At 32.9% G+C, this 72089-nt stretch overlaps 5 protein-coding genes across 15 annotated transcripts; 3 read left to right on the top strand and 2 right to left on the bottom strand.

Moving 5' to 3' along the window:
- Window positions 1-23527: 23527 nt before the first annotated feature.
- On the bottom strand, window positions 23528-26682 carry Dus2 (Dihydrouridine synthase 2). 2 transcript variants are annotated; one of them, XM_068765144.1, is made up of 6 exons: window positions 26478-26682; window positions 26122-26260; window positions 25585-25917; window positions 24846-25133; window positions 24471-24630; window positions 23528-23825 (listed from the first exon to the last, which is right to left on the bottom strand). In XM_068765144.1, the coding sequence occupies exons 1-6, from the start codon at window positions 26629-26631 to the stop codon at window positions 23547-23549; spliced, it is 1353 nt and encodes a 450-aa protein (XP_068621245.1). In that variant the 5' UTR covers window positions 26632-26682; the 3' UTR covers window positions 23528-23546. The 2 variants fall into 2 exon arrangements, with proteins under 2 accessions (XP_068621245.1, XP_068621246.1); XM_068765145.1 differs by having other exon boundaries at window positions 23528-23858; window positions 24501-24630.
- Window positions 26683-27115: 433 nt separating this feature from the next.
- Window positions 27116-31614, top strand: LOC137922128 (COP9 signalosome complex subunit 9). Its single transcript, XM_068765018.1, has 3 exons — window positions 27116-27211; window positions 30061-30133; window positions 31284-31614. Exons 1-3 carry the CDS (start codon window positions 27143-27145, stop codon window positions 31319-31321), a joined length of 180 nt encoding a protein of 59 aa, XP_068621119.1. The 5' UTR covers window positions 27116-27142; the 3' UTR covers window positions 31322-31614.
- On the bottom strand, window positions 31611-46164 carry Dp (transcription factor Dp). 7 transcript variants are annotated; one of them, XM_068765014.1, is made up of 11 exons: window positions 46100-46164; window positions 45349-45476; window positions 44697-44745; window positions 40270-40352; window positions 36756-36937; window positions 36386-36554; window positions 35435-35647; window positions 34647-34795; window positions 34455-34537; window positions 33326-33409; window positions 31611-32104 (listed from the first exon to the last, which is right to left on the bottom strand). In XM_068765014.1, the coding sequence occupies exons 2-11, from the start codon at window positions 45463-45465 to the stop codon at window positions 31938-31940; spliced, it is 1296 nt and encodes a 431-aa protein (XP_068621115.1). In that variant the 5' UTR covers window positions 45466-45476; window positions 46100-46164; the 3' UTR covers window positions 31611-31937. The 7 variants fall into 7 exon arrangements, with proteins under 7 accessions (XP_068621115.1, XP_068621113.1, XP_068621114.1 ...); XM_068765012.1 differs by lacking the exon at window positions 46100-46164 and adding an exon at window positions 45885-46093; XM_068765013.1 differs by lacking the exon at window positions 46100-46164 and adding an exon at window positions 45967-46093.
- Window positions 46165-47019: 855 nt separating this feature from the next.
- Window positions 47020-67962, top strand: Eogt (EGF-domain O-GlcNAc transferase). 2 transcript variants are annotated; one of them, XM_068764878.1, is made up of 8 exons: window positions 47020-47361; window positions 47447-47537; window positions 47623-47723; window positions 47958-48134; window positions 48978-49252; window positions 49855-50189; window positions 51354-51456; window positions 67902-67962. In XM_068764878.1, exons 1-8 carry the CDS (start codon window positions 47028-47030, stop codon window positions 67947-67949), a joined length of 1464 nt encoding a protein of 487 aa, XP_068620979.1. In that variant the 5' UTR covers window positions 47020-47027; the 3' UTR covers window positions 67950-67962. The 2 variants fall into 2 exon arrangements, with proteins under 2 accessions (XP_068620979.1, XP_068620978.1); XM_068764877.1 differs by lacking the exon at window positions 67902-67962 and adding an exon at window positions 52211-53458.
- Window positions 53526-57046, top strand: LOC137922039 (uncharacterized). 3 transcript variants are annotated; one of them, XM_068764881.1, is made up of 3 exons: window positions 53526-53781; window positions 53839-53952; window positions 54067-57046. In XM_068764881.1, exons 1-3 carry the CDS (start codon window positions 53581-53583, stop codon window positions 54748-54750), a joined length of 999 nt encoding a protein of 332 aa, XP_068620982.1. In that variant the 5' UTR covers window positions 53526-53580; the 3' UTR covers window positions 54751-57046. The 3 variants fall into 3 exon arrangements, with proteins under 3 accessions (XP_068620982.1, XP_068620981.1, XP_068620980.1); XM_068764880.1 differs by having other exon boundaries at window positions 53839-54522; window positions 54580-57046; XM_068764879.1 differs by having other exon boundaries at window positions 53839-57046.
- Window positions 67963-72089: the final 4127 nt, after the last annotated feature.

The raw sequence follows: 72089 nt of genomic DNA, 5'->3' as shown, positions 1-72089 counted from the left end.
AAAATTTTATTATATCATATATATGTATTATATCAAATGTATGTAATTGTAGTCTACACGACTCAACGACGACTCACGACTCGATCTCACTAGATTCAAAATATTTTAGCATTAAACAAAAATACAAGAGCTTTGTTGCTTATACTTTCATATACATTTGTATGAAAATATTACTATACATATAGAGTAAAATGTTACTGCAATTATCACCTAGCTACTAATATTATTATGTATATAGTAGTTTACAAAGCAATGAAAAATTCAATCGTGTCACATTATTATAGATATTTATAATTCCAGTAATTACTTCACCATACTTGGTCTGCCACTGTTAGCTTTCATGACAAAAAAGTGTAGTAGACTATAAAAATGCTGTGTATATGTTAGTTATATAACAATAACATACACCTATGCATTTAGTCATCAGCATCAACATCATGTAAGCCGTGTAGGCAGGCCTCTCCCAAAGATAGTCACGATGATGTCGGTCTTTCGCTGACCGTATCCAGCGACTTGCTGCGACCTTGACTTTGTGTAATTAGCAAGAGGATAAGATCTTACAACAGTATATAAAATAAAATAATAAATTTCAACCTTATTATACTAAAAAAATTAAATCGAAATACCATATATTCATGGTTTGATGCTTACTTGTATAATAATAGCCTATTGCAATATCTCCGCAAAACCAATTCCATGGGTAAATTTGTTTGCATTTTCGATTTGCACAATTCTTCACTTGGGATGACCAGCCGTACAATGTTGTGTAATACTTTTTCTTTCTTCCGCATATCGTTGTGAAGGTACGCGGAAAAGAGAAGTCCAACAAAAGATCAGAAGGGCATGGTCACGTGGGGCATTGTAACCCTTTCAATTCGCCTGTGACTGGTAAACGGTAATTTGATTTCACGCGTGTTTGATGATTAATGTCGATGCGTTATCGCTCCATATTTTACCGATTTTGTTCAATATTATTTTCCCCTAGTACAACGGGTTAATACGACTCAATCCAAAATTTAAACAAGTTTCTGTGTGAAAACGAAAAGTTTTAACAACGCAACGACAGACTTTTTCATTATAACAAAACTTTTTACTCATGGCTTCATTGGGTGTATTATTTGTAAATAAAATAGTCATAAAATTGTTGAAATGAAAATAGTTATGGGCAACAAGATAAGATCTTTCCTTAACACCAAGTAATAGAGATTGAGAAGAGACATTTAACTCATTTGATCATACACTGAACAAGCAGGCCTTTAATTTAATTCAGAGACAAAAAATACGAACGAGAGTACAAATCAAAACACGAGGAGAATTAATTATCTTTTTAATTTATGATGAAAATATAAGGTTGGGAAAAAATTCTTTCTTTCACGGGTAAAATGGCCCCTAGAAGGTCGTCGGTAGACGTCTTGTAAGTTTTTACTCCAGAACCTAGTGGCGATCTGTAATGCGCTGTTGATGAATGAATAATAATTTATTTCACTAACTGCGGCGCCCCTTAAAATACATACAGTTAATATAATAGACGCCATGGTCACTTTGATGGCCTTTGTTATTAAGAACTACAACTAATTCAAAAGGTTTCACCAAAGCATTTTCTATCAAAAATCACTAATAAAGTCATTTCTCATCGGCGGTTATGAGCTTATGGACCTGTTTTCTGGGCGGCAATAATTCAAGAAAGCAACGCCGTTTAGTGCCTACTATCAGAAACCATTTATTTTACTTTTTTTTAAATAATAGTATTATGCGCTGATACGTTATTTATTTCCTTATTTTATCCAAGTATCTTCCACGCTGGAGTAGGCCGTTACCGATCGGTCTTTTTAAAAATCTATGGGAAAGGGTATGTCCAACTGTGGACGTCCTATGGCTGAAGTTATAATGATTATGATAATCTTTTATAAATTCTAGTTATAAAAATATGAATTATATAGATATTTCTATTCTTAGTCAGTTGTAATTTTGCACACGCGAATTAAGGGATGATTCAATGAAAACACTTACTGAGACTTTCACTTGATCCGGCCATGGGAAAGTAGAACTTCTCCTGTATCTTGAAACATACCATTTTTTCCTAGTGTTTGATAGGAAAAAGCTCGCTTGCTCTTAAAGGCAAAATATTTGTTATTTATTCGCTTAGCTCATCTGACAGGTAATTCATTTATGGTTAAATGGCGAAAAACTGTTTGTATTATACTGCAATCTATTCGTCAAGCCATTTTTCAACTTCCGTAAATTTGTTGTTCTAGTTGGCACGTGCCCATTAAGACGAAGAGCCGATGGTCAGATGGCTCTTGACCTGGGTAGAACGGCGAATGTGGCAGAATATATTAAACCCGTCCCATCCAAGCGATTTCAAGGTCTTTTTTACAGGTTTTGCTGAACGCGAAGCATTGCCGTGCAATACAATCACTTTTTTTTGTCTTCTATCTCAATCCGATTAGATAATGAGTGCAAGTTGGAATAGTTCTGTATTAACAATCCAATAACTCCTGAAAATGCTCATGTTCGTATTTATATGGTCTACCAGAGCACCCACTACCATCCTTATTACCAAACCATCTCGTTTAAATTGTCGTAACCATTTCTCAATCAATTGAGCATGCTCATTATGTTTCTATCAGTGAAAAATAAATTTCAGGCATTTCCTTTTGATTAAATAGATAAAATAAAGCGTACCCCAAATGCTTTTTTCAGGCACAAACGTTGACATGATCACTGAATGAGAAATAAAAACGTTAGTTTATTGAGAACTCAACTTGTGTGTTAATCGTTTAATGGCGGACATACAAAATGGCATCTTTGTCAAATGAATATATTACGTACTTTCCGCTGGTGCCATCTCATAGTTAAACCGGAAAATGATTAAGCATACAGGTGGCCTACCTATACCTACCTACCTACCTATCTATCTCCCTCTACCATTCCACCCTAGACAGTCTTACATTAACGTATAACGTGACCGACAAAATAATATCCAAACTGAAGAGTGAACGGTTGATCTATTTTATCTTATATACCAATAAGATATGTTGTACTATTAAATTATTGCGGCTTCCGAGGATGGTTGACAAGATTTAATCATATGCTTGTAAAGAATTGAATAAACAAAAGAATCCTTAAAAAAATCAAATTATCTTGGAGACTATGTTTAGCACAAAAAGTAGAGTTCTTTTGTAGAGCAAAAAAGATTTAATCCGATGTTCTCTTCATCATGTAATGTGTATCTAAGTAATCAAATAACATTGAATCTATCCTAATCCTTAACTAATACTGTTTTGTTCGACAGTCTCATGCACTGTTACGCCCCCGCTTAAATATTTGCCCGTCTTTTATATGCTTATCCTGATCAATAACACTATTGTTATTCGTTGAAGATCTTTTTATGTGAAAAAATTCTTTTTTGTAAAAAGTGAAGCAGCACGTGACGAATGATCGATCATGGGTCACCCATTTTTTGCCAATTATAAAGATAATGAAAAAAACCTATTCTTCTAACATTTTCTCCAGTTAACACTGTGTCTATTTTTTATTGTTGTGTTATGAATTATCTACTGTAGTTATCAAAAACGTTGACATTTAAATAATCACGGTGGCCGAACATGATAACAAAGTAAGTTATTAAGTTTCATCAGTCATAAGTTTCAAGACGGAATCTGTAAAAGTTTGCTGTGTTTATTTCATTGCCGTACTAAGGGCAAATAAATTTTTTGAGTACCTGGAGTAAAATATCTTTCATAAAATATTACTAAAATTGTAATAATTAGTACGTTTATATACTTAAAAATTTAAAAAGCAATAATTATCTGCTTTAGTACAAGAAAAAAGAATAAAATGACATATGTATGCATTTCGAATGCTCATTTTATTAGTTTTATTTTACGATTAAATCGATCCATGTGCTTACGTCTGATCCACAATCCCTAAGTGTGAACATCTGTATTTGCGTATTGCGCTCCCACTCACACACCTATCGCGGGAAAGCTGTATTCAAATAAGTTTAATCACTTAAGTACACAAATCCATTCTCGCGAACAACGAATTATAATTATTCATACGCGGACTCCACGAACAATCCTTTCCGTCTGTCGATCTATGTTTGCATAAAGGTTAGCTGTAATGGCATAAAGGACTTTAAAATAATACATTTTTATTAAAGGCATCCATGACAAATATTAAATTTATTATTTTTATTCAACCTTTTTTTTTGACAAATCAATTTTAAAAATTGTGTGCAATGTAAACCGTGTTTATAGAAAGGTTATAATTTTTTTTAAATTATCATTTTACATAATAGACAACAAATTACCCGAACTAGCGGAATTTCCTACGAGAAAGTTTGCCATTTTAATCAGTTTAAATGAACGATAATAATCGTCATTTCAGCCTATAGACGCCCAATACAAGGCATAAGCCTCCCCCAAAGTTTAATAGGGGAAATTTCATAAAGGCCTAGATTAGCAATCGCAGTGTAAAATTATGGTACGTAGTGGACACTGTCCACCCTCTCAAAACTTGTTTGTGAGCAATGGCAATCGTACATAATTAATGCACAAAGTGTGAATTATATAAAATTGTATTCTCTGGAATCGAACCCGCGATCTACGATCGCAAGTCTTAGTCCACTACCGCTGGGCTGCCACTGCTCACGATTATATTTTATCGAAGTTCATATCAGCAGGAAAAATAATTTAAAGCAACGCGGAATGTGGTTACTTTTTGTCATTCGATTGTTTTTTTACTCTAAAAAAACATTAGAATCGGATTATGTCCTCTCTAATGTTACCTTTCTTTTGTCTGTATGTATAGATTGGTACTTTGATATTTTAGTAATTTTGGGGATTTATTTTTGAATAAAAAGGACAGTGTCACGGATGTGAGTAATTATAAAAGATACTCTTGAAGTTGGAAAAAATATTCTCTGTTAAACAACGTGTCAACTGCTAAACCCTTTCATTCACAAAGTTTTTTAAAAAAGTAAGTAGGCGTGTGATAGGTGATCAATAAAATTATCCGACAGTACGCTTCTCGTGCGCAATCGGTCGAAAATGTAAAGCGGGGCTCTGCATTTCGTGCATGGCGGAACAGATCGCGTGACATGTTATAACTTGACATTTACACGTACTTTTTTACTTGATTCAATGCACCGGTTTCATCTGTCACCAAATTGATATAGCATTTCATAGCTTTCACAATGATTGAGCCGATTTGAGCAATATATTGTATGCCTCAATAAATGTCGCTAATTCCTGTTATTCCACAAAATATAACAGTTTTTCAATCGATGTACTCAATACGTTATATACCGGTATTTTTTTTACAGGAACGAAATGTTTCAATTACCATTCCATTAATAAATAGCGAATTTGTTTCAGGTCAGTAATAAAGAAATAAATTAATAGACGAAACAACAATACTTTTCAGAGTTCCACCAGATGTACGATAAACGTTATCAAGAGGGTTAACCGTGACCTCATAAAAAGCAGAATTTATTACATCTCACGACCCTTGCTCCGAAACTAAGACAGCGCAGGAAATAATAGAAAATAACGTAATTAAAATCCAACCCTTCCTGCTGTTGCACCATTCTATAGAGGGTTAAAATTAGAGCGAGAATGCGTGACCGATGCAATGATATAGTGGTAGCGGGACCAGAGTGAGCAGCGGGGGCGTGGAGCCTACTCAAGGATGGGCTAATCGATCCTTAATGGCGATGTTACATCGTTTTTAAAATTAAAAACACATGTCGGCTGTAATTCACCTTTCAAAGTAATAAATGTTGATATCCGTTTCCTTTGAAACAAGTTAATTTCATAATTACATGTTTGTTCCGTTCAGTTAATTTGTTATATTTTACAACATGGTGACAAGACGTGGTATTTTGTATATTTATAAAATATATATATATATATTTTTGGACGTTTATAATCAGTAAAAATTAATCTGCTCTAAGTATCAATTGTTGGAGCGTTCAGCTGATAGTGAGTTATATGATCTGAACAAAATAATCTACTTCCTCGAAACGCACCTAATATGAAGAGATGAGAATATGAGGTTATCATCATCACTGGATTTTATTACACTTATCCACATTTCTTTTTGTTTGATAACAAATAAAACAAGTTGGTTGACACGTAATACAAATTTTTAAAAGTTTCTTCACTGTGTATAATTCCATTCGGTATAAGCTAATCAAAATAATCCAGAATTGACCAAAAAAACATGTTGACTAAAAACAATTTTCTGTGAGTATATGATTATTAGCAATTTTCAGATATTACAGACAAATAACAGAAGCTTAGCTCGCTTTATATAGTACGTGACGAGGCGGTGACCGGAGGAGTCAATCGGAGCAGTGAGTTCGGCCGATCACGTTTTACATTATTTTAGCTGGCCTGCTATTGAGCGTAAACAGGCAGCCAGGAATTGTCGATTATTTTTGTCCATCACAACTAAATTTAGATTAGATTTTGCTTCACTAAGCCTTTAGGTACTGCTAAAATTATTTTAGGACTGCGCTACTCTCAAATGTACTAGAAGGTTTTGCTATAGTTTCGTCCACGAGTTCTTCTCCCTGAGCTAATACTTTCAGGTGCGGTAGTACCTGTCATTATTAGCTAGGCATTAGCAACCGACCAAGTGGTTCGGCTCTCGACGACCTGAACTTAGAATCTACAAGCCACTTAAGTAGCAGTAAAAGTACGGACTTAAAAAAACAGCCCTATGTGCAAAGGCGTTTTCTAAGAAAAAATAGGAATATATCCGAGAAACCACCTTATATTTGTTTTAAACTGAATTCTTTATTAGACGTACTACTTTATTACGTTTATTTACTTAAATAAATAGTTTCCGTCATCAAGGGGTCTAAATTTTTATTCTTCTCTAATAACACATGCACATTTAATGTTAAAAATACATTAAAATAGTCTAACTTTTAATACTTACTTGTGCAATAGCACAATCAAAGTTAACTGGTTTTATTTTCAATGTTGAATTTCTAGAAAAACATCTTTTGTAAAGATTATAACGTATAAAAGCATAAGTAGGTTGTTACGAAAGTCGAATGCATTTTCAAAAAAAGAACCATTGTTATCACGCTTCAAGGCAGAACATCTTTTATCGAATTACGGACGTAGGAGCAAACAGTTCAATAAAAGGTTCTACAAAAACTTGTACTTATACAAAAGATTAGCTAAGAATAACCTAACCTTGTGTTATTATATGCCGCCTCTGATACTCGTTTCATTAATATTCCATATTCTATGTTTATAAACGTAAAGTCGAAAATTGGTCGTAGTTTTGAAATCAAGTTAGGTGCGATACGAGTTGAAACTGTTTGTTGTTTGTTAAAGTACGCGTGAAGAAGAGATCTTCAAACGAGTATCGATTGGTATTCAATAGTTGTGCGATGAATGGGCGCTTGACAATGAAATGCTCTACTGCCTAAACTTCTCGTTGATTCATAATACACGTCCATGATATGTTGCTACCAATTGTATTTGTTTTTTCAAAATCTATTTCTGTAAAATAATCATTGAATTGCTTTGCTTATCGTATTGCGATTAAAATTATGTTTAGAAAATAACTGCAAAGATATAATAATTTTTTTTTGGTACAAAAATAATAAATTATTCCGTATGTGATTTAAACTGTATAATAAGTAATTATTGTTAAGTAAATAAATAAAAAAAACATATCCGTCTACAAAAACACTCAACAGTCTACGAGTGATCGCATAAATAACAACCATAGGTGTGAAAATGTTACAATATATAATTGAGAAATTTCGGTACATAATTCTAATTCATGAAACAATAAGAAAAACTAGGCGACTTTCTCAATCCCCCTTTGGTTAAAAAAATATATCAGCGTAAAAACATTTTTTTTGAAATTCATATAGATGTCGAACTGAAATCTGTATTTTTTGCCTTATAATATGCATAAAGTAAGTAACGTTTTTATGAACAAAAAAAAATTTATAGTAAATGAGAATTTTACCAAAGCAATACCTATGATGAATTAGGCTTAGCAATATGTTGCCAAAAAACAGGTAACATGTTTATATACGTTATTTTTATTTTCCAAAAGAATTAAGCTGACCAGATATGTTTATGAAACATTTTTACCAAGTTAAAAGTTTTACCAAGCTAACAGAACCTAAAAAGGTTCTGTTTATTTATTTATTTACTTTATAGGAGATAGACAGTAACAAAAGGCAGTAAGAAAGTACAAACTTAGAAGCTTAGAAATATAAAATTAATTACAGTTGTTACCTTATAACCATCTCACTGAGAACACATAATGATTGATAGTCAAACAATGAAAAAACAAATAAAAACATTACTAGACAGGGATCAAAGACTACGGTTTATATATTTATATTATATTTGTTTATATATTTATATTATATTTATATTATGGTTTAAATTGCATTGTATGTACTCAATAATTTGGAACGAAATTGTTTTTTAAAAGATACGAGAGAGCACGAGAATATATCAATATCACTAACATATGAATTGTGGAGGTCACACATTCTGTAAAAGGGTGCACGTTTACCGATATTTGTCCTAGCCGTTGATACAAAAAGAGAGATCTAGAACGCGTTCTTGCTGCAGGAATTCAAAGGTATACCTCGGACAACAGTTCCGAACAGTTTACATTGCCACCACAAATATTTTTAAGTGTAGTGGCGTCCATTAGAGAGCGTCGATCCTTCAATGATAACATTTGGTGTCTGTTTAAAAACATTTTATTATACGATATGTCATTAATAAATAAGATGAATAGTAAGGGACCAATTATTGATCCTTGAGGAACGCCAGATGTAATTGGAACAAGGGAGGACATATAACCATTAAACACGACGGATTGAGTACGATTTTCTAGATAAGAAGCAAACCAACGTAAAAGATTGCCTTTAATTCCATTGTAAGAAATTTTCCTCAGGAGCAGTAAGTGATCAACTTTATCGAAGGCCTTTTTGAAGTCGGTATAAATAGCTTCTATTTGAACTTGTTTGTCTAATTTTTTAAATAGGAAATTGGTGAAAACGAGAAGATTTGTTAAAGTGGATCTACTACGCACAAAACCATGCTGTTCTTGAATTAAGGTGCTTTTTAAGGCTGAATAGACCTGGTGATGTATAAGTTTTTCCAGTATTTTGGGGATAGCGGAAAGAATTGAGATTGGTCGGTAATTCTCTATATAATTTTTCGGACCCGACTTATGTATCGGAGAAATGAAAGCTTGTTTCCATCGCATTGGCAACACCCCGGATGCTAAGCATTTATTTAAAATAATGGTGAGAGGAATACATATAGTGTCGTGTGTTTGCTTAAGGAATACCGGCTTGATTCTTGATTTGTTAGCTACAAAGGCAACAAAAAAAGGCAGGTTAAGTTAATTTTTCCTTGAAACTTCATTATGTAAGTTCTAACTTATAGAATAATATGTAGTATACCTAGAATCAAAGTTTTTCTCTATCTATTTAAAAAAAATTAGCAATATTTAAAAAATAACAGCATTTTCAATGAAAACAATATTATTCAAATGTTAGAACCGTACTGTAAAGGAATTAATTTTATTATTAACGGTTCTTTTTTGCGTTGAATCTTTCGGTACACATAAATAAAATAAAAAAGTGTCCAGTATTTGGACAAATCTGTCTATTTATTAATTCAACTTTCACATATACTCATTACTTTTTTAGCAATCCTGTCAAATAACTTCTACAAATGAATTTTTTATTAAAATGTACGTGGTATCAAGACTGATTACACTAAAAAGTTAAAACTAATTGTAACATTTTTGTCTCAATTCATGTTAAGTTTATACTTTATAGTTATTAGTTTTGGCAGTATAAAGTCTAAAGACAGATAGTACACATTGATTAAATTTAATATTTAGTCTGCTGCATCTGCATTATGAAAATGTTTTTTTTACTATGTTTATATTTATACCATTGATTTTTGGATAAATACATTATTTAACAGCAAATGAGCTATACATTAATACCTTTAAAGCTTTTACACCTGTAACTGATCACTGTATGTACATGTAGTAATATTATATCATTAGTATTAATCAAAGGACGTGGTTTTTATTTATTTTAAAATGACACAATAGTATTTCTAAATTTAAAGGAGCCGCCGTCTCCGGTGGTCCGTATGCTCAGTAACCTTAAATCTGTTTCAATACACTTATCCTTTTAGAAAATCCTTATTGTGATGCTGAAGGATGAATGTAGGAGGCTCATTGCAACATTGTTATCTAATTCTCAATCGAGTGCATCAATGCATTCGTCCAGACCACTCCGCTCGGAACTCGCAGACATTGCGACGTCTTACTTTATTGTATTTAACGTACATACACACATATACGCTTTGAAGCAATCTAAATCAACTTGCATCTTTAATACCGTTTTCTCTGAATCTCAATTGTTTAGAGCTCTTTTTGTATCAAAAATTTGTTATATAAAATAATTGATGTGTTGCTTCAATAAAATTTTGCTGTTTTTCATTTAAATTAAGAAAACTCGAAAAAAATTATGACCGGTGAAATAAGTGGGAGGGAACCTACTCATAGGTTGTATTTTCATTACTTAAGCACAATTACGTTGATGTAAAATTAACACATAAATAGTAAATTTGAAATCTTACGTACATAATCCCTTTTAGTTTTAAGGTCATATTAATCGCAGTTGTCACAAAGCTTCTACCCTGCCATGCTATGAGTGACTCGAGTGGCATAGCATTTTTGTGAACATGCAGGTTGTTCTCATAGCCGTTCATGACTTTGCTTTCATTCGACCAAGAACTCTTTCAACCGAAAGACGAGAACCGAAAGACGATGGTGATGGTTTGTAATTCTTCATCATTTTAAAAAAAGACAATAGTGCAAAAGACACCGTAGAGTACGTCTTTACATTTAGTGAAGCGGTACTACGAGTATTAGGACCGTTCGCAATTTGTTTACTATATTTAGAGCTAACAGATGAAGACGGTAGCAGCCTCCAAGCAGCGACGCATAGAGAAAAAATCAACTGCGACATAGCGTGCATAAGATAATGGATGCTGCTATTATTTTTAAGAATACCACATCAGGATTCAAGAAGATGGGATATGCGAACCGATATGAAGATTGTGTTTTACACTTGCTGGTGCAGACGGGCCTTATAAACCGCGTCATTACGTTGAATTTACCTCTCCAGTGATATAAAAGTAATCCTTTCTTAAAGAAGCTTGTTACTGAAACAAGAAAGGGATTTTAATTAAAAATATGCTTCGAAAAGGCACTTAGTCTACGGAAAATATACCTTCCATTGTTGCGATGCCAAAGAAGGTTCTTTTGTGCATTTGGTGGGACTGGAAAGTATTGAGTACGAGTTCTTTCATCAAGGTGATAGGATCAATGCTGACATATATTGTAATCAACTGGTCTAATTGAAAAGCGCCATAGCAAAAAAAAACGGTTCGATATGGCATCATTTTTTATCATAATAACTCAAGACCGTATGTTGCGCTTGCCGTAAGGTAAAATTGTTCAGTTCGATTACGATGTTCTACTTCATCTGCCTTAATCCCCAAAAATGCTTTTTCCGATTATTACATGTTGCTTTAAAAAAATCTGACCATAATAAATTACTAAAATCCGTAAGGGAAATTAAAACGCAGTTACAATTTTGGAAATACGGTGACCGAACAGAATGGTTCTTAAATAACATAATAAATCCACAGTTAACAACATATATTGAGTTGATATTCATTTCGCATCAAAAAACGGGAAGACACTTATGGGACACACTAAGTATTATAACTTCCATAATTTTAGTTGCAAACCTTGTATAAGGCTCGATCAATTCGGCTTATTACGCCATTTTATCCGTTTAAACATTGAGCGGCAAATTGACACAAGCAGAACCCAACAAAACTAGCGTCTATGTTTTATGATTTAGTGATCACGTCGAGTTATGTGCCTGACAAAGAACATTAGCGGCACTGCGCGTATTGCTTTTCTTTATTCGTCAAAAGAAAAAGGTAGTTGAAAGACACCGTCGGCTGATAGAAACGTTAGGTAAACACGTTTTATCGATTAAAACGTGTTAGCTATGGTTTCGACAATTTAAACGTGGTGATTTCCACGTGAGCGCTCTGGTAGACCACAAATATTACACCACAAAAAAGCCCAGCGTAACCACCGTTAACATACAACGATATCGCCAACTGATAAAATGTATAATTGAAGCTACGAATCGAAATTCCATGCTAGAACTCTGCCCGGCAAAATAATTTTGCTATACATACAACGCACCGACATAGCAAAGCCAGTGCAAGACACCTTGAAATCGCTTGTGTAGGACATCCTACCGCAAATGGCTCATGGAATAAATTGAAGACTAGAGACAACAAGACAAGCTAATATCTATATTCACGAATTAGCTGAAAATTGGACAAAATGTACAGAAGCCGACGGTAAAAAAAAGGTTCCCTTCCCTAAAATTACTAAATTTAATTAATTAGTGTTTTTTTTCCAAAATTCCGTAAAAAACTTGTGCTAATACCACGTTTTGTTTTGCGCTTGAATCTGTACATGAAGAAAGAAAGCGTTTAAGTTACTGCATTGCAACAAAATTACTGTTTTTTTGAATTTACAACTACATTCTCGAATTGTACATACTCCTTTTTAAATTAATCTTAAATTTTTGTCTACTCAAAGTCGCAAAGAAGTAAATACAAAGAGAGACGATAGATTTATTATAAGCAGTGTCCTCACACACCGATATATGTATAAGTACCTTCAAGATATTTAGCTCTACAACTAATGGTTAGTACGATAACCAATAAAGGAAAATTTTGAAGCGGCTGATTTATAGACCAATTAGACGAGGCCTAACAGTGCCTATAGTACACGAGGCATATATGCCCATTAAAAGCTTTTCGCTAACAGATGGTGATGGTTAATAAGCTCATCCGCACTCAAACAGTCATCTTAAAAATTTTTTACTTAGGAGCTTAGATTTTGTCTTAAGACAGATATCGGAAGTGAAACGACGATCTGGATAAAAATACGCCCAACGTAACATTGTTGGAGGACAGTTGTATGGTAGAGGGTAAGTAGCAGTAGAAGTGGTATTTGTTTAGCGTACGCGAAGTACACGAAGCACATGACACAATATGGATACAAGACATGTAAAAGACGCTTCCGAGTAAACAGGAGGCGTTTCGTCTACACACTTATATGGATTGATTCTCGTTAAATGCCCGAACGGAATATCTTGCTGAACCAAGTTTCGTAGTATCTGCATGTAGCACGTTGGTCTAACGCAATCCGATAGTGATATGTTTTGGGCAAGAAAATAAACAAAGAAATCACTATATATTAACAAAACATAACTGTTCTGTTTGAAAATGGAACTTTAATCTGTCAAGTTTCAATTACTATAACTTTATAATAAACGATAAGCGCTGAAGGATGCAGGTAGTTTTGATTACAAGAAAGGTAAGGCTAAATACTAATTTGGCTAAACTTATGTTTTTTTTGAAAAGCTTTTCTAATTTATAAATAAATTTATTATATTTCATAAACACGTCATAGTTCATTCCAACGCAGTATTGATATATGTGTATTATAATATGGTATAACATAAAGGTATGGAAATTTGAAAGGCGTTTTCTTATAAAGTAATGGCATAACTCGGCTGACAAAACGTAACATCCAATGGTATGTAAGAAATTATAAATTGCTCTACACAGGTTTTGACGTTTTAGGATTTAATATAACAAAATAACAATGTTTCGGCCTACCGTATACCGTATACCATACCGTATATACGTACGTTTACTTTATTAATGTCATGAGTACCATGAGAGCTATACTTGTCACGAAAAATATAAAAATATACCATCACCAAAAAATTACATGTAATAATAGTATTCTTCTCAATATAATGACTGATTTTTACATAATATTTTCAATATACGATCATTTAAAGTGACCACTTGTATAACTCTAAAAGTATGCTAGAGAGCCCAATTTAATAGAAACTTGAATCAGATTAACCACACTAGAAGGCAGCCTTTAACTTAAAGCTATGAGCGTTCTAAACACGCCCTGATCTGAGAAGAGCAAACACCAAATCCAGACGGGTTTTTTTGTGATGACTTTTAGAATATTCTTAATAGAGTAGTTAGAGCAATTTATTCCCAATCCTTTTTAAAATTTAAAAAATCCTTTACAGTATAGTAGGATTTTAACAAGTTTTTGTTTTATGTTTTAATTAATGACATGATCTAGATATATAAAAATATAGTAATAATAGAAGCATTCCAAGCGAATCCAAAACTTTCGTAGTCACAATGCAATCGTAATAATGAACAAACATAACGCTAATTGAAGACGAAAAGCCTATACAAAATGTTGGGCCATTAAAGGTGATGTGGAGTGACATAGCAAAAGAGAGGAGGACAAAGCGACGCCGGGACACGCGCCACTTGAAGCTCGTTAGCGACGCACTCATAACAACGCGAAAACAATACCACCCATACGTTGCCATCACGCTAATTGCGCATGACCTATTGTTTTAGTAACGCATTTTAAATATTATTTTGAAAGACCACTTTTTATGAAACGATGTCGATTTTAAAATAGGCAGAATATGGGTACAAAAGTTTTATTAATTCTTTACATATGGGTTATAAAGTCATTACTTTCTTAGGTCCGTACTCTCACTGCTGTATAAATAATATTTGCAGATTTCAGAGTCAAAGGCGCAGAGGACTCAGTTTTGTATAATATAGGCAATATTACGCTGCATTTTTGATTTGAACTTTTTCTTTCTGTTTAACTCCTCGGCATGGGTTCATCAAGAAAATTATTGTATTAACTTAATGTTATAAAGATATACAAATTTATAACGGTTTTCAAAGATGTGATAATTGAATGCCAATCGATTATAATAGAGTATTGTCATGGAGTCGGACTCTAAATCGGAGGTAAAAGAAAAAAATTATGAAACTTGTTACAACTTAGCAAGATTTATCAACAGATTTAAGACTAAAAGACTAATTTAAGACTTTATCAACAGATTTCTACAATTTGCTTTAATATAAGACAAAACATTTATCTTTATTTTATACTAATTGAAGCTTTGAAGTAGACATCGCTCACGTTCTTTAAACAAATCGTTTATCAAAAATGTCTAAGCAGTTTCTTATCGACGTGAAATAGAACTACGAATAGTACACAGTCGCGACAATATGTCGACAATTAAGTGTTAGCGCAGGCGCATTTAACAACTAATGTGTCTATTAACAAATGTATTTGCCGTGTTCCAGTCCGCTCGTAAATTCCGACAACAACTGGAACAGTTGGCTCCTGTCGTTTCACATATATCACTCCACATTAAACACCCGCTAGAATTTGTGACACAATGCAATTAATTTTCTAATTTGTTTTCAGTTGTTAGTCATCGTGACATTTTAATGTAAACTTTTATTTTTAAATGCATTCAATCTAACAATTACAAAAGTCTAACTAAATATGTAAACGTTAGTAATATGAAAAAACATTTACAGGATACAAAATTTGAAATTTTAACTAATTATTTTGAGCCTGCAACAAGGACTTAACTAAATATGTGTGTTAATAAGGTAAAAAAATTATTGGAAATTTTTTTAAACGCATCTTGCGTCGTGAAGTTTCCATTTTCGAAATACTTACAAATTTTACATGCACGAGTATACAATTTTGGAGAATATATATTTTTAAGCTTTATGATAGCTGATGTAAATTGAATTTTAATCTCTGAGACGAGAAACATATGGCGTGCCAGTATGGCGTGAAGCTATTCAAATAAAATAAGTTTTTTTTTTTATAAAGGACTAGCAAAAGCAACATTCCATGTAGACATCATCTGTCTCCGAAAGCAATTTATTGAGCATCAGGACTGCGACGGGCCGCCACCCGCGCGCCGGCACGCGTCTCTTCTCTCCTCCTAATAACTTAACCCCCTTTTGTTTTTCTATAGAAAGCTCACGATTTATTTATGAGATTTACCTTCTGATTATGACCCGGCACGCGTGCCGGCCTTTCCGCGTACAAGAGGGTTTTATGTTGTTTTTTTTTTTAAATAGATTTGTGCAATTAGCCAACTTGAGATTGAAATTTTAAACACTTTATTAAAAGTGAATAAAAATAGAAATATTACGCCTAATGTTTATTACATAAAATTTTACAGTTCACTTGTTAAATTAACCAAAATATTTTTTTTTTCTATAGACGGAATGTATAGGAATAGTGGACGATAATTAAAATTTTTGTTTACATGCATAGAGTGTTTACAAGTCTCTCAAAGTACAATTCAAAGTACACAGACATTAAAAGTGCATTTTAGAATTCAAATTCAAATGCGAAATATCTTTATCCAAGTAGGCATTTAACGTACTTTTGAATAGTCGATTAATTTAACATTATAAAAAGTAAGCTGCCGCCGGTACGGAATGCTGATATACTAAGAGCCGGCCAGAAACTGAATAATTGCTCTTTCTAAACGAAAATTAACAATGTTTAATATATACAATATATTATCAACCATGTAAATGTGTCAACAGGCTAAGTTGAATACATTTCGATCCATTAAAAACTTTCGGAGGTTCACCTCTGAACGTGCTCACGGACGGTCGACTACAGTGAACTTTTTTTAAATACAGTGTTACTCAAATTTTTGGAAATTGTTAATATGAATGTTTGTGACAGATGTAATGGGCAATGTACTGACGGTTCTAAATGTTGTGTGTGTAGCAAATTCTATGACTTTTTATGTTCAGGTATCTCTGAGAATGGATATCGGAAACCAAGTAAAAAAAAACGCCCAAAGGAACGTGGAGTGTCTCCAATAATGTTAAGGTACCATCCAGCACTGAGGCTACTGCTTATAGTTTTAATTTTAGATGTAAAACTAAGAAAAGGAAGTTCTAAGTTATTTTGTGGAAGAACCCTGTGAAGAACATTTAAGTTCACGGACCTTTCCGCTCCTGAACTCAGTACAGATGAAGCTGTAAAAGCCTTAGGGTTAACAGCACATACTTTTCCAGAGAAAATGCAAAATATGAAGGACTTATGAAGACATTCGTCTTGTTATGGTATGAAGTTATCAGGGGAGGGGTAAGCATAAATTAAAAGCTTTGTTTATGTGTAAATAAACAAACAAAAGGAAAGGACAAGTCTAGGTTACTATCATGAAGATTTCTCACGATCGAGTAAATCTTATATCGTAATACCTGAATTTGAATTAAAGTATTATTAGTATTAAGTTTATAATTATTATAATAACATTTTTTTATTAATTTGAATACCAAATATTTTATTATTAACGTTTCTAAAGTGGAAGGGCGACCCCATACGTAATGAGATGCTGCAGTGTATCCGTTGAAGGACCTTTATTGAATTGTCAAAAAGTGTCTTTCAAATGGCATTTGAGTTTCGCGTTGCGCGTCAAATATTCAAATGCTGCAATACAAAACAGTGTGACACATCTTGACAGGTCATTGTCATAAAATGTCTGTCAACACAAGTTATTGTTTAAATAAACGTATAATTTTACGGTTCTACTTATAATTTTATAACTTTACATCCGTATAAAATATAATCTGGATGTAAAATACAGATAGTAAATTAAATCAGACAAGAATAATTTAATAAATAATAATTATAAGATACTACAGACTGAAAGAAAGGGGCTATCTATATATAATATAATATCTGTTTAATATCTATATATCATCATTTCAGCAATGTTACACTCTCTGCTGATTATAGGCCTATATATTTTCAATAAGATTCGCTGGAAGCGGCCTGCAACCAACGTTTTTCAACGACTAACAAAATAGCCCTCTCCCTGAGTTGTTGAGAGAGTGAGATCGTCAAAGAGACTGGAAACGAATATCCACTTTTTTGTCGCCGTAAGTATTAGTCGTAGACATTCGACTTTAGGCACTGAACGAGTAAATGTTTCGAAGTACTTTCTCGAAGGCAATCGAATCGAATTGAAGGAAAAAATAATAGAAATTGGATTCGGCTATCTATCTATGGATCTAACTCTTTCTCGTAATTGATCTTACAGAAATTGATCATCAAGGACTTTAAAACATAGAGCCTACAATTGATATTGGGGGACATGGAGATTTCACGTAGTTTTCGTCCAATCCATGTCCATTTTAAGGCCCACCCGTTGTGAACTTAGATTGAAGTCTTTGAGTATTGTACCCAGTTCTGCCATCGACTACCAAGACTACGACGTCGTCGGCAAACTGAAAGTTAATAATATATTTGCCGTTAACGTAGAGAATCGTTGAACTTGAAGGCATCTTCCATGGCTGTAGTTGGTAGTAGTTAAAAATAGCTTCAGATATTCATGATATGAAGGATATAAAACATTTTTTTTAATTCCTATTTTCTGGCTAAACACATTTACAGGTTCGTGAATCGCTCCAGAATTAATAATTCTTAATATATAATATAGTTATACAAATTTTTGTATTTTGTAAAAGCCTGTGTCTGTCTCAGATTTTAATTCTTTCTTTATAATTTTACCTATCATTTCAAATACAATTTTCTCAAAGAAACAACATTGCCAAATGTTTGCTTTTTAATATTTAACTTTAATTTACAATTCAGATTCTCAGCCAACCGCGAAAATAACCGTCACAAATTCTTTTTTCGGTTTTAAGAATACTAAATAATTTCGTTTTATAATATGCGGGCACAGCACAAGAAAATTTTGCGGTTTGCATCCAAGGGAAAGCGTAGAGTGGTTTCGTGGTTTGTCTTGGACATAAGAACATTTTACAATAAAGAAGGCAATAAATCAAAAAACTCATTATGTGTTCTCTCAAAAAACTCGTTTCACGCCATTGCCTAAATTCAGCATTTATTAAAACACATGATTCAACTTTTACGTAGAAATTTTGTTTACCACATGAGAATAACATAAAAATTTTATCGAACAAAAAAAATGTAGCTGGTTTAGAAACAATATCTGTTTCAAGATGCAAAAAAATATTATTTATATAATACACCCAAGTGTATACTGTGTTACTTTAAAGCACGGTTTATGTTTATATACATCTTAATAATTAGTACACTAAAAGAGAAAATTAATAGTCAGCTGTAAAAAGAAGAAACTCCTGCAACGCCACTGTCTATTATGATCGGGGGTTAGCGACCCCTGTGATACAGTGGATCTCGATATCGACGGGGCCGGTTGGTTTTCGGTCGACTGTGAAACCGACACGTCGTCCGAAGACTCAAGCACATGTCCCGGTATCAGGACGGCGCGGCGTCTGAATGTGCCTGGTGAGATCGTTTTAAAGGTATCTCTCAGCAACAAACTCGTTGATTATCGTCGTTGATGATCAAGACAAAAAAAGAGTTCGAGTGTAGAGCCGCAAAATCAAAATAATGGATCCTCGTCTATTTTAAGTCAGTTCTTAAGCGACCTTTCTCAACGCGTAGCCACGAGTGTACAGTATGCACGAGTATACAAGAACATGCAAGAACTAGTGTGGTTGCAGCCTTATAAAGTGTCACTTTATTTCAAAGTGACGTTTTATTCTGGCTGTTAAGTAACGGATAGAGGTGAGCGAGAACGAAGATCGCTATTTTTTCGCGTTCTAGCGACGAACGCACTAAAGTTTAGTTTATCATCCAGGACGACACCTAGATACAAGACTTGCTTTGTCCATGGCACGGGACAGTCAATTAGCGTAATGGAATTTGAAAGAGCCGTTGCTCTTGGAAAATATTATTGCCGAACTTTTGCCGGAATAAATATCGATTCTCCGTTACCAGAACTATTATCCTTGAACGTTGGCTGACGCCTGGGGGCGTTTGGTGATGATGGGTCTAGCGAAGTCAGAGGCATAGATACAGGTGCGTCGCGAATAGCTCTACACCATTAACGCGTGGTAAGTTGTTAGTATAAACCGTTTATAAAACCTTCGGGGACGTTTACCCATGCCATTTCCGACGGCTTCAGTCCGTCAATAGGCCATAATCGACACAACAAGAACGATAGACGTACATCAGTCTAAGCCGTGGTACCTCCTAGACCGCTCTTGAGGTTAGTCACTTCATGGAACGACTACCCAAAAAAAATTTGAAAGCCCGGAGATCTACGAAAATGCTGTACAAAAACTTTCGAGATAAGTCGATAAAAAGAAGAGAGTCTGTAAATGGTTGTATGGCAAGCAGTGCCCTTTTATCAAAAACTTAACGGCAAACATTGGCGCGTTAACATGATTGGTTCAGATTTTTCCAGAGTTAATAAATTTACTGGGTTAGAGTGATGACGATGCATAATTGTTTTTTTCTAAATATGGTATAGTAGCGTACTTATTGAAGTAAGCTGTGGGTACCATCTTATGTAGTTGAAGTTTTACTTTGTAGCAGAATTTATTACATATTAAAATTTAACTAAATACTACATTTTACGTTATTATAACACAAATCTTTTAAAAGACTCAATTATTAATATAACGATAAGTTTTCAACTCATATTTGCACCACAGAAAGCGGCGTGTCATTTTATAAATGATCGCATCGAGACAAATAAGTAAGTATGAAATAAATACACAAATGTACATTCAGTTTGAATGTTAACACCCAATCTACGTGATTTGTAAAAGCGAGTCTAGCTCACTGTTTGACCTTCTATTGAAAAAGAGTATTTACTAAAACAAAATATAAAAAATATAGAGTCATAACAACATTCTTAACCATATGTTTAAATTTCGATATCTGTTTTTAGAGCATTGTATTTCGTTAGCACATTTTTTATTGGACTTTTTGTGCTATTTTGTTTTAATATGATTTTGTGTGACAGATTACATATTATATAAATAGAATTTATTTTTCATAAGATTTTGAAGTAAAATGGGTTTGACAATATTTTTAGCAACAAAACTGTAACAATGTAGCATAAAACGAAACTCAAAAATAAGCAAAAATCACTGAAGTTAATAACAGAAATGATGTTTATGTGATGTGATTGTAATTCAATACACGTTAGTTGATCAGGCAGCGCATGATGTGAAGAAATATCAGAGACCACACACGTAGACTGACTTGTTGACATAACTTAAAGCCTTCATAAAACATTTGAGCCTGCTGCGAATTTTTGCTTCATATTTGTCTTTTACCAAGTATATTTTTAATAGTAATTATGATTTATTTAACTTAACCAGCATTAAATTAATATTTAGCCCAATATAACCCGAGTAAAGAGGTTCTTATGGTAGGTGTATAAGGTATTATTGTATTATTTATCGTCTAAATATTTCAAAAATATTTAAACTTGACTTAAACAGCACCTTGCTTGTTCTTCAAACTTAAAACATTGCTCGGTTAAAATTTTTATATAGCAAAAAGATTTCAAGAACATTTTTAATCTAAAATAGATATTTGCAGGAAGACTAAAATGTATTTTTTTATATTACTAATTATAACTTACGATTATAAAGAGAGCAATTTTTTATATGTAATAATAAACTAACCATCACAAGTTATAAATATCCTTAGGAATATATTTTTTATACAACAGTTAAAATTTTACTCGTAATTTATACATTTATGTTATTTTCAAATCAACAGTTAAAAAAGTAAAAAGGAGCAGCATGCCGATGTTCTGGTACATCGGAGCTATTTAGGTGGATAGTTTGCGGTTTCCTGCGCCAACCACGAGTGTATCCTTCGTTTCATGAACCCGTGTACTGATTCTGCTTAATAAAAAAAGGTAAAATTGAGCTTTAAAAAGTTTTACGCTAGAAATAAATTGATATGGTCGTTAGACTTTTCACAATTCAGTTTTGTTGTGAAATTAAACAATATACAGACCATAGCTTAAGGCCAATATCTCCCACCTAGCCTAAAAATATCATGAAAATGACCTTTTTGTGAAATAAAACTTGGTTTTTATTGTTGCTGTTGCTTTAACATAAATAAGTATTATTTTTTTGATAAAATATTCAAAGTAGCCCTATCTCTCTTCCTAACTATAAGCTGCCATTCAGCTCAACATCTCGATGGCCAAATAAATAAACTATGATGTACAATATTTTGCCAAAAATAAATAATCTAAGCTTTAATATTTAACGCTTAAAAGTTTCGTCGTGGTTTGTGTATTTATCATACACAGGCGAAAGTTTTGTAATATCATTTACAATTTTATTGCACATATCTTTGATGATAATCTTTTAATCAACATGTGCATCTAGGAAATGTTAAAATATTGTAAATTCTCATGCAAGTTCCAAATTATCACGGTAAAAAGTTCCATGCGATTCACAACACTAGAAGAACCAGTGAAATAGTATTCTTGAAAAATCTTAGGACGTTCTACGATGTTTATTACGATTCGTGTCTTATAAGCTGCGTATATTTTAAAGTAGAATACATATATTTATATATATATATATATATATAATAAAATCAACATATATACCAAGAGCCGGCAAACCGGGGTTCATGAACCACTTCTTTTGAACAACTTTTTCACTTCGACTACTTTTTTCTGGCTCTTCCCCGAAATTTTAAGATGAGGGTAAAATTTATTTAGTTTTTATATAATTATTGCGCTTATTTATTATTAAAGTAGTATTTAAATAGGTAACATCTATCTCACATTAATACATCATGGTCTCATAAGAACATATAGAAATATTATACCAAAATTTATCCAGTTTATTGATTTTTGCTATTATTAACTTTTATTCGTCGCACTAATTCATATAATTTATTTATTTATTTATTAAAATATATATTCGTTTTCTTAGTAGCAGTACCAATTATCATTAAAATTAACACCATTATTTTAAAATATACAATGATTAGTGCTGCTCAATTTCAGTAATGTTATCGCAAAATAAATTAATCGGTAGCAGTACACTTCCTTTTTACATTATAATTTTGTGCATAATAGAAACATTGCAAAAAATATACATATATAAATATACATATATAAAGGTTGTTTGATGAGTTGTGGTTATATTTTTTAATCATTGACAATAATTTATAGAACAATATAGGATCTCTTATATTTCATGAAATAAATGGTAACTCAGTCTTTAAGATGTAGGCAACACTAATAACTTGTCAAATCATTTATTGTTGACATACGTGTAAATTAAATGGTGTTATCACAGATTAAGGAGATACGTTAATAATAAAAAAAATAGTAACGTACACAACGACCATGGATGTTAGCAAATATACACTTCCTAACTTACCCGCTCCTCAGTATATTTTAGAAGATTTATCGGATCCGAAGATCGTAAAAAATGAGCCTGTGTTAAATTTTACAGGCGCTGACTCTACGTTACTAGATGCGTATACATGTTATAATTATTTCGTGGCATTAAAATCTGATTTGAAAAAGCACAACGAGCTCAATTCAAAAATGAAAGAAATGAATGTAAAACTATTGGAAAATCTAGAAAAAATGAAAACTCATTTGTAATATGTTAGTCATGTATTATGATACAGTTTTACTTAATTATACTGCCCAGTTTTACTAATTCTTTTTCTGAAAGAACTCCTAAATGATGTAAACAAACTAGGGCTGCTCCTTGTTCTGCAAATTTTTTGTTTTTCTCCCAAAATGTTGATGTATATTTTTTTCCATTGAATGATAAAATAGTTCTAAACAATTTTTCAATCTGCTGAGTCTCATATATTGGTAGCTTATAACCATTTTTACTTGCCCATGTATGTAACTGAGACTTTGGCAGACTGAGGTCATTAAAATTAGCTCTAATAAAACAAACCTGAAAACATAAATTACAAATAAATAATAACACCTTTTACCTATGGTTATAAATTTTTATGTCATCTGATAACCTTCTGATGAGAATTGAAACCATTTACATTAGAAATCAATTATGTATTAAAAAAGATTTTGATTTGTGATTTCAGAAATTATTTTTTTAATGCTCTGTCTTACAATTTGTATAATTTATGAAATTTGCTGATGAAAAACTTCTTTTTAATACAAAATAAAATTCTTTATAAATGTGGAGTGTATGTTCACAAATGTAATTATTTTTGTAATTATCCTTGTCTTAGTAAAACAAAAACCTATATAAATTATTTACTTCTTTTATTTAATCACATAAAACATCACTAGGACAAGAACGCCTTTAGTCATAATGTTAGTATTGTAAAACTTTCTAATGTAGGTAGATAGTCTTGTGAGCATTAATTGATTTTCTAATAACAAAATGATTGCAGTTTGTATAACAGGAGGTACATATTTCTTTGAACTATATAACATAATCTCACATACTGAAAATTGTGAGAAAATATATTTGGATGTTGGGAAATAACTGTGCCCCATGTATAACTTATCTCTAAGGAATGCTTGTGTGGCAACAGAAGGAACATATTACAAAGCTAACAATGGTGATACTTGCCTTCATTTTGATTGCATCATCTATACAGACAGAATCTGCTTTCTGCTTCTTTAGTGGTGGTTCTAAACTATCAGGTGTGACTTGCCATCTGCCTTGTATTCCCATTTTTTGGTATTGCGATTGTTTTTCTTGACAATATTGTTCCAAATCCCAAATGGCACTAAGATGGAATAAGAAACAACTTTTCAAAATAAAAATAACATAAAGAAATTAATTTTCTTATATAAAAAATGTGTTCTGAATTAACTAAGCCAATACAGCTGTTTAGATATCTGTGGTTATCACTTTTGATTAAACCATGACTTTATGGTAAAATGCAAATAATTATTTTATAATCTTACTATAATTAACAATGTTATAAAATAAAATATGTACCATATTTGATCCAATGTTTGACATTCCAAAAATTTTCGGCCTCTTGGTGTCTCTTGTAAATCTCTTAATATATTTTGTATGCAATACTTTGTGTTTGAAGGTGAATTGTCATAATCAACTGCAAGTTTAAGATATTCTTTAATTACAGTGTCCATTGGCAGTAACCCTTCTTTTCTAAAAATGGAACAGTTCCATTCAGCTGCTCGTGCAAGCATGACGCTTGTGCAACCTGTCATTTCCTTAAACTTAAAAATGTCTTTGTATTTCTCTATTTCCTTAGAACCTCCGCTGAAAATTATCATGATTATAGATAAAAAAAAAACAAATATCATACATAATCATATAATCATACAAATAATATAATCATGATAAAATGAAAAATACAAATTGATCAGCATTATTGTCCTGGTAAATTACTTAATAAAATGAACAATATTTTTGATAGAGTAACAAAATTAGACATTAAAGACTAATTGTGAACTTATTTCTCAAGTGTCAAGTGCAAAACATGTTGCTAAGAATTTTAAACATTATCAAATTCTATGGGTAGGATTTGTGTATTCAAACACTTCAAAACTAAGTACTATCAGTTCATCCTTTTTCATAAGTTAATAAAATGTATTACATTGATTTAACTAATATTTAACAGTCGTGTTTTATGCATTGCATTTATCTATGTATATTTATAAATATATTTCTTCTTAGTGAATCTAAAAATCCACAGGTCTCTTTTACTTACTTGGCAATAACAGGAATATGTATCTTTTCAGCAATGTAACGAATTATATCAGTATGTACTGCATGCTGTGGACGTTCATTTCTTGTTCTACCATGTATGGCTATTGCTTTAATTCCAGTACCAACAAGTTTTTCTACAACACTTAAACTTTTCTCCACAGTTTCAAATATTCTTATTTTACAGGTTACTGGTATTGACAGATTATCCACCAATGTCTTCAAAATTGCACATGCTTTATCTGTTTGCTCTAAAAGAGCTACACCCATTCCCCCTTTTATGGAAAATTCCTTTGGACATCCCATGTTTATATCTATGGCAGCAACATCTTTTTCTCTGTAAAAATTTACTATTTAGCAGCTTTTAGGTTTTTTTTTTACTTACACAGCGGTTCTAGTGCCATTTAAAAATTTCGCAAGTAACTTTTAGGTATTTAATGCAAATTATTTGTGCTTTTTAGTCGGTTAAAATGAGGTGTTTCAAAAATTTAATACAACATCTACTAAAACAATTTCTAAATTCTAAAGGATTATAACTTACACCATTTTTGCAACTTTCAAAGCTCTTTCAGCATCACAAGTACCTAGTTGAAGGACAACTTTGTCTGTCTCTTTTGAACATGTGCGAAATACTACAGTACCATCAGTTTGGTCAATGAAGTCAATTGTATTTAAAATATCTGTAAAAAGTTTACAAGTTTAAACAAAATGATAAAGTAATATTGGAAACTATCATGGGGAAATTTAAGTTTTATTTAAGTTATTGAGACATATCCATTGGTTATTGGTGAACACAAAATATACTTTTTTTTTAATAAACTAGAAATTAAAGTGCTAATTAATTAAGCATTTGGATTGTTATTCGAAATTATAATCTATTTTCTGATTATGAATTACCATTGAATCTTCGCTTTGATCGCAAGAATTTCCAATCAATCAATTCTTCTGTGTAAACAACATCAGCTCCATACCGTAAAGCTAAAAGGCGCATTGGTAAAGTTCCTATTCGTACCATAGGGGCAAGAATAATTTTATTTTCATATGTTAACATTATTAATATAAAATGATAGTAATCTTTATCAAAAATGTAGTCTATTCAACTCTGTTGTCGTCAATCAAGTTCAAAAAACTTTTTTTAATGTAAAAGATTTGTAGTTCATAATGCCGACTTAAGGCATTGTTTTTTTTTACCAGATTGGCGAAATTTAGATCTTGTAATAATGTTTGTACAATAAATTTAAAAGAGTTAAAATTTATTCGGAAAAATTTTATTGTTATTAAGTTATACATAGACATATGTACTTTACTTAACGCTTTTTTTGGTTACAAAAATAATTTATAGTTTTAACTATTTAAATGTATTACGGATCATTTGAAACAGTACTTTATAACTAAGATATAAAAGATACCTAACACTTTTCATTCTACATACAAAAAAGTGGCTGCATGGTCTTTTGCCCTTTGATAAAATTCACAGACAATGTATTAAAAACTATCTGTCAGATAAAAGTCAAAATACAGAACTGTTTTATTAACTCTTATCTGGAGCTTTCAACGTAAACATGAAACCAACTGTAGCTGCTGATGAAATGTTTCCTGAAGGAGTTGGCCCCTATATGGATTTAGAAGAAGTGTGTATATTTATATTTTATCTAAATTATATTGAGATATAACTTGAAATTGTTAAGAACAAGGATTTCCCAAGTAATGCTTGAAGATGTTTAGTGTATTCAGTCTTTTCAAATATTATTTATCGAAATGATCCTTTAAACTGTCAGTTAATGGTGTACAATGGGAAAATATACAGTTTGATTGGTTAAAAGTATACAAGCTTTAAGGAGGTGAATGTATTGGTATGCTTTCTGTCGTCAATTAATGTTTTGTACTCTCTATCCAAAAATTAATGGTTTCAGAGAAAACACGTAATGTTATGGTAATATAGTAAGAAAATATATTTCGAAATTCGGATAACTAAATATTAAAATCAAGTATTTTATACTGTCTACACCAGGGCTTAAACTTTTGTCATTCACGACCCCATTTGTAATTGCTTGTTTCTTGACGACCACATACAAATATAAAAGAAAAATAAATTAATATTTTTTGATGATTTATTTATTAGGTAACAATATACATATACACATGAAATTATATAGTTTTAGAATTCGTTGTGAAACATACAAAAATCTAATAATAAAATTTGCACAGAAAATTATAAAATTGTATTTATTATAGTTGTAGTCTAAAGTAAGTCGAGTCTGACCTACTTATTTCACTCAAATGAATTCATTAATGAAGTAATTGCATGGTAAGTGTTAAATTATAATATGAGTAAAAAATTTAATGAGATGAATGTGCCTGTTTTTTATTGCATAACAAATCAAATCTTGGTGGAATGTTTGAAACTGCTGGACGTAAGACCTCTTCTACATTTTTAGCGCTGAACGATATTGGGATTTAAAATGTGTTAAAGCTGTTAAGTAACTTCACATAAATATATGGTGTTAAATAGCAGAAGTACATTTAACGCCATATCAGCAATTGTGGAAATTCTGTTCTGGTTCCGATCCAGAATTAAGTCAAGGGCTTTTTTGGAAATTGTAGTTTTATGTTTGTCACTCAAAGCTCAGCAAATTCCTCTTGAGCCAATCCAAAACGGCTTTTGAATTCAAACATTTTTTTGTTAATCAATATTTAATATAAAATATGTACGGAACTGTATTCCTAGCACTTTTAAGTGATCTACAATAATTATTGCAATAACAGTTTCACAATAAATTTTCTCGATTATAAAATTGTCCTCACTTGAAAACATTTCGAACGAATTTTGTTCAACCCTACTTTTTCAAATGTTGATCTTTTTTAAAAACTTCCAATTTTATCATTTGAAGTAAACATATCACAATTTTGTTCCTTGAAGAGACAAGTTGAGATCATTTAACTTTGCAAAAATATTTGACAAATAACACAGCCATAAGTCATTTTGAAAAAAAGCAGCAAGTTCACATTTTTGTTTGGTTAAAAATATTTTGATCTTGCCCTTTAACAACAATAATCTTAAACTTTGACCTTTTGACAACCATCTTACTTCTGCCTGTAATAACAAAGTTCTGTAGTTGGAATCCATATCCTTACAGAGATTTGAAAATAAGCAGCTGTTAAGGGCATGGTTCTTAATAAAATTTATGATCTTAATAGCACCCTGAAGCCCATCATTCAATTCTGGTGCTAATTTTTTTGCTGCAAGAGCCTCTCGGTGAATAAGGCAGTGAGTAAAAGTTATATGATTATAATGAGCAGCTTGAAAAAATGATTTAAAAGCAATATTTTTGCCCGTCAACACTCTTGCACCATCTGTGCATATTCCACAGCAATTTTTCCATTATAAACCTTCTGGTTTTAAAAATTCGTCAACTTTACAATATATGTCTTTCCCTGTAGTATGGTCTTCTATAGGACGACAAAATAACAATTCTTCCTTCACGCTTTCATTATAAACATACCTGATACTAACAACTGAGCCAATTTAGTAATATCAGTTGTTTTGTCCAACTGAATTAAAAATTTTGGGCTTTCTTTAATTCTTGTAATAAGTTGTACTAATTGATCCTTGTTAATATCAAAAATTCTTTTCGAGACAGTGTCATTCGACAAAAGAATTTTTCGAATATCATCGCCATATTTTCTTCAATGTAGTATTTCTACCATTTTAATAGCAGCAGGTAACACAAGATCTTCTCCAATAGTGAATGGCTTTTTATTTTTAGCAATACAGTATGAAACTTCATATGATGCTAGTAAATATTTTTCATTGATGGTTATAAATTTTTCAAAGATTTTCTTTTCTTTATTTAAGGATTCAAAGTCTTTCAAAATATTGTATCAACAAATGCGTGTGTCTAAACGTTGCAAATCCACTGTATTCCGCCAACTCTAGTGATGTTATAAAATGGTATATATAAATACTTGACATAAAAATATCTCGACCCCTGAATTTTATTAAGCGACCCCATTTGGGGTCGCGACCTATGGTTTAAGAAGAAGCCCTTATCTACAGTAAAACTTCTGCTAGAAGTTAGGGGCATGTTACATTTCTAAAGAATGAATAAAGGTGTGAAGAAAACAAATTCCAAATTATTTACTTGTAATCCATGTTACTGATGTTCTGATGCTAGTGGTGTGCATATAAATTCTGCTCATATTATAACACATAAGGAGCTCCAACTCTACTCTTAATTGTTCAGGCTTAGTCAAAGTTATTGAAACTGGAGTAGTGTGTGAAAACATCACCATGGTTTTGATAAATCGTGAACTAGTTTTACCCAATAGGATCCCAGCATAACCCTTTTACTACCCCTGCAGCAGAAGGGTGACTCGTAAAGAATTTCCCCACATGACGAAACAAAAGATGTAATATTGTAATTGATATCACTTCTTGACAAAATATGAGTTTTAATTAAATTTTAAACATATTTTCTAGGCTGGAGGTCCCACAAACCTTTTAATGGATTTAGCTGCAAATGAAAAAGCAGTTCATGCTGATTTCTTCAATGGTAAGATTGTTTTTATTGTAAATATAAAATATATCAAATATATTACCGTAAAACTTAATTTAACAGCTAATTACATTGTTATGAATATCTGTAATATATCTATGCATGAAAAAAAGTATTTGTGAATTTTTCTTCATCTTGACAGAACTAAATGCAGTTTTTCTGTAACATTTAAGATTTCAAGTTTTCTTTGTTTTTATGGAATTTATAAAATAATGACTTGAAAAATCTGTACTACTAGGAGGAACAAAGGCATGTGTTGGTATAAAATTAAGGTTGCCTGTATGTATTAAATAAAAAAGATTATTTATTCAATGTAGTATTTACACATTGAACTTTGGCACTGTTATGATTAAAATTCAGATTGTTAAGATGTAAAATTATTTAAAATATTTCTTTTCACTGCACTTTAGTATTATATAACTTTTATCTGATGTTTAACTTTTGAAACTTTTTCTCATACAATGAATTAATTTATTATTTTCTTACACAACAGTAGTTGCTACACATTAGCAGATTTTTAAGAATGATGCACATTTTATATGAGGTTATCAAACAACCCTTTATGCATACCAAAGCAACATCTTTTATGCTTGTAGAGACTGAGCATCCACTACACAGAAACAGCATTTATGAACACAATATTTTATTCATCATACTAGAAAATTAACATCCATTTTATTACCAGTATGATTAAAAACCATTGTTATTTCTGTGTTTCATTCCTTCATGAACAGGGTAAATAAGGATGGGGGTGTGTGTATAAGGAGAGTGACACAAAATTATGAGGTATTATGGGAGTCCCATCATACACATAATGTGCTAAAAATGTTTTATCCTAAAAGCATATCTTCATTTCCAGTGTTACATTAGTTCCAATTCAACTAGCTTATGTATCCATATACCTTTTGACAAGGTTCTTGTAAGCCACATTAGACAATGAAAGTACTTTTTAACAAACTTTTAGCATACATTTCGGACTGCATTTTTGTCTCAGAAAAACAGTTAAAAAAGTATTATGCATAATACAACAATAATTTTGGTGTGATCTAATAACGAAAGTTGGGGAATGAAGTCCATAGTACTTCTTTAGACTACTTACTTTCAGTCTTAAATTTTAAAATAATTATTCTGTGTTGTTCTGTTTCAGATTTTGAAGATTTATTTGATGATGACGACATCAAGTAATTATTTTTAGTAGTAGAAAGATAAATTATAAAATAATAACACATTAGGGAAAATAAAGCATTTTTATCTGACGAATTTTATTTCCTTTACAAAACAACTCCAATCAGTATTGTAAATAATATTTACTAAATCTTGAACACTAACATTTTTACGACATTTCTGTACCAATATTTACCATAAGCATTCAATGCTTCATGTAATTTGACTTTTATTAATAACTGAAGACCCAATTATCGCACCAGAGATTCACATTATTTGTGAAAATATTAGCACTTCTCACTGACAAAACAAAATATAACTTAAAGAAAACATAAATCAAATGTGAAATAAGGATAAATGGTGCAACTTATTCATAAATATTAAAAACTGGCAACAACAATCCGTTCACAATGTCATTACAGAATGCAAGTGACAAATCGTACATATTAATGTTTCTATTATTTAGATCTATGGAGTGTAGAGGATAAAATAAAGTAATTAAAGAAATTTTGTGTGCGCATTGCATGATATATTGATAAGTAATGACACAGGTCACGCTCAGATCAACTGGATAATAGCTAAATAATATTTGTTACAAAGAGCTATGTGTCCGCGTCGCCGACGCGCTCCGTTCTCGCTACACGTCCACGTCACTGCTGTCTTCGCTGTACTCGTTAACATCGTCGTCATCTTGTTCATCCTTTACTTCTGTTTCGTCCAACGTTTCATCTTCATTTTTGACATCATCAATATTCTCGTCGTCTAGTATATTACCTAGACTAAAATTATCACCCCTACCCATTTCTGAAAGAGTAATGGTATCTCAAGTTAAGTAAGTGTTAAAAGATTAATATTTTGTATACCACACCAAATATATTAAAATTAAATCTGATATTCCAGTTTAAAATGTAAAATTGAGTATTTTGTTAAACATTCATAAATTAAGTTGTAACATAAACATGAAGAAATACTTTTTGAACCATATATTGTAAATGTTGGTCTTGCATATGTCATAATTAGAGGTACGGAATTTTCGCAAAAAAAAATCACCAATTTCGCATTTAAATTTTTCAAACATTGCAAATTTCGCATTAATTTCGCATTTATACTTTAAAACTTATTAAATTTGGGGTAATAGGCAAAATTAAAGGTGCATGCCTTAACATTTGACAAGTTTAGTTAATTAAAAAATCGTAAAAAGATTAATATTCGCAACCTTAAGCGTTCTTTTTTAGTTTGTTACGACGACATTGTATATTTTAAAGATGAGTTAAGCGTCCACTATGTAAAGTTGGATGTCAAATACTCTGTATTAGATTCTGCTCCATCAAAGGACGAAAAGTTGCATTTGACGGCCAACAAATTGTCATGCATATTATGATTTATATTTTTATTAATGAGTTCATGGATTAGCCCATTGATGGCAGAGTTCGAAAAAAAGATAAGGCGTTTTTTTAAAAATAAGGGATTTTCAACTGACCAGAGGTCTTTTACACAAAACAAAGAGCTTCTTAACTGACAAGTAAGCCAAGAAATATATCCCGTGGGCCTTAGGGGTCTATGATACGGGGTTGACATCACTGAATTTACCTATGAAAGTGTGTATATTCATCAATTAACTCATTTAAAAATGATCTTGAAAAACAGAAAAATTGCATACATTTCGCATTTATTCGCATTTATAAGAAATTTTCGCATTTATTCGCATCTATTTCGTAAATACGAAATTTCCGTACCCCTAGTCATAATAGGTACTAAAACTACTTCATTGGAACCCACTTTATATGTCTTATTATAAAAATATCTATCCATTTATTTGCATTTTTACATATCTGTGCTACATAAAACGGTTGTGTGCCTAAATATGCATAAACATTTTAGTTCATCATGTAAAATGAATAATATGTATGTGATACACATGCCTGCGAAATACCTATAATATACCTCAAATTTTTGAATTAAAGGGCATTTTGTTACAATAAATATCTGTATCATTAAAGATGTTACCTTTTAGGCAATACTTACGTTCAACATAAAATTCCAACGATTTTGGTACCATATTTTTAACTTTGTTTAAATCTTCTTCTGAACACTCTCCTTTGTCCAACCCTGGAATGTGTTTTAAAATATTATAAACAATATTACAATTAAATAATTCAAATTAGTATTATTTGATAGATTAAGCCATACAGAAGGAATATTGATGTTTAAAGGAGTTCAATAACAGCTCAGAAAAAGGGAAGTGGCTTATTTAAAATAGAAAAATTGGCGTATCACAAAACATTATCAGGCAACAGAAAATAAACTAATAGAAAAAAAGATAATTGAAATATAAATGTTTAAAAACAGAGCTAAAATAATCATAAAGATTTATAAAATAGATATATGAACAGAAATAATAAATATAATTTTGCACCATTTAATTTACATAAAACTAAGTATATGTAACAAAAAATTACCGAAAATAGATTTATAACCTAGACCCGTCAACATTATCCTGAATCCCATAATTAATTACCTATAATTAATAAAATGATGAGTTTATAATTGATTTGGAAGGATGACATTCATCAAGTGAAGATTTGTGGGCAGAGTTAAAATTGTTGGTTAGGATCTCTTATATAAACAGGCATCAAGCAGTCATCTCATTGACTGATGCACATAATTAATAAATAGAATAGGGACTTTCCAATCACGAAGAAATATTGATGGTTTCGTTGTGATGTGTTAATACATTCACTACACAGTCTTGACCTTATACTTAGATTTCTAGCAGTTTTGGTCCCTTCAGAATTCTTTATGTAGATATGGAAAAACATTAAGACAGAACTTTTAATTACTTTTGGCAAGTATTATCAGAAGTCTAAAATTTTTTATAGTAAATAAAATATGTACTACCTACAAATTGACAACAAATGATCAAATAAAAGGCCCAAAAATATTATCATCAAATGTATGTAACCTCTGTACCTATCTTGATATCAAGTTATTGTGCTTAAATGTCAATAATTCTTTGGACACATTTTTTAATATTAATTGAGTAATAACACAAGATCGTTAAGGCTAATAACCCTACTACTATCTCCTGAATTTCTTGCTATGTACACCTTTTCATTTAAAAAATCAAAATAATCATTATTTTTTAAAAACTTACCAAACAGAAGGCCCATCCTTTTCAATATATCTATATCATCATGTATCATGAACCTCTTGTTAAAGTTAAACATATATTCTGTTCTGAAAAATATTATCATAAGATTTTAATGTCGGAAATCTTAACTTTCGTCTAAATTTATTGATCATAAATCAAAATTGATATGTGAATATTTTTTTTGTTATTACTTACTTGTCATTTGATATACTACAGTCTATCAATGCTTTGTCACTTGTATTTACAACTATAAAAGGTAAGTGAATAGCAGACGATGGTGAAGGCTTTACACCTCTTTTTTCCGTTTCTTTATTCCTTTCTATTAAACTTTTAAATGATATATGCTGAAAATTTAACCATGGCATTAAATATTAACAGAAGAAAACAATTTTAAAACGCAAACTAAAATAAAATAAAATCAAATGCTAACAATAAGCAGATCAATTAGATCTGCTTTTTGTTAGCATTTGATTAGCTTAATGTTTTCAAATATATCATGTGGAAAGTTTCGTCGCTTTTAATTAAGTTGCTAATAGAAAGATTCTTTTCTTTACAAATTACCATAATTTTTATGGTTACCATGCTTTAACATTGATCACACTTGAAACTTATGACTGGCTGTGCCCGCCCGCCCGCCTTCATCCGCATGGAATTTAACAAAAAAATATATTTTAAGTATTTTTTTTCATTTAATAATTTTTGTTAAATAAAAGTTGCCTAAGCTACCCAGTACAAGTCCCGTCAAAATCAGATATTTCATTTTTTATTTAAATGTAATTTTGGTGTTAGTACTGTATAATTCATATACACATTAAAAGCGGATATTTTACTATTACAAATAGACACTCCGATTTTATGTATTTGCATAGTTTAAAAAGAGTCGCATAAACCTATAATTATAAAAATGTTATTAGACTATAACAAACTTGACTGACTCATTATAAATTACTTAATGTAATTTATAATGAGAAAAACAAGGGTACCTGTAAAATAAGCTCTTGTAATTGATGAGTTTTCTTCTGTATTTGCTCTAATTTTGATTGTTTTTCCTTTTCAAGCGCCGTGCACTCTTGGATCGAATTTGTTGGCAGGCCAAGCCATCTAATTTCTTTTTTTTCTTTAGATATTATATTCATCGCCATTAACACGTTTAACGCGTCATAAACTCTTCGGCGAATGTTTTTTTGGTCATATTGCTGGAAATGTCAAATTTAAGATTAATTTCACCCGCCGAGTTTATAACAGCTATGAAAAACATGTTTAATTGTATGGAAGTGATATGATAGAATAAGCGCTGAAAAAATTGTTTATAACCTTTAACAAATATTTATTGGGAGTTAGGCTTAATCCAAAGATGAACAGCATGCGGTCCATTTAAACATGTTTATGCAGCCTGCCATGCATTTCAAAATAAAATTTACTTTATTGACTTTGTCCTGTCAATATATTGTTACAAAATTAACTGTAATAAAAAGGCAGTGCCTACTAATAAGAAATATTTTTTTCTGACGAGTTACTCATACAACATTACTATTTAAAAAAATGTATTTTTCTCAGTAAACGCCGAACATTTTCCTAAATATTAATATGAGCCCCGAGAATTTTCTGCTTCTGTCAAAAAATACAAAGCAAATGATGTCTCTGTTCGGAAACACTTATGAATCTAATAAAAAATGACCATCGATCAAGACTGAGTAATCCACTATTAGAAAGCTAGCTCATCAATTCCGGCTGATTGCCAAATTTATCTTTAAAAATATCTATATATTTTTTTATTTTCTTTATCCTTTTTACTTTGCATTAAAATTTGTTTTTAATGAAAATAAGATAATGCAATTTGTGTTCAAACAAGTAAATTTGTATCTAAGGTTTACTCATAATGTTTTTTTAGGCTTGATATTAAAATGTAGCTGAATAGGACGGAGTAGTACTACCTGACTATCTGCGGAGCCGTGCATCCCTGCTGCAAACTCTACAACAAGCTCGTCTGCAACTTCGTTGTATGATGTGAAACCCTTATTTCTCACCTTTTCACATACTTTCATAGAAAAATGTCGCAGTCCTTTACCAACTTTGTCAGCATGCTTGCGTCTCTTTGTTGTGCTGAAGAGAACAAAAAAAATTAATTACTCATATGTAAAATATTATCCAGTTAGCATTGAAATCCTTGCATCTTAAGGTATTTAAAAATGATGTAGGGTATTATTTTCGTAGGAGAAAACTATTGTCATTTTTTGGCAAGTCAATAAGTATCAGATGTGTTAAAAATAAAAACACTATAAAAATTTCACTAAAATTACTTACTACTCTGCTGGTGGGTCATTATCTGAATCATGTCTCCTTCGCGAAGCGTGCGACATCGTAGGCGACAAATTAACACTTTTCGTAGACGATTTCACGGGAGACTCTGGTTTCGGCAAAATAGGTACTAACTTCGGTATTGACTGAACAAGCTGGTAATCTGATATTTGATCCTCATAAAATTCCTAGAAAATGGGTAATATAAATATAATATTTATTTTATAGAGCAATTTTTGTATACAAGGCCTGTGTTGTGTTATCGAGGAATATAATCGATCAGTAATGTCTTCCACTGACAAAAGAAATTCAATCAAAGTGTTAAGAAAAATCAAATGTTAAGTCAGTTTTTGGATTCGATAAGCTGCACCATAAGTGCTTCAGGACATGTTTATTTTTATTAGTTCTAATTTTTATCGGTTGGGTGTTTTTTTACAATGGGTTCTTTTCGCGTTTATGAACTTGCCGCTATTTGATCCCAACTGCGAGTCACGATAGCCTTTTATTATATACAATTTTTCTTATGTCTAAAAGCAGTTAAAAGTAAGTTATTTCTTGGAGGCCACATACTGAACCCCAAACGCAATCCTTAGGCAGCGTCTTGGTGATTCCTTTTCCAGCGTAATCTAAAACTACTTCCTTATCCCGCACTTTCGGTCATATTATTTATTAACTATTTAGAGTCTGTAATTAACTTTGGGCGGGCATGTGCGAATTATAAGAAGTGAGGTCATCCATGCCTAGTGCCGCCATTTTTGAATTCATGTTTGAATAATTCTTAAACCTCCTCCACAGGAAAGGGGGATTTGTCCGGGGCGGCAGGAGTCCTGTCTGTGACAGCGAAGATGCGGGCTAAACAGTCCGGGGAAGTCGGGGTATAAATAGTCTATGAGGGCTGTGGCGCTTTGTTGTACGTTGTGTGCCCGGTGCCTATCGTCGAGTTGAGTGTTTAAGGAGGCGATTAGTCACTGACCGTACATTTTCTTCATCTTGTCGGTTGCAGATTTAGAGGAAATCAACCGCCGAATTCTCTCTAAGCTTTCGTGCGTATTCAGTGCGCTTAGAAATTAGATCCCCGCTTAATCGGTCGAATATCGTGTTTAAACGCGCGTGATGTTATTTAGCGGCATGTAAACGACGGTGTAAATAAACAAGCTTAGTTTTAAGTCGCTTCAGGTACGCTATCCACAAAGTCTTAGGCACAGAATCCCTGGTTTGGTTTATAAAAACGTCTAAGTCGACCGCGTTACGGTCGAATATTTTTGTGTCTAGTAGGTTAGAATTCGTCATGATACTGCGGAGTTCAGTTTTGAAGTTTTTTTTTGCTTGAATGTAGACGTAGTGTTTCCCGTTTTGGAGGTTTTGCATTGGATTAATTTGACGGAAGTGCGGTTATCCATAATCAATACTGGAAGTCACTCGTCACTTTTCGATGGTACTTTACTTTATGTGCAATACAGTCCGCGTTTATAAACTTAATATTACGAGCGGCGCAGTTACAACACTTTGCAAGGGCACTTAAACTCAGCGTGCGCGCAATGCCACGATGATGGCTGGGAGCGTTCGTGTCGGTGGTACAGGTGCGGGTCCATTGAACTACGGCGCGGTAGTGACCAAGACAATAACAGGTGGCGAAGTCGCTGTCGTGTGTACGGTTCGAGTAGGGTCCTTTTTCAATCTGGCCATTTCCTTGCGTTCGTTGACTGAACGCATGTCAGCACAGGAGTGCGGCCCCCGGACACTGCGACCATAGCTCGGCTAGTCTCCTCAGTGGCGAGAACAACGAGCCGTTCGTTGGGCGCCGTCACGCTTTTCCCTTTTATGACTGCTACTACGATGGTTGTAGTAAGCGTGTTGATGACTGCGGTCAGGTGGGCCAGGTCGGTGACGCCGTTAGTGTGGCGCGTGCCGTAAGTGATGCCGCAGGTGCTACGTGCGCCGTAAATGTCGTTGGAGCGGCGCCCTCTCCGGGCGATGCCGCTGGTGCGGCGGCGACTGAGCTTGCCAGGCTCATGTTACACTTGGTATCTCTGGGTGATTTCAGGGACTTGCTAATATCACCTGGGCTTCTGGCCATGGTTGCTGCCTTTACGTGTTGCTTATATCGTACAAGTGTGGCAATTACGTAGAATAGAAGAAAATATTTATTTCAAATATTCCGTCTCGACAGCAACCACTTGACTAAGGCACTCTTCGCCTTTCCTCCCTCCCCCCCGCAAGCCATCTTCGCAAAGACAAAGCGCGTCCGCACTTTTAGTTAGTAGTACTATAGTCTTTGTTTAAGAATTATTCGGAAATAAAGGGTTTAATTTTGTGTGACGAGAGCGTGACGCATGGCCCTTGAGGACATGTTCTAAACATCATTTCTAATTATTTCTTCAGTAGAGCTTGACTTTATTAAATTATAAGTATGATAAGCTATGTTGATATATGAGTGTAAAAAGATATCTGAATCGAATTACAAATTGAATCATCATCATCATATTATGATTCAATTTGTAATTCGATAAAATCGTTCTAGCCGTGACTCAATCGAAGTAGGAACATAAATAGGTGTCGAGTGATAGCCTAAGTTGAGATTGACGAGAGCTCTTGTGTCTAGTCACTATGGACCGTCTGCCAAAGCGCTGCAATGCCAACGTCCAAGTAGCGTGTGAATAACAAATATATATTAGTTATTATCACAGTAATCTCACTAGCTATGGCTACATATAAACACACAGAGTTGGGCACTTATATTGCTCGGCTACGATGGTACTCACCTAAATGGCCACTTTCCAAAGGCACGCCTCATTTTTAAACAATAACAAAAACAAAATCTCAATACAAACTTGGAATTTATTTAAAACTAATTTAAATATCTGTTTCTTATTCGAAGAGGTCATATTTCAAAATTGTAATATGCTTGATAGAAACTTGAGACATGAAGCTATTGAGTTTGTTCTTCTAAATCAATGTGTCGTTTATATTTAGCTTCATTTAATTATAATATGTTAATACTTTTAAAGAAATGAAAATAATTGATTCAATTTATTGTAAAAAAAAACTATCATCGCCATATCAGTTGATAGACGCTCACTAAAAAGCATAGTCCTCTCCCCGAATGATCGCTACGATAAACGGTCTATTGCTGCCCGCATTCAGCTACATCCCGCCACCCTATCTCGTTGGTCGACCTAGTAGGGGTAGACCTCTCAAGCTGCGTCTACCGACTCGTCGTCGCCGCTTGAGAACATTTGGACCCCAACCTTTGCCACTTCAGACGAGCGTCGTCTGCAGATTTCATTTTTGATTCGATCTCGTGGCCAAGCTCCGTGCATAGCCCTCTCTATTGCACTCTGGGTGACCTTGAGCCTTCTTGTAAGGCCCATCTTAAACGACCTCGACTCTCACATCCGTATGTTATCAAAGGCGACACACGCTGAGCAAAAACGTAATATAAGTAATAACGTAATAATTTTTCACTATCGCTGTATTAATGATTAAAGATATCAATAAGAAAAAGGTAATAAATCAATACCTGTGGCTCAACTTCCAGTGGTTCGGTCTTAGGTACGATTTCTTGGAAACGAGTTAACGTGCTACCGGAAACTGGCACCAATTCTGGAAAATGTAAATCGGAGAATTAATTTTTCATATACTAATGCTGCCCAATGTGAAAGAAGTTATCGTTTTTAATTATTAAACATTGCCATTACTGTTTTGTGTAATGTTTATATCGTTTAATACATTATGTCCTTTAAAACATACTAAACATACGTGAATAAATAATAAATCCCAATGAATTTCTAATTTTATCCCAAATAGATAATGTTTGTATAACAAAGTACGCGTTGAACTAATATCAATGGAAAGAGATAGGAAGAAATAATTTTCACAACAATAATACTTTTTTATGATTAGGATATCGCACCCCGTTATTCTCTTTCACTTAATAATATAATTAGAGCTATCAATGTTGTCTTAATTCTAGTTTGTTTGAACATCAGTTCTCCAGCATCTACGGGTATACCTTTCAAACTTCTGTTATAAAAGGTTGTCAAATATCTCCCTTCCGCCTTTTTGTCTTTTGAATTTTGCGGCTATGTACAAAGCGCTACAGAGCTCGTATCTGGCAATACTATACATAATTTAAAAGGTCTTGACATAACCTACAAAACAACGCTATGCATGATTAGTTTGGATATTGCGTTCAACAGTTATAGACGTGTAAACATGGAGTTCACAAACGCCAAAATTCGCGCTATTTTAAAGTTTTCCTTCGTTAAAGGCAAATCCGCTAGAGAAACGTTCCGTGAGATTAATGGTGTTTTGGGGGGATAGTACTCTATCACATCGAACCGCGGAGGAATGGTTTCGACGATTCAGAGCCGGCGAAAACGACACCATGGATAAGCCAGCCGGCGGAAGACCTGTGACGACAAATACCGATCAAATCATGGACTACATCGAGTTAGACCGGCATGTGGCATCTCGTGACATCGCCCAGGAGAGGGGAGTTAGTCACCAAACCATTTTAAACCATCTGCAGAAGGCTGGATACAAAAAAAAGCTTGATGTTTGGGTGCCACATGATTTGACGCAAAAAAACCTTCTGGACCGAATCAACGCCTGCGATATGCTGCTGAAACGGAACAAACTCGACCCATTCTTGAAGCGGATGGTGACTGGCGACGAAAAATGGATCACATAGGACAATATCAAGCGAAAACGGTCGTGGTCGAAGGCCGGTGAATCGTCCCAAACAGTGGCCAAGCCGGGATTGACGGCCAGGAAGGTTTTGCTGTGTGTTTGGTGGGATTGGAAGGGAATCATCCACTATGAGCTGCTCCCATATGGCCAGACGCTTAATTCTACCATCTACTGCGAACAACTGGACCGCTTGAAGCAGGCGATCGACCAGAAGCGTCCAGAATTGGCCAACAGGAAGGGTGTAGTGTTCCACCAGGACAACGCCAGACCACATACTTCGTTGATGACTCGTCAGAAGCTACGGAAGCTCGGATGGGAGGTTTTATCACATCCACCATATAGCCCGGACATAGCGCCAAGTGATTACCACCTGTTCCTGTCCATGGCGAACGCCCTTGGTGGTGTAAAGTTGAACTCAAAAGAGGTTTGTGAAAAGTGGCTGTCCGAGTTCTTCGCAAATAAGGAGGGGGGCTTCTACGAGGGAGGTATTATGAAGTTGCCGTCTAGATGGAAACAGATTATCGAACAAAACGGCGCATATTTGAACTAAATCCGATCACTGTAACACTTTTTATAAAGCATTGAATAAAGAGCAAAAAAGCGGAAGGGAGATATTTGACAACCTGTTATAGACACAGCTAGATTTCGAAGACCTTTATGTATCAGTAAGAAAGATATAAAGTAAACCTATCCTTGAAAACCACCGATAGAAAGATACGCTGGAAGCTTACTGATTAAACTATGCGGCACACTACCACGCGCGCCATGGCCATGTGCAAGAAGACAACAATTGCCTCTGTTTTCTTGAATGTAGCCTAAGCTATGTAGCATAAACCAAATCCATTTTGTTTGATTGATTTTTAAAAATACACCGTACTGTGAATAGCTGGACAGATTCTATTCTAAGCGGAGACGGTATGAACGCCAGGATGGGTTACAAAACAAATGTCTTATCTCTTGTTGCGTGCGCCAGCGTGCTATCAAACTTTACATTCAATTTAAAAATATTATCTACAGAAAAGTCTAACCAAGACTAGTTTTAATGCATATTGGCAGATAAACGTTGTATTACTTAGATGAGATTCGATCATAAGTGCCAAAAAGTATTTCAAACTGCAGAGAGAATCAGTCATTTGTGATTTTATTATAATTTTATGCTGAAATTAATATAAAAATACGTGATCATATTCACGGAATCCAAAAGTATATCTCATGCAATTGCTAGGACGAGACAATTTGATTAAAAAAAATATGTGTGAACGATAAACGCATACTGTAAACGATTGTCCTGTATATGACAAAAACTTGTAATCCACACATAATTGGAGTCAATATGTATGCCAAGACTAATAAAAACCTTGGCAAATAAAATTACATCATAACTTACACCCTGACCACCATGCTAGGACTGCCATATGCCTATTACTAACCATTACAAGTTATGCGTACGCGTCGTCGAAGGGTAATATGAGGGCGGACCCAGTTGGTCACAGACGCGGCTCTGAAGAGAATATGTAGACCTGGGTATAAAAGATGCCCCATATCCTTTGTTAAGCGTCAGCTTGGCTGGATACGCCAGGCGGATGGAATATGAGATATATGGAAGCGACGACGGCTGCGGCAACACGGAAGACATCGAATAAGAAGAAAGGAAGGGAAGATAATGATAAGAAGGGCAACAAAGGAATGAAAGCAAGATATTAACAAAATGAAAGCAAGATATTGACAAAAGAGGAGCGTGGAAATAACAAGGTCTTCTATGTACTTGCAGTCGGAACATTGTGTTATGGATCAGGCCACTCTCAGCACTGTCATCCAAAGTCTTATAGTCGGTTAATATATGTCTCTGTTGACTCTTTCCCCCCTTAAGGTTTTATTATGTGCTATGTCCAAGCACAACAGCAGTAATATAGTGAGCATCAATCGAGTTCGAAAATTTAAAGCATTAGCCAATATTTCCTATATTATTCTGTTTGAATTCATTCATAATGCTATGTCTATGCAAAATAGACAAGTGCCCTCAGTAGAGTAGGTTTTAACTTTACTGAAGAAACTTTTTTGGCACAATTCTGTGTGATTTATCAAAAGTACAAATATAGATTGGGTTATGACCAGCACTGGAAATTTGATATCTCAATCCTCTATCAGCAACAAAAATATGCAGAAACATATAAACTATCAGCTTTCAACATCAAGAAGCACTATTGTATTAACAAAAAGATATTGACAGTATTCAGTACATTTGTACAATTTTATAATTCAACATATATTTATATAAGTATTTGTTCAGACATATCAGTTTCTATTTATTCCAAGCTTTAATTTTACATAATTTGTCCAGTCGGCATATAAGATTTTATCATAAAATTTAAGTTTTAGAATCAACACTAAACAATCTAGTTAGACAATACTAAAAAAACTAAACAAAAAGAAAAGATTGCCATTACAATTTTTATCACAATTTTCTGAGTAATCAGGAATTAATTTCAGTTTTGTGACCAATATTAAGTAACTTTAAGGAACTATACCAATAGACTACACATGTATCATTTAACTCAAAACATTATTGTATTGTTGTTGTTGTATGTTTGTTTTTTTAGGGTGGCACCAGTTATTTATTATCTCTTGCTCAACAGCAAAAGTTATGTTCATAAATAAAATTTATAATAAAATTAAGTATACAGCATCGTCATGTTAAGGATATGTAGTGCCATTTATCAGGAAAAATTTTTGCTTAAGTGCTAGTAGCATTAAACATTATATACACTACAATTACATCTGCTAAAAACTGTTGTGTATATTCTAATAACAATGTTTTTAAGAATTATATTGAATGGACTTTCTTTACTTTGTACATGTAAATTTCAGTCAATTTAAGTGTCTTTAATGCCCAATGCCTAATAAGTAGGAAATTGGCAAAGCTAACAATTGGAACAAAACAGAACGAAACAAGCAATTTTTAATTTTAGTATAAAATTGTTATTGCAGGATTATACAGTTTCAATTTTATTGTTAAATAACTGAATTTTAAATATATCTAAATCCTCTTTTGTCATCTCTACAAAAAACCTTTATCTACAATTGTTAAATATTTGCTGTCCTAACACTGGCTTCCAAAATTCTGCCTGGCTTTTCTGGACAACTGTTGTTCATTAACTACTTCTAAATCTATGCATACCAGAAAGTTAAGATGTTTAACTACAAATATTAATACTACAATTTATGCAATAAAGTAAATAAGATTCTTGCACTTACTTGATGCACACTTAATACCGGTAATTTTAATTGGACGAAATACAGGTGTCTGAAATAATAAAAAATCATCAATTTATATATTAAAGGAATAAACCCTATCAGTTGTAACTGAAAGCAAAAATTCATAATTAAACCTCTGTAAAAGCTTCAAAAGCTTTTTAATTAAAAATACCTTGAAATATTTTAAATATTAGCAACAATCTAAGAACTCTAGAAAAGATTTAATGTATTGTGGTAACCACAAAAGACATGACAAACATTTATTAAAAGAGATTAAATAGCTAACAGCATATAATAAACAATATTGTTTAATTCTTTGTATTTCAAAGCCCAATAAGCACTATTTAGCAGGTTATTTGGCTGACTTCGCCAGAAAGCTACATAAACTGAAGATAACTAGAACATTAATATTAATAACAAGATGTTTATAAATCAGTCATGAAATTATGTTTACTTATATAGGCTTAATAATGAAAAAAATGTAAACCTTTATTTTTAAAGATTGAAAGATTGATAGTTTCCTGATCCCTGAATTACTATTATTACCCCTCAAAAATTTAAGCCACCTTATATAGTAAACATATATGTTTAATAAAAGCTATTAACACATGTAATTAATAATAACATTCATATTTATATATTATCAACCAACCTGAGTATTCAAATTTTTATCGACACTAGTTGGTGCTTTGCATATTTTCACAGGATTTGGCTTCACTTTGATTTGAGCAATGGAATGGTTGTTTGTATTTTGCACCACCTTTACCATTTGCGGCTGTCCTAAAAACATTTTATGTGCTTTAAAATTAAGCCAATTTTAGAAATATTACGGGTAAGGTGTTTGTTAGAACTTTTATAAACGTCAACATAAACAAACACTTCGAACAAGCTTTACCTACGTTTCACCCTAAGAATTCATGATGACGCCTAATTTGCATTAACAGCTAAATTTGACTGAGAAATTTTATTATTAATAAATGTTTTAATTTTAGTGAAAAATAAACTAAATCGTCGAAATCTAATGTCACTACTTACTAACCATTGGCGTCATTTATAAGGAAATTTACTATACTAGGTTTCTTGGACATTTTCTTCGCGGTGCTCCCAATAGATATCCATTTACACGACTCACAAAAGCAACCCTAAGCAATGAATTAAACGAAAATAAACTATTTCAATTCAACTTGCATGGTCAAAATGGCGACAACATATTTAGGATATGTTTGAAGGTCAGAAACTGCAATGATGTACGTTCTATAAAATAAACCACCTAATTTTTTAAAGCTTCTTGTAACCTCTGACAAAATAAAATCACTTTAATTATACAGTCACAATAACAAGTCAGATAATAAACATGCACTCCAAGAAAGTCAACGAAGACCACCGCCGGTCTCAAAATTTACCAGCTGATTGGATGACGCCTGTTCACGTGTATATCCAAAACCAGAAACCCCCGCCGGAATTTATTTCCGGAAAAGGCGCGAAACTACAGATGGAAACAGTGACATCTGCCGTAAAGCAAATTCAATTTCATTTATGAATTTCTCTGTAGACTATAAAACATTATAAGACAAAAACAATACACATTGTATGAAGACAAATGCATAAGAAGTCTAATTTAGGAATCTTTTAACACACGTTTATTAACTAGATAGTAAAGGAAGTAGAAGACAAGTTAAAATCAATAGAATAAATAAAATAGTTTTAATGGTTCTATCTGAACATATAACTTCTTTAAAAAGAAATTTATGTATATCGATATTCAAAAAGTATTATTCCTTTAGCATATCAATAAAAATATACGGGAATTTCAAATAATATTATGTTCCAATTATAATTTTTTTATCAATTATTATTTTTAGGGTCTGGTTAGCATTTTGTTGATCGAAAATGACTTTTTGTCTACGAGCGAAAACCTTTATTTTATTAAACGTTAAATGATCCTATAATGTATAAGCTTAATACTAAAATTAAAATACAACCTTACAGGTTTTAAAGTCTGAAATAATATTTAAAGAAAACTAATGATCGATTTAAGTAAAGAACCCTTAAAATGAAAAAGATTTTTTAAAATGTAAAATTAATTCATGTATTCTACGTGTTATTATTAAAGAGAAAGGGCACATATTCATTTTGGTTTATAATTTTTTACTTTTTATTAAAAAAAAAATTGTTTGCAATTTGTTTCGTCCTGTGTTTTATACAAGTGCTTAATTTACATCATTGTAAAAAGAAATAAAGTGCAAGCAAAGAATGTGTCTATGAAACTATTTATTTGCTGTCAAAAATAATCAAATGTCATTAGACATACTGTAAAGTTATCTACTTTAAATGTTTTCAATTAAAATGCATTTAGTATTTTATGTTCTAATTATATTTAATTTTTTAAGCCTTGTTCACTTGATTAAAATAAAAGATATTAATGTACCACCTGAACATATGGAATACGTTTTTAGTTTGTTTCCTAGCTTAGCTGAAAATTGTAGAGCCGACACTAATTGTCCATTTAAGAGGGTTGTTGAAAACAAAGTTTGTTGGGGATACGAACCTGAATGCAACAAGAATATATCTTACCATATCAGACCACGATGTCCTGGCGATCATCGAGGCTGGGTAAAAACCAAAGAGGCCCAGTATGATACTTTTTACACGCAAGCGGATTTTGGTATTATTTAGTATTCGTTTATTTAAAATTATAATACAGAAATTTTATATAATAAGAGAAATTTGGTTAATTTTTAAATTTTCAGGTTATGTGAAAGACCAAATAGATGAACTACAGGTCATGTGCGAAGCTTCTTACCTCCATGATAGCTCTCTAGAATGTTCAAAATACTTAAGGTAGTGATAAAAAATACCATTATAGCAATATAAAAAACATTTCAGTACAAACCTCTATATAATTGCATTTTTTTATGTTCTTCAGGTTTTGTAGAGGACGAAATTTAATGCTGAACTTTACTGGATTAGTTGGCCGTGGTGACAATTTGCGTTATAAGATGGATGTCCTAGCTGAAGGCCAGATTGGTAAGATCATGTTGATTTAAATATTTTGATGATTTATGTTTACAGTCTTTTTGCCTATGAAAAAAAAATCTGTTGCTTACAAGGCTATTAAAAATAAAAGTAATTAATCCTTCATATCATCATAAATGATTAAGTAACTGTTTTATGTGTTTGTTTTAATTATATCATTGTAGGAGCTAAATGTATAATGTTATATTATGTGTTCATTTTTATAATTATAGTTATAAATTACAGGTGGATACTGTCGCTATTATGAAGAGAGGCTCAAGGCTGAAGCAGAACATATGAGTCCTTTACAATCATGGGCACCAGAAATGATTAATTTTGTGAAAACCCCTTATCGACCAATATTTGATGATGTTTGTGATGTTGTTGTAGAGAAACCAACATATATTATGAAATTAGATGCCAGTATGTACTATACTAATTATTTATCTGTTTAAGTTTTGTTGCATCATAAGTATAAAATGCTTAATATTTTATCAAAAAATCTCATTTTTGTGTCACATCTATTATCACATCTTTGGTGTCTTCATCTCAATTGAAGGAATAAATTGTTTTTAAATATGTTATGCCTAATACTTAATACAGGTATATATTTTAAGCAATGTAAGATAAGTTTTTATTATTATCTGAGATTTACACAGAGCATATAAGAATGGATGAAATGAAATAAATAAATTCTTATTTGTGTCTATTAATGACTCCTCTAATATTCTTATTGAATTATCATTAATATTATCAAAGATATTAGAAATGGTATCAAAACTGAAATTGACATAGTAAAGTAGCTAATTTTATATTACTCCCATTCAATACTAACTACTAAAATAGAACTTAATTGCTGTGTTGTCTTTCATGATAAGTAAAAGACACCTGATGTTAGACTATTCACAAATGGATGAACCAGACATAATTTACTAATTTATAGTTTGCTTATTTTTTTATTTTATATTACAAAGATTGTGTTATGGAATAAGAAGACAATTTGTAAATGAAAAATGATAATAGATATGTAAATGTAATATTTGAATGATATTTAATGTGAATATTTCCACAGTGATGAGTTTAAGAATAAAAACAGTATTTGTTCTGTTCACATTTTAACTCGTGGCTGTAAAAATGTTTGTAGCATGTTGTATATATATGTGGTTAAATGTGAAATGTTATTTGTACATATTCTTGCTTGTGAAAAAATGTATTGCAAATGCAGTAAATGCTAACAGTGCATGGTGTGTCTTGTTTAATTTTCAGCTGTGAACATGTACCATCACTTTTGTGATTTCTTCAATTTATATGCATCTCTTCATGTCAATTCCACACACCCTACCACTTTCTCAAGAGATAATCATATTCTTGTTTGGGAAACTTTTACTTATGATTCTGTATTTAAAGATACATTCAAAGCATTCACATCCAATGCAATTTGGGACTTGAAACACTTTAGGGGGAAAGTAGCATGCTTTAAAAATGTGGTGTTTCCCCTGTTACCTAGAATGATATTTGGTTTGTACTATAATACTCCATTGGTAAGTCATTCTTCTAATTTCTTCTAAATTAATTTTTTTTAAAGTTCTTTATCTTATCAGCAGACTAAAAAGTTAGTAATTTCTAATACAGATTTTAAGATTTAAAGATTTATCAGTTTAATATAAAGGTTAATGTTAGATTGATACTGTTGATGATATTGGAACTGATTACATCACCACCTGTAATGATTTACACTAACAAAATTCAAAAGATATATCAGTAACTGTCAAACTTTTTATATAATTCTGTGTTTATAATTAACATAAAACAGCTTTATGATTCTGTTTAAATTTATTTTGACATAAAGTAAGTTTATTATCACTGTTTAAACTTTAAGTGTTAATTTAAGATAATCAGAAGTGTTGTTGTGAATTATATATAATAAAACGGTGCACACAATTTTAACACTATAAGGTAATGGAGAATGTCATGTTCATCTTTTTAAAGAAAATGACATTAGAAGAACTGGAATTTGTATATAGGCCACAGATAAAATGTTAGAAACACTTAATATTGTGTTTTTCCTCAAGTATCGTTTATAATTATGGCGGAGGACATTATTACTTACTTTAATAAAGCATAAAAATATGTTTTGTTACAGATATATGGCTGTGAAAGAAGCGGGTTATTTCATGCTTTTTCTAAACATGTATTACATTCACTAAATATTAAGCTACAACATAGAAGCAATGATAAAATAAGGGTCACATTGCTCTCTCGTGAAACAACTTACAGAACCATTTTAAATGAAAAAGAAATTGTTAGAGCATTGGTGAAAGTAAAAGGATACCACGTCCAACGTGTTGTGTTTGACAAGACCATCCCATTCAGTAAACAGTTGGAAATAACACATAATTCTGATGTTTTTATTGGAATGCATGGTGCAGGATTAACGCATCTTCTCTTTTTACCGGACTGGGCAGCAGTGTTTGAAGTGTTAGTATAATTTTTTATTATTTTGTCAATACACCAAATTCCTGTTTTGTTAGCGGACTCATCAATAACCGTCATTTGTCACATGCTAATGCGGAAATGAGATATGGCAAACAGGTAATGATTAAAACTGCATAGATGTTTCTTTGTGGTGTAGTTAGATGAATATTTTGGTTAAATGCGTCAAAATATGTATCGGTTCATATAGCTAGCAGACAACAGACACCAATCCTATCCGGCTTTAAGGATAAGAATCTTAAGACTCCTCACAGTCCTAACAATATCAAACAGCAAATTATCACAAATTCATACCATACTTGATACCTTGACGGTATCTGATTTTTCATAAAATCAACTAAAACACCGATGCTAAGGATATTCCTTCATAGCCTGACTACTCTGCGTCTACTACATTTATGCTTACGTACATAAACGTACATTTACATGCACGTAAAGTGGGAACTTGATGATTCCTCATAAATCCACTTTTACTGCTGTAGCAGAGACATTGAGGTTTTATAACCACTATAGTCATAGGAATCTTAGTATTAATTTTTAAAATGGGCACAAGTCTAGATTATGTTTAATTCGGTTTAACTGCGTAATTAGGCCACGGCTCTTAGACTCTCATTTCATTAGGGTGGGTATCTTTTGGGGGTCCACCTATCATGCATCACATAAAGCAACTATTTACTTGCGCGGCGATATTACTTGCGTATACAACAGCGGTAAATAGTGTTTAAGTTAATGATATTATGTCACGTTATATCCATGTACGGCCATTACTGCGCCGAGAACTCTATGTATGACAAAAGGTTTCATAGAAGACCATGCTGTTTTGATATGTTGTTCCCTGCAACAGAAGCGTAACCCATGTAGGTTATAAACTAGTTTGACTATAAACAATGTTGTAACAGGTGTTTATACATAGTAGATGTATACTTTATAACGCGTTAAAAGCAGCAATTATTTACCTATCCATTCATATTCGATATGAATCCAAGTCATTGTAAATGATTAATCTTCTGATCAATCTTAAGAAACACATGTGCCTAGTTCTTATTTACTCTTGTATCCTCATCTTGACCTCAAGTTTCGATCGTCGCTTAGAGTTGTACTGTAATATTGTGAATTTACTTTAATTTTCGGTACTTAATCTTTTTTCAGATATAACTGCGAGGATCCAAATTGTTATTCAGATCTGGCAAGGCTCCGTGGTCTTAAATACGTCACTTGGCGGAAAAAGAATAAACTGGTGCAACAAGATAAGGTTAATTATTATTTTATTAGGAGTTGTTAAATAAGGCGAGGCTTCTAAGAGGGCCTATAAGCTTGATTAAAGAAGTTTAGGCAAAGTGTCTCAGTAACCACTTAAGCTGAAAACGTCAATGTGCAAACAGCCTCTGTCAATGAGTTTCTCGGAGAGCTAAATGCGTTACCATTCAGCATAATAATTTTTGCGGTAGCACGGCTATTGCTAGACATGGCCACCCGTGTGGATTTATAATAGGATCAGGTAGAAGTGATTTACACCCAGCGCCTTTTCCGACGTCCTTATCAAGGTAGTTTGTCCACCTTGCACTGCCTAGTATCTATTAAGGCTATAAACTGTATGAAGAAAACGCACTGGATTACGATTTTCTTCCTAATAACAATTGCACGCTTTGCGAGTAGTTAATGCGTAATGGTGTTGTAAATGGATCCACGGGGGCCTGCATTGGCGTTACAATTTGTAAGTGGGGTTACGTTACAGGATTTATCTGCTTTCGATAGTGAAGAACTAAAATTTTTGTTTGACTTATCATTTAACTTATTCATTACGAAGCGTCGCGATTTGCAAAGCGTCACCACGAATGAAAGTTTCCGTAGATCTAATTTTCAAATTTGTCGAGTTTTGGAAATATGATATGTAATAATGTAGCTAGCTGCCAAAGTGTCCACCGGAACAAGGTAAAAGTTGAAAATGATCTTAGCGAAAAAAAAACTCTAGGAACCTCTGTTTTAAAGTAATTAAAAATTTTTAGGGCCACGGTCCAGGCGGCGCGTCCCACGCCAAGTTTACAAATTATTCATTTGACGTCGATGAATTTTTAAAACTTGTAGAAGAATGCGCGTCTTACGTCAGGTCACGACAGGATTTTAATAACTTTGTGGAAGCACTCAAACCGAAGCAAATTAAAGAAGAGCTTTAAATTCACCGTTTGGAGAGATTGAACGAAATACAATTAATCGAAGCAATGATAACAATATCGGCTTGTATCCGGCAAACGCAATGAATTAACAACTTTAATGAAAATGAAATTGTTTTTAGATTAAGGTAATTGCATCTATAGATGACACATTAAGAATTTTTTTCCCGTTGATGCTCCATAACAAACTCACTGAATGTTATTTTTTTGTAACTTGACTTATCATAATAGCCCTTTACTGTTGCCTTTTAGGAAATAACCCTGAAGGACCCCAAAAGTTACTTAAATTTTGTATGTATAACTTTTTTTTTTCAATGATCGATTGGCACCTATAGATGACAGAGAAATTTAGCTCAGAACCTAATTATGACAATGACGAAACCTGAAAATGACATATGAGTTTGTTCACAGTTTTTAATTAAGTAAAGAGGCAACAAACAATTAGACAATTATTAAACACAGTTTAATAAAAAATATTAAAAAAATTTCAAGATTTTCCATATCGGGAATATTGAAAATGTCTCTGGTTTTGCTGAATTTTACAGGTGTGCCGATTTTGCAAGGTATTTCGTCCCATGAATAGAATAATCTATCTTGTCTTGCCGGCCATCTCCATAAGTGGCCATTGCGAACCATTGCCGTGACAATGGCGCCGCCATCTTTGAGTTCAAGAATCCGCCCAGGAAAAAATTTGCCATCGTAGGATATGGCAACGTACTCCCCAATTTTCTTTTCAGGGGCCTGCATCTCTAAATCAACATCTGAGCTAGTATTTTCTTCCCATTCTCCTCCAGAAGATGATCTTGAACTATGAATACAGTCCAAATCCGATTCTTCTGAATCCTCTTCCTCTTCTTTTCCTGCTTTCTTCCTTTTTTTGGAGTTGAAGACTAGTTGGCGGTTTGCAGCTCGTTTAAATTTTTCCTCTTCCTGTTCTTTTTTCTTCTGTAACCGCATAGCTAGCCGCTTTTGTTTTTCTTCTTCTTTTTTCTTCTTACTTGATTTTTTCTCATGGTAGAGCTGCCATTCGGCAGATGAAACAACGAATGGGACTTTTTCTTTGAATTTCCTCTTTTTCTCTCCTTGGCTTTCCTTAGGCCAAAAAAGGGCTTTTTTGAATGGCGAAGCGATAAATGAGCTGGTAGATGCAATAGGAGCAATTATGTCGTCAGTAAATGTAGAAGGAACTTCATCTGGTTTTGGAGATGCTGGACGAACCAATTCTGTCACTTCAGGTGGGCTATTTTCTGGCTGTTTTGGAGATGCTGGACGAACCAATTCTGTCACTTCAGGTGGGCTATTTTCTGGCTGTTTTGGAGATGCTGGATGAACCAATTCTGTCACTTCAGGTGGGCTATTTTCTGGCTGTTTTGGAGATGCTGGACGAACCAATTCTGTCACTTCAGGTGGGCTATTTTCTGGCTGTTTTGGAGATGCTGGACGAACCAATTCTGTCATTTCAGGTGGGCTATTTTCTGGCTGTTTTGGAGATGCTGGACGAACCAATTCTGTCACTTCAGGTGGGCTATTTTCTGGCTGTTTTGGAGATGCTGGACGAACCAATTCTGTCACTTCAGGTGGGCTATTTTCTGGCTGTTTTGGAGATGCTGGACGAACCAATTCTGTTACTTCCGGTGGGCTATTTTCTGGCTGTTTTGGAGATGCTGGACGAACCAATTCTGTTACTTCAGGTGGGCTATTTTCTGGCTGTTTTGGAGATGCTGGACGAACCAATTCTGTCACTTCAGGTGGGCTATTTTCTGGCTGTTTTGGAGATGCTGGACGAACCAATTCTGTCACTTCAGGTGGGCTATTTTCTGGCTGTTTTGGAGATGCTGGACGAACCAATTCTGTCACTTCAGGTGGGCTATTTTCTGGCTGTTTTGGAGATGCTGGACGAACCAATTCTGTCACTTCAGGTGGGCTATTTTCTGGCTGTTTTGGAGATGCTGGACGAACCAATTCTGTCACTTCAGGTGGGCTATTTTCTGGTTGTTTTGGAGATGCTGGACGAACCAATTCTGTTACTTCCGGTAGGCTATTTTCTGGCTGTTTTGGAGATGCTGGACGAACCAATTCTGTTACTTCAGGTGGGCTATTTTCTGGCTGTTTTGGAGATGCTGGACGAACCAATTCTGTCACTTCAGGTGGGCTATTTTCTGGCTGTTTTGGAGATGCTGGACGAACTAATTTTGTCACTTCAGGTGGGCTATTTTCTGGCTGTTTTGGAGATGCTGGACGAACCAATTCTGTCACTTCAGGTGGGCTATTTTCTGGCTGTTTTGGAGATGCTGGACGAACCAATACTGTCACTTCAGGTGGGCTATTTTCTGGCTCTGAAGACCCCGCTAGGATCATTTTTGACTCCGTCGTAAAGTCTTCATTTGGGCTTAGAGGCGCAATTGAAGGAACCTTGTCAGCCTGTTCACCTGAGGTTTCATTTGCCACAGACGGGATAATTATTGTGGAAGTATAGCCTGCCTCGAGTGCAGACACCTTCCATAATTGATAAAGAGAATGATCTACTATCGGTAGAATGCTTTCATCTCCCTCACTAAAAAGTTTTAGTTTATCTTGTCCAATCAGAGACTTCAACATTGGAATAAATCCAGGACAACACAGTCTTTTTTCTTGAGGGTGGTGAGTTTCATTCACCCTTTTCTTTAGCAGTTTAGCAGTTACTGTCAATGAGGGCATATTGACAGTAACTGCTAAAGGATTCCATGGTTGTAACCCACACTTTTTAAACCCATTTTTAATATTTCGGGTCGATATGACTCCTGTAGCAGCTCTGCAAGCAAACCACAAAAGTTGACTTTTGTTACTTCACCTCCATTTAATCGATGCTGCATAGTTTTCTCTTTCCAGGAGGACTTTAATGTGTAGAACACTGCTACATCCATAGGCTGCAGCAAGTGAGTCGCAATTAAAATTATGCCATTTTCACTACAGAATTGGCTGACCTCAAAAGACAAGTGCGAAACATGACCATCAACATTAAAAATTATGGGTCTAGAAATTCCCTGTTTGTCAAGCCACTGAATGAATTGGTTATACTCATAAAAAATAGCGCAATTCATCCATCCTTGCTCACTTTTTCTTATCACCCATAATGAGGGGATCTTCTGAGAGATATGCAAGGGTATTCTAGCATAACGGAATACAACAATCGGTGGAGCCAGTTGTCCTGCAGCATTCCCATTGAACAAAACGGTTATGCACTCCTTCTCGTCGTTTCCAACTGATTGGTAAATGTTGTTGCTCCCACGCTCGGCTAAAACTTTTCCTGCCTTAGGTTTTAGAAAAAAAGCTGTTTCGTCAGCATTGAACACGCGCGTGGGGTCATTCAAAATGTCCAGATATTCGTGGGCTTTTAAATAGTTTTCAACTTCTCCCTTCCATGCATCAAGCTGCTCCTGCGTTACTGAACTCCTGCTTTTTTAAGATTTTGAGCAACACGATTAGAAATCCGTGGATGGCGGTCCATAAAACCTTTGTACCATTTTTTGGACGGTAATTTTTCTTTGAACGCATCTTTCCCCAATTGCGCTGCCAGCCGCTGGACACTGAACAAAAACGTTGGCTTTGATACAGGAAACCCCCTTTTCGCGATTTCTACTATCCAATTTTCTAACAATAACTCTTCAGTACTTGTAAAAGTAATATGAGCCCCCATTTTGCGCGATATGGGGTTGATTCCCTTTACTTTGCTCCTAATAGTTGATCGAGGTATGCCATACTTTTTAGCAGCAGCATAGACGGGCATGCCACGAGCCACGTCGTCAAGAGCCTTCAACAACACTTCTTCTTTGTCCTGCAAAATTTTCTTGGGAGCCATTCTTCTGAAAACAAATTATTTTTTTTTAGAACCTGAACATGACAGTGATAACCTAAAGATGACACAGCCTGTCATCTTAAAGTTCCTGAGATCAAAACGAGTCAAGAAAAAAATACTCGTATAATGATTAATTTTTAAAGCCTAAGGCAACCTATACATACATTATTTGCAAGAACCTAAAGATGACAAAACGATCATCTTAAAGTAACATCCCACTTTTGGGAACCCAAACATGACAGAGGGCTTATCAGACATAACCTCAAACTCAAACTGTTCTGTGAGACCAAGGGTAGAGTTTAAATTAAGTAATCTAAACATAAGTTATTCAACTGTATACAATGACTTAGAACCTTAACTAGTAGAAGCCTTACCTTGTCAGATTCAGTAGCCTCGGTGGAAAAACACTGAAAAAAACTTTAGTTGAGTTTGAAACATCGTTATAACATGACCAACGTGATTAGAATGGATGTTTACAATCATCCTGACTTTGCAATAAAATCAATAATTCAATTAATTTGCTAAGTGTTTATCTTGGTAAAGAGTTAATTATTAAAAAACACTTTTTGTGAAGTCCAACATTTTTAACTTGCATAATAAAAGTGATAAAAATAATCTTTATTGTTGGCTAAAAAACATAAAGTTTTAAGGATGTCTGGCAAAGATAGCTTTAATATTTAACATAATTGATTTTGTTTTTTTTTTTTATTTTATTATTTGCATGAAACGACTTGAATTGACAAAATATGTATAACAAAAACAATAAGCTTATTCAACGTAATACGTTTTAACGTAAACACTAACTTGGGCCTAGATACTTATTTCAAATTCTAATGATATTGCTGAAAATAACATGTGATAATAGTGATATTGATTAGCATTAAGTTATAAAAAATAAATATTTTGTATTTGACTCTTGTCTTTTTATTATTTTTTACATAAAGTCTTTGGTTGTATCTAGCCAATTTTCATCTTTAAATCAATGAAATATTGAAAATAATAAAATATAAAGTAGGTATCCTGCTAGTGCAACTATTTTTTTTTGGGCCAATGGAGATGTAATATAGTGAATCGATGATAATAATTAAATTTGAAAATTTATTCAATACAAACAAGAGGAAAATTAAATAAGCTAATAAAACAATTAGGCGACATTCGTGTACTTTTTAAAAAATAATCACAAAATAGTTTAAGCGCTTTTAGCACATATAAATATGATGTTAAAAATCAAGCCGGTTCTGGTCAACGTGTTGCGGATAAAATCTATTCTGATTTTGAAAAAAGCTAGTACATTGCTGAAGAGCTAGTGGTTGATCAGAAGAGTTTTAGTGGGAACCTTCTGAGAGACCGTCTAGTCTAAAGTTTCCAGCAGAAAATAATGAACATAATGTGCAGATACTGCGTTTAGATATGTATATATGGATACGACATAACAAAATTATTGGGCGAATGTACATTTCCAAGACTCAAGCGTCATATTTATTCTTTGTGTGTACTTTTTAAAAAAACCTGCTTTTACTAAAAGTTTAAAGACGCCATTATGTTTACTACAATACAGAGCCAATCTTTCCATTTGTAATTAGTTTAACCGAAATCTAACAAAACAAAGTATTATAAAACAGCGTGTCAGCAATACCAAAACACTTTCAGGTTATTTTGTTTAGATGATATAAAATCCGTAATATGATTACGGTTACTATGATATAATAGTACAGGTTTTGTGTACAATTATTTAAGAAATAAGTTAACATACCGGTGCCGCTGCTATCAAATACTATCGGAAACACGGTCACAAGCCACTGATGTAATCTCCTTTATTTATTATTTCACGAATGCACCGCTATTTTAATTGTAACCGCGACGGAGAATGTAACTACCGTAATTATAGCTCGCGATATCCAGATAAATTGGAGCTTCAGACCACTGTGAGCCCCAAGTCCAAACTGAATTATTGATATGTCCTGTTACAGTTAATCCTGAGAATCTCTGTACGACATTGGCCCTCACAAACATATTAATTGGCGCGTTGAATGTGATTACACTTTATTGGTTTATATTTTTGATGACATGAGAATGATTTCTTAACCTCAATGGAAAGTTTTTGTGATGATACCTCTGTGTATTTAATTATTGCATTTGTAAAATCGAAATGTTCCCTGATCCTTTACGACCGATTACTTAAACAAGAATTGATGAACCGTCACTTTACATCATGTAATGTGACCTTTTGGTAAAGATGTGGCGTTACTCAGGATTTCTCATTCCAAAATCTTGTGTGGCGTTAGATGGGTTTGTCGTTTTGGTCATAATTTTAATCGCCAGTTATATATTTAACATGCACAAAAAATATTTCAATTTCATAATTTTAAAATATCAACACACCCTATTCATAGAAGTGTAGTCTTCACTAAAACCTTGCATATTTATATTTATTGAATAGTGCTAGGATACGTAAACAAAACAATGTAATAAGTGTTTTTTTTTCGAAATTGATTTTAATTTTTTGTGTTATTTTATTATTTATATTCATATGATATAACTGAAAATATTACCGAAATGAAGAAACTTTACTGAGTCATTATGGTTTCTTTTTTTCTTTTCTCTTCTTTTGTCAATTTATTTGCTCTATGTAACCATTTAGTGAATTGACAAGTATTTTATTGTTTTGGTTATTTATTGGTTACGAAAATAATGTAGTGATGTTGTTCTGATACAGTTTTTTCTTATTATTTAATCTTTTTAGACCCGACATTTGTTGGTTAGAAAAGCAACAATTAGTGTCAAATTATACTTCCATGTAGAAAGAAGATAATAAAAATGACCTTATATCTTTCGATCAATTACTAAAGCATGTTTTCAATAAGGAAAAAAATATTAAGGCAGACGAGAAGCGGTAAATCGTAAAACAATCGCACTTGCAGGCAATATTTACAGAGGCGAAATTAATGACCGATGCACACTCCGCCCAGGCATTCATACCTTATAACTTATGTTTAAATCAGATTAAGATTCAGAATAAGATTTCAACCGCTAATTGAAATAAATTCAAAAATTATTATTGTTTGTTACTGTATGTATTTAGTAATTTTTTATCAATGTGGGTAATAATAAATAATAAAATCTTGATAATTATAAGGGGTCTATAGCAAGCTCTAGAACTTATTAATACTCTTGACGGTTAGCAGAAAAAAAAATATTGTTTAAAAAATGATATAAGGTATAACCTAGAAAATTTAATTCCAAAAATTATGTTTTAAACGATCGTCTAAAATGTTTTGCCGCACCAGCATACCATATCTACATATTTGAGCCGAAAATTAAACGATACATTGTTATTTGAACTTCAAAATTACTTGTCTAGTCAATCTTTATTATATAAGGTTTAATATGTAAAAGATGATTTAGACTTCAAAGATGAGTTATAATTTGTTACCATATATACTAGCATGTTATCTGTTACCTTCTCAATTCCTTTACCTAAACAATAATCTTTTCGTCTGTCTTTATCCTTTGTATATTGTTTATTACTGTCTGTCTGTCCATTTTGGGTGTATGGATTTGTCGTTAACATCGCGGGTAGCTGGTTGTCTGCCGGGGATTTGTGGCATCCCCTGCTCTGCCGTTACCATGGCTACTACCTCTGCAAGAAATAGCGTTGTTGACTGGAGATCTAGTATTTTTTTATATCCTCGTGTAAAGGGTTATATGCCAATTCTCGCCATGCTTGGCGTGTGGGTTGGCGAGCGTAGTTTTTTTATTTCAAATGTTTTACGGATATGTTGCTGCCTTTCTTCTTTGAATATTTGTCCCTTAGCCGGCTTTCACGGTAACCACGGTATGAGAGCTGGCGACTATCATTGCCCCGGAAAATAATGCAATAAAGAATCTTCTTATATGTATTTAAAAAAGTTAAAAGACTTTTCTCTTACAGGATTGTTGTTAACAAAATATCATTTAATTATATTTTTATTGTCACATCATAGGTTAAATTTATACGCGCTATTGGAATACTGCTTGATGAGAAACTAAATATTTTATGAGAACTCTAATTGATTTCATCGGATTCTGTCATTGTACACTGATTTATTGAGTAACTAAAATGTTTTGTGTCTAGGGTCTAGCAGATTTTTCAAAATGTTTTTTGTTTTTGACGGTAGTAATAACAAATATGACTGAAGACATATTAGTAAAATACTGTTATGTGGTTCCTAGGTAAGTAACGGGACGTAGTGTGCGGATATAATTTGTTGCTAATTCGTTCTGTCGGACTAATGGTGGCTTACGTGCACCTCTGCGTAAATTTTAAAAAAATATTTTTTTTATATATATCTGCCTTGTCTACCGAGCAAGACAGGAAACTAGTAAATCTTTTTTTGTTATTAATATGGATTTCAATTTGTGGTTATTTTTTGAATAAACAACAACCATTTTGTTTTTTTTTAATTGTGACTCATTCGTCTCACTGTCTTCACTCATTTTTAGCCTGTTTGTAATATATATCCAATCAGTATACAACGTTATGAGTTACACATTTTTTTTTGTAGTTTTAAAATTATTAATGATTGAAAGCTTTGTTGAAATTAAAATAATATAATAATTAAAAATAAACAAAGCCCACTTTTTGTTTCTGTATTTGCAATTGATGCTCTAATAAATATTTTATTAAGACTACATGACTAGTTATAAACCTAATCTTTAATAGGATCTCTGTTTGTTAATTCGTTAATTTGTGGAAAGTAGCAACGGGAATTTTTAACATATCTCGTATGCTCATTTCTTGTATTATATATTCTATGAGATTTATGTCTGTGGTAGCTAGACACTCTGTGATGATTTCACTGACTTTTAGAAATGGGGACAAAATATGAAAAGCTATTCGTGCAGTAAAGTTTATATGGATCTTGATCAACATGCTTTTTTTTTCTTGAAGATCTTTTGCAAGTCTCTTTTTATTTCATCATTATCATTATTCCTAGTTTATACCTTTCTACTGGCCGAGCAAGCCGTAACCGTAATTGGATATTCGCCGAGAAGTTTTAAGTCATTCGCCGACTCCATCGTTTTTATATCCAATACCCGAAGTCAACGTAGAATTTGCTTCGAAACTGGACTACTAAATTATAAATCTCTTAGCATAATTGTTATAGTTCGTTGACGATTTTCAGGCAATAGCGACATGATGAAGGGCTGTGTAATGGGCAATTCCTTTGTTTATAATGATCGCTGGTTAAAAAAAGAAAAAAATGTTTTGTTGAAATATAGGTTACAATATTTTATAATATGAATTTTTTTGCTCTTTATGTTAAGTAATATTATTAAAAGTCGTACAAAATAATTAACTTGTACAATACTATTTGTACGAGCACTAAAATGATTAAAAAAAATAGTGATTTACTGTGCGTCTCGTTAATTTCGCAGCTCACTGTATTTAAACATTTTGTGCTTTTTATAAATGACAAGAAACTTACGTCAAGAAAATAAAATAACGGCACCTGCTAACACAAATCGCGATCTAAGCCGTGGAGTAGGAATGACATCATGAAACTTGTCCACTTTATTTGATAATAGTCCGCCGATTAAAGTACTGTATGGCAGATTAACAATAGCACAAACAAACAGAAGGTAACAGAACGAAGACAAACATTCGTGCCTCTTTCAAAAGCGTAATACAATGGTCGTCATCAATTACAGGCAATAGATCCAACCAACATCATTTGTCTGACCGCCCGTTACTCGACTGGAGCATTCCCACGACGTTCAAGACGATCGTGTTTGTTGTCGGAATATGTCCGACGATAAATAGTATCAGAAAATTGTTTCCGATTGCTTTAATTATTCTATTGGTTTGCCGATTTATAAAATAACTCTATTATCGTTTCCGAATCTTTTTTCAAAATAAGAACTTATGTAACGGTTTATACGTCTATTATTTTAATTAATATGTAAGTTAATACGTAATTATAAAATAAGTGAGTTTATATGATTACTTAAAAGTTTAATTGTTTTTATTTACACACTTTTTTACTATTCTTGATATGAAAACAACGATGTGAGTGCCTAACAATTTTTTTCTAAAATCACAATGCAAGATACGAAAGATGATAACCTAATGGTAAGTGATAAGGGGCAGTGAAGTTATATGGAGTAATATGATAGCTGTGTAATGCTTTGGAAAATGTTTTCTTTTTGTTTGCAAAAATGTCTGTATTCAATAGACTAATATTTAGTGGCAGATATTGGCGCTGCGGTGGTATCTACCGACACGTAGTCAGTTAGTTGACGGAAAAGTTGTAGCACATGATTGTATAAAAAAATAAAAGGATAGAAGCCGTACTACTGAAATATCTGACAATTACATAAAAGTGAAAACTCGCCTACCTGATACTCAAGAAAAAAAAATTATCACTTACTTTTATGATTTATACGCATACATTGACACACTTTATTGAAATTTATGTAAAATAGCCATAATAGCATTCAAGAAATGACTACTTCTTGAAAGGGTTCTGTAAAAACAGTCTTTTAAAAGTTAATTAATTAATCGTTTCAAACGAAAAACCAAACGAGAAAAAAGTTAGTACAATTATAAATTTACAAAAAAATGTAGTCTGTCTACACCTATTTAAATATTCATTTCAAATCAGCAGATACATGTATTTTATCCTTGAGTTACAATTATGCGCAACGATGTTGAGCGTTGTTGTACTGATAAAATGAATATCAAAACCGAAGAGAAATTGCTCCGATCAAGAGATAATCCCTCCAGAACCAAAATTGATCATGATCGGGGCGCGACCTGCGGAGGTTCGCCACTGAGTACCCGCCCACGCCCAACGCCAAACTTTGTACATTTAAATTGCCAATTTATTTTTGTGATCAAAATTTTCATGTTTGAATAAAGAAATGTCGGAATTTAAGCCGAACTATATCGACCCGTAAAATTGCAAGAATGACGTATAACGGAAAACTAACTTGTATTGACACGCAATTGTGTGGAACTTGGTTTGCTGACTCAGTTACATGGTTGATATTATAAAAAAAATATTTCATATGAAATTTAACAAAAATTCATTTGAAATGGCAGTTGTTGAGTTTCTGGCTGGCCCACACTCAGAGCCGGTAGTAACTTAGTTCTACTTATAAGATTAAAATAATTGACCATTTAAAAGTGTGTGTAGAAGCCTAGGTTGAAGAAGGATATTTTCGATCGGAATTTGTATTATTAAGTAAATGTTTAGATTATTTAAAAACGGCAGCTGTAGCTTAGGTACGAGTAATAGAATCGTCGAGACGCTGAAAAAAAAAGCTAAACGTAATATGAGCTATCGTACAAATTAATCGCAATTTTTACAGTTATTATTAGTTATAAAAGTATATTACTTATTATAAATAACTAAAAGGAATATATAATCATAGCTAACAAAACATTTACTGTGTTAAAACAGCCAATGATCACCGGGGCCGAAAGGTTCTCGAGTGGCGACCACGAGCCGGTAGACATGGCGTGGCTAGGGCCCACACTAGGTGGACCGACGATGTAGATGTCGCGGGATGCGGGCAGCGCAAGACCACTCATCGTAGCGATTTTTGATGCATGTTATACCTTGCAGTGAACGTCCATCGGCTGAAAAAGAGTAAGAAAGAAGAAATAGCATACATAAAGTCAATACGTTTTAGATCATGTTATCAAATTATTTTGAAATTTACTATTTATTTTGAAATCTGTTAGATTTTGTTCAACTGTTTCTTGTTAAAGAACAATACCTATTTAAAGTGTTATAATTCAATATAGAAGAAATGTCTCACCTCAATTTGGAACCTGTACAAGGCACATTGTTTGTTGAACCGAGCGTATCGATCGTGAGGCTCAATGGTCACCGTGTCATTATTTACACATATTAGATCCAGATTTCAGGTCACCTCACAATGTAGCCCCATTCTATCTCTCGGTCAATAAATATCAGATTAAAGTGCCGCTATTGTAGCCTTCACGCACAAACTAGTACCGTGGCTTTCAATAACGGTTCGCACTATGCAGATTATCATGGCGGCGATAACCGCGACGTGAAAGCGATAGGAGCGACACGATGCTGCGAGCGGGCTGGGCTTAAGGCGCCCGGTGCTCGATCACACCACCGGATTTGTATTGTATTCAGTCGTATGAAAGACACCTCATGATTAATATGCGTGAATCCTTTGTACTCGGCAATGGACAATACTGTCGTTATACTTTATTACTTCATAACTTAAATACCTTACAATTTGTAGTCTTACAATTTCTTGAGGAGACATATTAGAAAATAATTGAAACAAATAATATCATTTTGAGCGCGGTTCTCATATCATTATCATTTGGCAACTCTTCTAAAGCTCTACGGAATGTTAAGTTTTAATGATTTACCTGAAAGCCGTTTTCCGCGTTGAGCTAATAGTAAACCAGGAACAAGTTTAAATCAAACAAAAAAACGCCGTAAGTGGAAGTGAAATTATTTCTAACTTTTGAAATGGTAATATCCTAATATGTATGTATATTCTAATGAATATCTTGTGAAGCATAGAGAGTTCCTTACAGTATTACTAAAAAATATAATTATTTTTTAATAATTAATTTGGTTGCATATCCATTACTATGTATGTTTATTTTATTTACATATATGTTCTGTACTTATTTGCAGAACTAAGTTACGAAACTTAGCCCAGATCTATATCTTATTTACTTATTTATCTATCACTTAAAAACCTCATTAGTTTTTTTTATTAAACCTTAGTGCATGATATGTACAGCTTTCTATTGAATTACTTGTTTGTTTATATCCACACTTAGTACTATTACTAGGCACTGTTTCTCTCTACTGTCGACAGGACAAATGTTGGGTGTATTAAATTTTCACTTGTTTCTGGGTCACAGCCAAACTCTAAGCTACTTCCAAACTTCGTTATTTTTGCATATAGAGTATAGGAAATATTTGTTGATAGTATAGAAAATCTCATCCTTATATTATATCATACATTTAATTTGTATGCAATCAATTTGCTGAATGAATGTTTTTAAGCATCGCTAAGTAATGCTAGCATCGTAATTAACAATTATGTCTTTAACCGCGGTTTGCAAGTGCGACCCTCAAAAGGTGCATACTTTGTGTTAAAACAGTGAAGGTTAACTTAGAGAGAAATAGTTTACTTTTAACATTCAAAAATCGAAAGATATGTAATGCCACAACCGTCTGTTCAAGAAAAAAATTTACAACGAGAAATAAATTCTATGGTTTGTATATCTTGTACGTATCTATTTCATTTCGTATAAGAAGAAATAATAACCTCAAGAAACAGGTAGAAAGTTAATAACGATTGCAAATTGCAAATTATACAGTATAGTTAATCAGTTAAGTTATAAAATAGATGCGTTAAAATAAAGTCTAAAAAAAATTACTGTAATAATAGTTTAGCAATAATTTGTTTTTTATTGAAATAGTATCAAAAAAGCAAACAGTTTATCTAATAATTACTTTTAGTTGACTGTAGATAAAACGATGTCGGGTTCACGGAATATCTTTGAACTCCCAATATACTCATGACACAAAGTTTTGTAATTAAACATTAAAATGTCTTCAAAGTTTATGAAGACATTCATCTGCGATTTTGCACCGAAGCAACAAGACTGAGATCCGGATGAGGTTCGTTTAAAGTGTTTATTAAGAGGAAACAATCGCAAAAGACATTTCTGAACGAAGAATAATTCTTAATTTAATCACCTAACTAAAATTGAAAAATATCTTGATTACAAAATAGAACATCTTATATTGTAATGTAAGCTTAATAATGATTTCACGGGAAATTGTGATGCAAAGAGTCAAAGATAGTATTCATTCTTAAAAGTTCAAAGATGAATATTGATATGATTAGCACAAGTTAAGTTGTATCTGGAGACAGCCAACAAAAAACTTCAATGAATAACTGATGTGTCAAGGTAGTCGCAAATCACAATGAACGTCAGTTCAAGTAGCGTTCAATTAAGCAAGCAAGGCCACTTTGATGTCAATTCCATAGTTAGTACTATCGAAACCTTTTATGTATTGTGAAAATATTGATTGTGTACTTACTACTGCTTAGATATTAGACAAAGCTACATTACGTTCACGATTCTATTCATTAATATTGTAAAAGAGCTCAGTGATTCAACTGTTCGTGTTTAAAAAAGAAAGAAGAAATCCTCCAACATTTAAAAAAAAAGTTGTGACCAAGGTTAACTGTGAACTGCTATTTTGCTATTCTAAAACTAAAGGGTTTCAATATTGTTACAAATCACTAACTTGTGTTTTTTTTTAATAAAATTTTTGGTTTAAAATAATTATTATAATGGACTTTTAACGTATAATGATTTTTCTAAATTTTCTACCAAATAGTTGTGTGATAATAAATATAAAGAGTTTGCGTATACTAGCCACGTTTTTTAGATATGTTTATAATCAATTTAAAGAAAAGCTGTCAATTCATAGTAACTTACATATTATTAAGGTGACCATAAGTAACTACTTGTCTTTTCTTTTTGTAATTTTCATTACAGACATTGCATTAAGATTAAAAATGTCTGTTATATATTTAAAAATATGAAAGAAAAGAATATGAAAAATTTAAAGGACGTAATTAAAAAATAGAGAAAAATTGTTACGGACGGCGGATAGAAGTTCGATGACTTTTAAAATATTCTAAGTGGGCCTAACATATTCACCGATTGCATGTTTTGCCGCAGCGACACACTTCTGAATTAAACTATCATCTTTTATCGCTTCAAGGGTTATTCTTGTTCAAGTTGCTATTGTCAATTGAAGTGGGAGTCTGTTTATAAATTGCTGTAAAATATTTAGTTCAATATGGAAGAAAGAAGTGACGACAAATGTCACTTTAGATTAACTGTTATGGTTATAGTTGATTTAAATTTTACAAATTAAATAGTTTTGCTTAAATAAATTTAGTAGTTACAAGTCCATACGGTCAGCTACAATAAAATTTTAATTATAATATTCATAACCGAATTTCTATAAATGCATATTTTATTTACAAACTTGTGAAAGAAAAATACACAGGCGGCTTTACAAATGTGCATCCTAAACAATAATCTTTCGATGTCGAACAACATCGTACGGTAGTGTTTATGCGTGTTAGTGGGCCTAGGCGTGCGGTGCGACACATGACGAGGAGTTGAAAGCGGGTGTGTCGTGTGGCGTTGCTGACACGAGATGCGCGAGATTAGGCGAGCGACAGCGCGTGTCCTGCGAAGCGCCTAATAGCCGACATAGCCTCGGGCACAACGTGCCTCTCAGTTTAAATTGAACGTCAAACTATCGATTTGCATAAATCACATCGTTAACTATTTCAATTATTTGACCGCTTCAAAGACGAGAAGACAATCAGGGTCAATTTTGGTTAAATGCAAATTGTGATTTTATCTCCAAATATAAAATATTTATATAATAATATTCTGACGTAAAAACACGCCTCTGCATACCGTTATGGGATAGGAAATGTAATAAGAACTATGTTTACATCCTGATCTCTGACAACCTTTTCAAATCAAAATTGAAAATCAAGTAAACTATTTCTGGAGGTAATCACATTGATTTTTTATTACAGTTATGTTTTTTCTAACTATTTTTTTATAGTGGAATAATCTTAAGTGAATTTTTTTCTCAGGTTACGAAATGCCATCTATGGAAATCGATGAAAGAAGCACTTTCTTAGAAATGAGGTAGGCAGTCTGCGAAGTTTACTACATTGTCCGGCATTTGCCTCTGTTTGCAAATGTACTTTTTTTTCTCCCGCAAATATGTATTTGCAGGTTTAAATATTTAAAATATAGTAATTATGACCACAAAACATCTTTTTATACCAACCAATATCCGAGGACGAAAGTCAACGACCAATGTGAACTCTCACTTCACTGCTTATAGGCAAGCCCATAGGCGCAAAACGAGCTTTGTGAAGGGTTACGCCCGGGATTTTCCTACGAGGTCGAATCAGAAATGGGGAGATCCGTAGCCGGGCAAAAGTAACCGATATAGCCCAGAGTCCTGGCAAAATAAAGAAGCAGTTGGCATGTCAAATAGCGTGCAAAACAGATGATGCTTACGATCCGGAGTCCATTCATAAGGTAGACAGAAGATCTTGCTAAGGTCATTGCAAGATGCTGGATGCAGAACGCTTTCAACCATTTCTGATAGAAGACCAGAAATCTATGGCCTGCCATGCCCAGCTGTGAACGTCATACAGCTGAAATTATGATTATGAATAACCAAATCCCATGGGAACGATGACGTAGATGCTTTACGTTTTTTTTTTTAATATTATGGTCATTTTTATAATTACTATTGGGTTATATCTATTTTTGTTGAGGCTTCGGAGTCCGTCGTCAAAGTTCGGGGCGGTCTTCAACTCTTCGCGCTTTCCTAAGGAGGTTGAGGAATATATTTTCACACATAAGACTGAATCTTTAATATATGTTTATAATTATATCTCTTTTGAAACTATATATATAAAAGATATTTTTCTGCTTAGACATAATTGTGGTTTTAACTTAATTCGTAATGACGAACTTTAATGAAGATATTGTGTGACAAAACACCGCACTTTTAATCGCGAGTCGTAAGTGAACGCTCGTTTGAAAACATGATTCGTCTGATAGTGTAAAAGCATGACTAAAAAAATATAAATATTCATATCTTAATACTTTTGCCTTTAATCCCAAGTGGCAGGAATTAACATCGAATCGCTTTTCTTGAAATCGACTCCTAATGAGATTTACTGATTTAAACAAAAATAACGCCTTATATTCTCTCTCCCCTCTCACGCCCCGGAGTCGTCGGTGATGATGAATTTTACTAAATCTCAAAATTTACCGTCAACTTAAAGTAGAATCAGACCTGGGCCTCTCTTGAGTGAGTATTTATGAAGGCCAAGACTTACCCTAGTAGGAATAATCTAAATAAATTTGTAATCAATAAACTATAGACTTGTTTTATTTTCAATCTTCAGTATTTGCTCTTTTACGGTGTACTACTAAATATTAATAAATTTTAATTTTAGTACGGAATTAAAGCGGTCGTTAATATTTTTGTCAATGTTCGTGGTGTGCCTTAAAAGCTGTATAATAGTCTTGTCCGTTATAACGTAAGGTCAAAATTCGAAGGGATAAGCTCTTCAAGTTACGTATACAAATCCGTACAGTATCTATATCTCTGTTGAAGAAAAGTTGACGAAGTGAATAATTTTTTATTGCTTCGATTCATTTATTACTCGTCTTCGACTTTCATAAATAACGATCTCTTATTTTTACAATATTCACGGTCAAGAATATACTTTGAGTAATACATACCTTCAGTTACTTTGATATGGCTACTTAATTTTATGGTATTAATTATTGGGTGCGTTTATTTGAGATGATGTCGAAATAAGTAAATTCTTTCGTTCGACAATTTTGAGGTACGGAAATAAAATATGTGCGGCTGTTGACAGCATTAATACAGAGTGCGGTCGTCCGGAGCGCGAACAATGGCCTCGCCACAATATAAGCTCTTGCGTCGATCCGCGCGGCCACGCCTGCCGCTTTCCGCGAACAGCTTGACGGCTTCGATAAACGTGTACCTTATTTAAATATTTATGATTGCGACCCATTGGTTAACTCGTCATTCGATGATAACATAATTAACAAACACACAGTCTATTACTATAGAGATGTGAATTACACTGTGATAGGTTAATGCTAAATATACGGAGAATTAATGTTTTCTTTTATTTTCTATTCAATATTTTTATTGAGCATATGCGTTATGTTATTAGGAGAATATAATTTTCTTCTGAATTAGAGAAATGGCAAACCATTATGTTTTGTTAGACGAAAAAAATAAGTCAAAAGTTCTAGACATGTTGACAGAATAATCGACGTAACTTCACTCTAATTGTATATTATGAGGGCTGTTAGCGCCGTGGATTTTGGAGTTCCCCATACAATAACTTAAAAGGCAAAAATTCGTCAATCACAAATCAGTCATTAAGTTTATGTTTGACAGCCATTAAATGGAGACAACCTTCTGAATTTTAACAAAAATAGGAAAATGGAAATTCCTGTGCTGATTTAACATTAGTTTTTGGGAAGGAGTAGATAAATACTATAGTTACTCTGCACCATCAATATCAAAGGTTAAGAAGTAGACTGAGTTTCGTTGTGGCCGTACGAGCATGAGTAACGCCGTACGTTCAGGTCACCAAAAAAAGAGATCCACCAGAAATCTTTATAAAATTATATTGGACGATCGGAGAGTGAAAATAAGCGAAGTCACCGAGGCTGTCGGCACATCAAAGCAAGTACATCACATTTTAGTATATTGTACATATATGCATAATTTATGCATATAGTATATCTTCTTATCGGTCCTATTGATAAACTCTGTGGAGGCCTGTGTCCAGGCAGTGGACCTCATTAACGATGATGATTTGAGTATGTGTTTGTTAGCAATTAGATAAGTATACTATTTATGATGGATGTATAGTAATTTAAATATTTTTGTTTTTGTTTACAGTCCCAGATCAGCATAATTTTTATCTTTGCACGACTGTGGGTTGAGTGGTAGAGAATGCCTATAAGGCATTGTATTAAGTTCGCTATTGCACCAAGAGTAAAAGAGTTAATTATTAAATAAAAATGTTATTTGAATATTCAAAGAAATGACGCAAGTCAGTAAATTCGAAAATTTACTTAAACTTAGTTCATAGTAAACAGTAGTTGAAGCACAAAATCCTTCGTTTACTTTCGATTACTAAATATAGCTTAGTGGCATCTGATTGCTAGTGCTGACGATGAAGACACGAACTTAACTGTAATCTGCATAAATTAAAAAAATACATTTATTTTGACCGCTGCTATTGGAGTAATAAAGGAAAAAAAAATAAGGCCAAACCTATTTAACCTGTCAAAAGCCAACAGCGTATGAAACAAATATTGGAAATACCGACAGGCAAGATGATGACATTTTTAATATGAATATAATATTTTTCATCATCGTCATCATCATTTCAGCCCTATGACGTCGATCTCTGCCTTAAAGTTTCAATAGGACCTAATGAAAGCGGCCTGTATATGTATCTTTCGATGACATAGGCAAGGTCGTATGTCTACCCTGTGGATGGACGTTTTACAATTCGTTAGCCGGGCCGCGATCTCAACTCCAAAACTTTAAGGCCCAACGGCCATCTGTTCCGCGTCTTAGCAGCCTGCCCATTGCCAGTATTATTTTTAACTTGAAAAAATGTACGTCTAACAAAAACGTTCACGATACGTAATATTCAATAACAATTAGTGTAGTAAATGCATTAACATTAAGAATCATAATTACAAATAAATGCAACAAAATCAACGTAGTGAACTCGCAGTAAAAGGAAAGTATTCTCTCTTAAGCTTCTTAGTCTTCCAAATGGATATAATAACATTTTGTCTTTGAAACCATAAACACAGAATGCGGAATATCATACATAGTGTTTTCTGATTTGCAAGCGGAGGAGGAGTAACACAGAGTAGAGGAGTGTCAACGTAACGAACAATTATTTGGAGAAAGTAGCAAAGTTTCAACTTTTCTAGAATCATTTGTCGTACAGAGTCTATTTGTGGCACTGTGTGTGATACGACAATTTATTGTGAGTGTTGCTAAGAGTATTACAAAGTAATACACAGTTTAGTTGTTACTTTTTAACACTTGCAATTCGTAGATCATAACACAACCCTTTCCAAAGACTAAATAAGAGTATGATAAGGAATATAGATATTATACGTGACATGTAACCATACGTTGTAATTAGTATTTTATCTAAAAAAATGTAATTAGTAATTAA

Source organism: Battus philenor, unplaced genomic scaffold (assembly GCF_028537555.1).
Source record: "Battus philenor isolate CCGP_79_NKW_IND1 unplaced genomic scaffold, ilBatPhil1.0.hap1 SCAF_2, whole genome shotgun sequence".
In the NCBI taxonomy this organism is placed as follows: Eukaryota; Metazoa; Arthropoda; class Insecta; order Lepidoptera; family Papilionidae; genus Battus; species Battus philenor.
This window is presented reverse-complemented; position numbering and strand designations above follow the sequence as displayed.

Excerpts from the sequence above, each read along its gene's own strand:
- LOC137922128 (XM_068765018.1), top strand. The coding sequence starts at position 27,143 with ATGAAACCAACTGTAGCTGCTGATGAAATGTTTCCTGAAGGAGTTGGC. Across the intron at positions 27,212-30,060 it reads CCTATATGGATTTAGAAGAA|GCTGGAGGTCCCACAAACCT; the intron begins GTGTGTATATTT and ends CATATTTTCTAG. Across the intron at positions 30,134-31,283 it reads TCATGCTGATTTCTTCAATG|ATTTTGAAGATTTATTTGAT; the intron begins GTAAGATTGTTT and ends GTTCTGTTTCAG.
- Dus2 (XM_068765145.1), bottom strand. The coding sequence starts at position 26,631 with ATGTTAACATATGAAAATAAAATTATTCTTGCCCCTATGGTACGAATA. Across the intron at positions 26,261-26,477 it reads ATCAAAGCGAAGATTCAATG|ATATTTTAAATACAATTGAC; the intron begins GTAATTCATAAT and ends AACTTTTTACAG. Across the intron at positions 25,918-26,121 it reads TTGAAAGTTGCAAAAATGGT|AGAAAAAGATGTTGCTGCCA; the intron begins GTAAGTTATAAT and ends AAATTTTTACAG.
- LOC137922039 (XM_068764879.1), top strand. The coding sequence starts at position 53,581 with ATGCTGGACGAACCAATTCTGTCACTTCAGGTGGGCTATTTTCTGGCT. Across the intron at positions 53,782-53,838 it reads AACCAATTCTGTCACTTCAG|GTGGGCTATTTTCTGGCTGT; the intron begins GTGGGCTATTTT and ends CTGTCATTTCAG.
- Dp (XM_068765010.1), bottom strand. The coding sequence starts at position 45,784 with ATGTCCAAGAAACCTAGTATAGTAAATTTCCTTATAAATGACGCCAAT. Across the intron at positions 34,538-34,646 it reads TGTAGTATATCAAATGACAA|AACAGAATATATGTTTAACT; the intron begins GTAAGTAATAAC and ends AATATTTTTCAG. Across the intron at positions 33,410-34,454 it reads AAGGATGGGCCTTCTGTTTG|GGTTGGACAAAGGAGAGTGT; the intron begins GTAAGTTTTTAA and ends AACACATTCCAG.
- Eogt (XM_068764877.1), top strand. The coding sequence starts at position 47,028 with ATGTTTTCAATTAAAATGCATTTAGTATTTTATGTTCTAATTATATTT. Across the intron at positions 47,362-47,446 it reads TTACACGCAAGCGGATTTTG|GTTATGTGAAAGACCAAATA; the intron begins GTATTATTTAGT and ends TTAAATTTTCAG. Across the intron at positions 51,457-52,210 it reads AACTGGTGCAACAAGATAAG|GGCCACGGTCCAGGCGGCGC; the intron begins GTTAATTATTAT and ends AAAAATTTTTAG.